This window comes from Pseudochaenichthys georgianus, chromosome 3 (genome assembly GCF_902827115.2).
Source record: "Pseudochaenichthys georgianus chromosome 3, fPseGeo1.2, whole genome shotgun sequence".
NCBI lineage: Eukaryota > Metazoa > Chordata > Actinopteri > Perciformes > Channichthyidae > Pseudochaenichthys > Pseudochaenichthys georgianus.
Genome location: NC_047505.1, coordinates 16,278,803 through 16,342,539, shown reverse-complemented (window position 1 = coordinate 16,342,539; position 63,737 = coordinate 16,278,803). Strand labels below are relative to the sequence as shown.

The 63,737-nt window shown below is 42.1% G+C and overlaps 3 protein-coding genes across 3 annotated transcripts; all 3 read left to right on the top strand.

Annotated features, from left to right (window-relative positions):
- Positions 1-4,865: 4,865 nt before the first annotated feature.
- On the top strand, positions 4,866-10,341 carry atp6v0d1 (ATPase H+ transporting V0 subunit d1). Its single transcript, XM_034108046.2, has 8 exons — positions 4,866-5,070; positions 6,072-6,243; positions 6,917-7,095; positions 7,243-7,322; positions 7,573-7,650; positions 7,885-8,061; positions 8,236-8,313; positions 9,057-10,341. Exons 1-8 carry the CDS (start codon positions 4,944-4,946, stop codon positions 9,216-9,218), a joined length of 1,053 nt encoding a protein of 350 aa, XP_033963937.1. The 5' UTR covers positions 4,866-4,943; the 3' UTR covers positions 9,219-10,341.
- A 995-nt stretch (positions 10,342-11,336) lies between these two features.
- foxr1 (forkhead box R1) lies at positions 11,337-14,907 on the top strand. Its single transcript, XM_034077094.1, has 7 exons — positions 11,337-11,581; positions 11,748-11,840; positions 12,459-12,691; positions 13,010-13,078; positions 13,465-13,592; positions 14,308-14,540; positions 14,853-14,907. Exons 1-7 carry the CDS (start codon positions 11,461-11,463, stop codon positions 14,879-14,881), a joined length of 906 nt encoding a protein of 301 aa, XP_033932985.1. The 5' UTR covers positions 11,337-11,460; the 3' UTR covers positions 14,882-14,907.
- A 28,639-nt stretch (positions 14,908-43,546) lies between these two features.
- LOC117444249 (secretory phospholipase A2 receptor-like) lies at positions 43,547-47,951 on the top strand. Its single transcript, XM_034079911.1, has 6 exons — positions 43,547-43,693; positions 43,973-44,131; positions 44,728-44,937; positions 45,366-45,589; positions 45,914-46,236; positions 47,477-47,951. Exons 2-6 carry the CDS (start codon positions 43,986-43,988, stop codon positions 47,666-47,668), a joined length of 1,095 nt encoding a protein of 364 aa, XP_033935802.1. The 5' UTR covers positions 43,547-43,693; positions 43,973-43,985; the 3' UTR covers positions 47,669-47,951.
- Positions 47,952-63,737: the final 15,786 nt, after the last annotated feature.

The window sequence follows — 63,737 nt, the reverse complement described above, 5'->3', positions numbered from 1 at the left end:
GTCATAATTATGAGATAAGAAAGTCGAAATAATGAGATAAAAAGTCATAATTATGAGATAAGAAGTGCGCATGCGCCGCAGTGGCGCTGTCTTTAAAGGTCCCTTCATCACCTTGCTGCTCTCCACCATGCAAACAGCATCTATCTAGTCCTAAATAAGGTAACTATTACAGGTGACTTTTGTAAATGTTAGATGTTACATATAGCCTATATTGCAGCTAAACTACAACAATGCAGTTCATAGCTTTGACATTACCTGTTATGAACTATAATATATATAATATGTATGCCTATAGTTTTGTGGTAACGTTCACACCACTAATGACAATAGTGTAGGCATACTGCTGCTGTGAGTTGCTCTAACTCTAACCCGTGAACATTACCACAAAACTATAGGCATATATATTATATATATTATATTCATAACAGGTAATGTCAAAGCTATAAACTGCATTGTTGTAGTGTAGCTGCAATATAGGCTATATGTAACATCTAACATTTACAAAAGTCACCTGTAATAGTTACCTTATTTAGGACTAGATGCCGTTTGCATGGTGGAGAGCAGCAAGGTGATGAAGGGACCTTTGAAGACAGCGCCACTGCAGCGCATGCGCACTTCTTATCTCATAATTATGACTTTTTATCTCATTATTATGACTTTTTATCTCATAATTATGACTTTTTATCTCATTATTTCGACTTTCTTATCTCATTATTATGACTTTTTATCTCATAATTATGACTTTTTATCTCATTATTTCGACTTTCTTATCTCATTATTATGACTTTTTATCTCATAATTATGACTTTTTATCTCATTATTTCGACTTTCTTATCTCATTATTATGACTTTTTATCTCATAATTATGACTTTTTATCTCATTATTATGACTTTTTATCTCATAATTATGACTTTTTATCTCATAATTTCGACTTTCTTATCTCATAATTATGACTTTCTATCTCATTATTTCGACTTTTTTATCTCATAATTATGACTTTTCATGGGGATTTTATTTTTTTCAAGTGGCGGAAATGGGCTTCCATAATTTTATAATGTGCTTCTACTATATTTATTCTTAAATGTCTTTTATTGTATTTTGTAAAGTCCATTGGGTTGCCTTGTGCTGAAAGGTAATACATAAACTATAAATAAAACTATAAATAAAACTCTTCTCAGAATCTTTTGAAAACGGTAGTTTTTTTACGTGCACCCATCCTTTTACAACCAACTTGACTTATCTTTTTAATACTATTCTCATTTTTTATATGACATTGGTTTATTTTAGCTTTTTACTATTTGCCTATTTTCATTTAATTGCAGTCCTGACATTTATTTATTCTTGTTTCAATTTAAATGTCAAGCAATAACTTTTAACTCTGCTTTGTATTTTGCAGTGGTGTAAATTAACTAAATAGATACTCAAGTACTGTACTGTACTGTACTGTACAAAGTTATATTTATCATCTGAATTTGTCGAAACAAGTTTAATATTCTGAAAGCTAAGACTTTGTTTAATTTAAATCAGATGAAAACAAACTATAACGGACCCTGCCGTGTTATCTATGATTACTTTACTCTTACATTCATAATTTCAGCCGGAGGGAGGGGGGCGGCGCTGCTGGAAGAGCAGATTGCGAGTGAGAGGTGCCTGTCTTCGTCCCTTTACAAGCTTCAAAAATGTATTTATCGTGTGATTTTGGAAATAAAAGTTTCATATTCTGAAAGCCAAGACTTTGTTTGTTTAAAATGAAACAAAACACCCGAACCCTGAAAAAAATAGTTGTTTACGTAAATCCACGTTTACTCTGAAATGAGCCGTTGCGACTTCCGACTGATTTTGATAGAGCGGGTCACATAATATGAAAAACTGAGAGTCCACAGATTATATTGGTATACATGTCATCCCTGTGCGATCAAAACTCACCGTTCTGTATGGTACATTGTACCTTGGAAATCAATAGCGGGTAAACTTTACCCGTTGGCGGATATAGGTATACAGCGACCTCTGGCGGTTCTAGTGTTAAGCACTATTTTGAGGTACTTGAACTTTACTTGAGTATTTACATTTTTTGCTACTTTGTACTTCCACTCCACTAGGTTAATTGTGTACTTTTATTCCACTACATTTATTGAATACCTTTAGTTGCTCTACAGATTTGGATTAATGATGTGATACATAGTCAACACCAGGGTTGGGAGGGTTACTTTGTAAATGTAATCAGTTACTGATTACTGATTAGGCTACATGGCTCTGAAAGTAATCCGAATACAGTTACAGTTACGTGTCTTTAAAAAGTAACGTAATCAGATTACTTTTAGATTACTTTTGGATTACTTTCTTTTTCCATCTAAAATGGGTATGTTTTGGCGAACAGGAGACACAAAAAGCAAAAGGAAACTGAACGTGTTTTTACTGTTTTAATGGCTTATCAAGAGCACAACTGAAACATCACATCTGAAACGATTTAACAACATAATACACTTGTTGGGGATGCAGTTTGGGATGTGAGGAGTGAGTGAGGGACACGGAACGGGCGTGTCGCCTTCTGTCCTGCCAGTGTTGGCAGGACATGAATTAAAATGTCGAACTCGGACTTCATTTTAAGGACATTTCGGCCAGGGCTGTAGAGCTATATTTGTTTAAGCACCTGATCGGCAAAACAGGAGAGGAGAGTGTGTGCACCAGTCTGCCTTGATCTATGAATTCCTGTCTGTGACTCTCACGGTATCTGCTGCCCGCAGCTGTTTTATAGAAGGAAAACCTGCTTCACTTCATGACATCTCTGCAGCGCCAGGAGGCAGCGGGAGGGTTAACTCAGCCTCTGAGAAGACGAGCTCGCACCGCCTTTCGCACCGCCTTCACTGTGTTTACCTTCAGAAATAATCATTAGTAAGGCTAAAGAGCGACCGCAGGCTGATGTGTTTTAACCACACACACCTCTATATACACACACGCGATTTAAACGCAGACTTTTGTTCCTCCATGTTTCGTTGTTATGGTTTCACTGAGCGAGCGGACCCGCGATTTTTTTTCAAACGCTTTTTTGGCCCATCTGCGGCGGTAATAGGTTTTGTGCGCTGTGATGATTCCGCTGTACCTTTAGTAATGAATATTAAATGTTGTGAGGAAATCTTTCCACCAATAATTCCAATAAGTAATCCAAAATGTATTCACTTCAGGTTTACGAAAGTAACTGTAATCAGATTACTCGTTTTTCAAATGTAACGCGAGCTGAATACAGTTACTTGATTTTTGTATTCTGATTACGTAACGCCGTTACATGTATTCCGTTACAACCCAACCCTGGTCAACACTTAAATAAGACTTTAGCTACTACACGCCTGGAGTAAATTCACAAGCTACTCTGCAGTATACACAACGTCATTAAAACTGCACTTTATCAGCTTTGATAACACTTTAATGCATTAATAATTATAACCAATTTGCCGCCCTAGGCAAGATTTTAGCTGGCGCCCCCCCCCCCCCCAAAAAAATGCAGACACTCACTATGATTCGCACGTGCATGGTTGTGGTATGACCACAAAAACAATGATATGGACACAAGATGTGTGCAACTGTATTTAGTTTCCTATCCATTTGAACATGATTTAAGTGGGGGGGGGGGGCTCCTCTAGGGGGGTCCGGGGGCATGCACCCCCGGGAAGACTTTTTTTTTTATATTGAAGTTAAAAGCATCAATCTGGTGCACTTTGAGAGCAACATTAGGAGATCTATGGATACATCTCTCAACACCCATATGAAACAGAACTGTAAGCAGATTTTCTTTTTCTTTATGGATATTTTACAAATCACTCCCCTTTCAAACTGTATTCTTGTTTATTAATAACAACTTTTTTGTACTGTCAGTATTTTATACCTGTTTTTCACCTATTCTCTTATTTTTTTATAACTATAATGATCATATAAAGGTGTGCCTTTACCTCACTGAGCTGAGGTTATCAGAGCCTCTCAGTCTTTCAGGAGAGAGCTCTCTAAAGCTCTCCCCCTCGCGGCTGCTTACACAGTAAATTCCAATGTTAATAAAAGCACACAGAAGCTGTGTACGTTTTTTGGGAGTTTGATTTATTTTAAACTTAAAACCTATAATTGCACACTAAAACCATTATTTCAAAAAAAGAATAATTTCACATAAACCTTTGGTTTTTACTGGGACTGGGGCAGTTCACTTGATTTTGGGGGGGGGGTGTGCCATAGTTTATGGGTGCTGTACGCAATATAGGCGTAGTTCTGTTAGTATAAGATAATAAGATGTACTTTGTTGATCCAAAATCGGGAAATTGTGTTGTTATGAAATTAAAAAAAAATTTTTTTTTTTATTTCTAACTTTTTTTTTTCAATTTTCGGCGCCCCCTATGGGTTGATGCGCCCTTAGCATTCGCCTATACTGCCTATGCCGAGGGCCGGCCCTGATTATAATCTAAATGTATATCATTCTGAAATGGGCCAATCTGCATAATAAGTACTTAAACTGTTGGTACTTTTGATGCCAATACTTTTGTACTATTACTTGAGTAACATTTTGATTGCAGGACTTTTACTTGTTACAGATACTCCCACGCTCTGGTACTTCTTATTTTACTCAAGTCCAAGATCTGAGTACTTCTCTGTTGTTTTGGCAAAAGGAACTGAAGTGGTTGAAATGCTAAATGCAAACTGTGCGATGCTCCATAGAAACGCGCACGCACACACACACACACACACACACACACACACACACACACACACACACGCACACACACACACACACACACACACACACACACACACACACACACACACACGCACACACACGCGCACACTAATGCACGAGTATTTGGAAAGTCAGGTGACGGTCACATGGTGCAGTCAGCTGACGCTAACGCTAACAAGCCGACTGACGGTTCTCCAGTGGCAGAGACGGATCTGACGGTCAGACAGGATGCCTTTCTCCGAGCTCTATTTTAACGTTGATAATGGCTACCTGGAGGGGCTGGTCAGAGGATTCAAAGCTGGAATACTGTCCCAGGGGGATTATTTGAACCTCGTTCAGTGTGAGACCCTGGAAGGTGAGTTAAACAATGGCTAGTAACACGAGCAATAGCTAGCCATACGGGGCTCATTCAAGCTAAAGCTAGCTGTCAGTCTTGAAGCTAGTTAGCTCGATTTACATCAACGATCGTGTTGCGTTAAAACTCAGTATTCAACTCTCTACTTAGCATTATTGCCAAAAAGTAGCAGTCCGTAAGCACCACGTCGACAATTTGCAAATATTTGTTAAAACCGTTGTCGAAATGTGTTTTTAAAAAGCGTACTATCCCCTAAATCCTAGCTAGCTAGGGAGCTAACGCTATGCTAACACAAGCTATGCTGATACAGGCTTACAGCCAAGTGTTTTTTCTTATATTGTTCAATCACGGACTTATTAAGAGGAAGTGAAATAACAATAGGATGATGTTTTTACCCCGTGATGTCACATACTACACCGTAGAACTACAGTGTCGAACAGATGGCATATTTTATAATCATTAGATGGCTGTATTACTCTGACACTCCCGCAGTTCATTATGGTCATTAACGCATACAGTCACTGCTTGTGAACGTTTTCTGGTCAACATCAATATGACTGAGATTGTAATATTATAGTTAAACAGAAAGGAAGTGTTGCAGCACCAAAAGAATAAAGTAAAACATAATATAAGGTCAAATGTATTTATATAGTATCATAAAAACATCATACTGCATCAGAGGACACGATTTAACATGTAATATATTACATGTTAAATATCAAATAATCAATGATATTATAATTCTAAATACAAAGATGTCATCTTAACTCTGATGGGTTGTACAAGTCTATGTCAACACTGCAATTGCAATGTTAACTGTACATGATGTGTATACAATTAGCTAAAACATGCACGCATAGTGGAATGGTTCTGCTGAGGTTTTAGATAAATATGATAATTTCACGCTACGTTGCGCATCTTAATTTAAGGTTTATTTCACACTTACTAAAATCTATAAGGATAAAGTTAATTTTCCTAATCTGCTTGTGTCTCCCTTGCAGATCTGAAGCTCCACCTGCAGAGCACAGACTATGGCAGCTTCCTGGCAAACGAGGCGTCTCCGCTCACCGTGTCCGTTATCGATGACAAGCTGAAGGAGAAGATGGTGGTGGAGTTTCGCCACATGAGGAATCAGTCTTACGAGCCTCTGGCTAGCTTCATGGACTTCATCACGTAAGCAAAAAAAGCTGTTGAAATAACTTCCAACTTCCTGAACTATAACCTTTTCTGTAAAATCTTTCTTTTGTGAATTTAACACTTGTGAAATACTGAAAAAAGCAGGGGAACAACTAAAGCAAATAACATCTAACATCACATCAGTATAAAATCAATTATAATATTAAAACAAACACATTCGATAACATAATCACATTTTTCACACACTAAAACAATAGTGTCGGGGTTAATGTTATTCATCATAGTTTTTTGGCAAGAATTTAAGAAACAGATCTAGCTAACTGTGTCAGCTATTAATTTGATCATGCTTTAGATTCCCTTTCTCAGCAGGTTGATTTAATCGAGCACTTAAAAGTAGAGTAGGTAAGAATGGAGAAACCAGCTCAAGTGCGCTAGAATTTGAAAGTACACAACTGAAAACAAATCTTCCTTACAGAGCCCCTCCTCCAACACACATGAACGCACACATGACCAATGAGGGCACGAGATAAGTTTGTGCACAGATGGAAGGCTGACAGGCAGGTAGGCCATCCAGTTATCTGCCCCGGGCCGAGGCAGATCTTTTAACCTACCTTTTAATGTTTAGAATATAGTTTTAAAACCTGCTCAAGGGTATATACTATCATTTTGAAGTAGTAGAAACATACTTTTGTGACCCTTGTGTCTTCAGGTACAGCTATATGATTGATAACGTCATCCTGCTGATCACGGGCACCCTCCACCAGCGGGCCATCTCTGAGCTGGTGCCCAAGTGCCATCCCCTGGGCAGCTTCGAGCAGATGGAGGCGGTCAACATCGCCCAGACCCCCGCCGAGCTCTACAACGCCATCCTGGTGGACACGCCCCTCGGTTTGTCCCATCCTAAAAACCTTCCATTTAAATATGAAAAGTGTGAAAACTGAATGGTAATGATTTTAGCAGAACAGCAGATGGTGCCAAAGCTAACGGAAACATCTCCTTGCTGTTGGTTTTAATGTTCTTTTCTTTGCTTTTCAGCTGCTTTCTTCCAGGACTGCATATCTGAACAGGACTTGGATGAGATGAACATTGAAATCATTCGTAACACACTTTATAAGGTGAAGCATATTATATTTATTATCATACTTGATGATAAACATACTTAATGCAAGAGCTTTAAAGGGGCCCTATCATGCTTTTTAGGGGTTTCCCGTTCCAGTAGTGTGTTATATACCGTAGGTGTTTGTGCGTGTCAATGGTCTGCAAAGGCTAAATTCCACTTTTTCTCTTTCATATTTATATTTTAAACAAATGCCATGATCTGGTTTTTGCTTTGTTTATTTATTGGTTACATAATCCTTTTTTCAGGCTTACCTGGAGGCTTTCTATAAGTTCTGCTCCAACCTCGGAGGAACCACGGCTGACACCATGTGTCCCATCCTGGAGGTGAGTCTCTGCCTTGTTTATTTACATAAATAAACAAACACACATGCACCTGCACACACCGACACATCTGCTACGTCGTAAGTTCTGTTTAAAGGTTGTAATTATTTCCAACTTTGTTTAGGCTTACTAATTACTGTGTAGATAAAAATGCTAAGTGTTTTTGGCTGTGGAATAAAGTAGAGGCTCAGTCAGTCACTCGTTGTTGCTCCACTTACATTCTACTTGTTGCTGCAGTTCGAGGCCGACAGGAGGGCCTTCATCATCACTATCAACTCGTTCGGCACAGAGCTGTCCAAGGAGGACCGCGCCAAGCTCTTCCCCCACTGCGGCAAACTTTACCCAGAAGGCCTTGCTCAGCTGGCCCGGGCAGATGACTACGAGCAGGTCAAGGCCGTCGCTGATTTCTATCCTGTAAGTCCAAACGCCAGCTGCCTGCTGAGATCCCCACAAACCAATCAAATATAAAATGTCTGTTTTTGGAACAATCATCCCTTTTTAAATCAGACAATTTGTTCCCTCTAGTATCTCCATCTCCCTGTTTATTACTCACTTCACTGCTAATATCTCTGACCCTCATGTCCTCAGGAATACAAGCTGCTGTTCGAAGGTGCCGGCAGCAACCCAGGCGACAAAACACTGGAGGACCGATTCTTTGAGCATGAGGTGAGACACACGTTATCAGACATAAACTCAATCCCATCTGGAGAAGTGACTTAAACCTTTTCCAAAAGCATCCACATCAGACAAGGCTTCAATGCACACTGGGAACATTTCAAAAGTGTGTGGTTAAAAAGCATAAATGCATTACACAGATATTTAGATAAGAGAAGCTTTGTGGCTGTGCTTGGATATGTTTTGTTGCTGCGGACTTTCTCTGAACTGCTGACCTTCTCTGTCATCAGGCGTTTTATGTTTAAAATATATATATATATATAAATATACATATATTTTTTTAATTGTCTGTTTCCAGTGATGTATCCCTGCACAAAAGCACAAACAGTTTGTACGTGTGAAGACAGACGACTCAGATCTTCTTTAATTCATTAGAAAATAAGTAGAATGTAAATGTAGATAATGATATTCTGAAAATGTTACTTGATGGGCAAAACCTTTTTATTAATATGAATAAATTGCAAAACAAACATTCTGGGTATTTATTTTACAAATGATGATCAACAAATATACAGTGTGACATTTTATAACTGAATATCAACTTGTTGTCATGTGGACAAAACTTGTGTTTCTAAAAAGATACAAAACTATTTTGGCATTTTTGTCCTGCAATTCTTCATCAGCTGGATATTGACTTATATTCGCAATAAGCCACAAATAAAACAATAATTGTCATTGTGAGCACTGTGGTGCTTTTACACTCATCTTCCTCCTCCTCCTCTTCCTTCCTTCAGGTGATGCTGAACAAACTGGCTTTTCTCAACCAGTTCCACTTCAGCGTCTTCTACGCCTACGTCAAGCTGAAGGAGCAGGAGTGCAGGAACATCGTGTGGATCGCCGAGTGCATCGCCCAGCGGCACCGCACCAAGATCGACAACTACATTCCTATCTTTTGAGCCTTCTCTTCCTCCTCCCTTTTTCCTTCTTCCTGTCATTTCATCCAGTCGTACGTCTTGAACATTGTCGCAGTCTCACCTGGTTGTTAAGGATTCTGACGCTCTGATGTTAAAGGTTCTGCATTCTTCACTCGCAGGTGTTAATTGATTCCAGGCATCCGAATCTCCTGTTGTTGCGGGAGTTCTAGCAAAAGGTCACAACGTTAAACGCATAATCAACCTAAATATAGAGCTGAAAGATAACCAGAAGCAGCTCGGTCCATCAGAGGGGGTTGTTGGTATTATCAGCTCAGTAGATAAAGGATGCAACTCATTTGCAACTCAAAACATTATCCAAGTTTGTCTTAACTTTCTGGCGCCTAGTGTGCTGTTTTAAGCGGCACACTCAACACATCAGCTCGCAAAATACACTAGAAGAAGAATTTGCAATTTACTAAGTCCACAAAACAAACCTCCAGCCACAGGACAGCAACGCCTTGGTTTTATTTGAACTCCCAGCACAACAAACACGAACCATCTTTTTGAGATCGTGTTAATATCCAGACATATGAAGCACTTAAAGGTGCAGTGTAATTTTTATTGTGGATTGACCTTAGGAAATCAGCAAAAGGTCAAAGTTAGGGTTTCAAACCTGAACCTAACACGTCCGCAGAACTCTAACCTGTCATCAAAACATTCCTTTTCATAGCGTCAGTGTCCACCAGGTTCTGTACAACCTGTATTTATTTCTGTTTTAGTGCTAGGTTTTGTCAGCATGTCTGATCATTACTGTTTCCTCCCCAAAAAAGTAATGAGTGAAGTGTGTGAGCCCCCCCGCCCCCCACGTAATTAGCTGTCTTAACTAGATTGTTGTTAGATATAAAAAATACAGCAGCCGAACAGGAGCTTCCAGTCCTCGCCGTCTCTGTTCCTGTTAGAGTTTCTCTGTAAATGAACTGGAATGAGGCGAACATATTGAGAGTATATGAAAGACTTGACGTTAAAGCTATACAAAGATATATAGATATTTAAAGATGAATATATGATTTTGTTTTTTTCATGCTGTAAAAATTGATCTGTTTCTGTTTCTTACTTGTGAATGTGTACTGTAAATGTGATAACAAAATAAATGGACGAAACTGCACTAATGCCGCAAGAAATGAATAAAATACACATGGGTTGTAACTATTTTCACTATATATACAGATGTAGGAAAGAAAGCAATGTCAGCAAAAGAAGTAGGAAAGGGTTGTATTCATACATTTGCGTACAATATATAAGACGTGTGTAATTGAAGAGTTGGGTATTGTAACTGTTAAAAATAAGTAGTAATACAAAAAAAGTAATGAAAAATGTTGTTAACCTGCAGACAAGTGTATTCTTTGCTGCAGATGAGAGCCAGCAGAATGCTGTGTTTGATGGGATGTAAACAGCTCTCTGATTAATAGAACATGCTGACATGCAGATGTTTAGCAGGTTCAATGTTTATCATCTTAGTTAAGCATGTTGGCATGGCAACATCTGATAGTTGAACTACGTTCCCTAGACCACCACCAGACATGGCTAACACAAATACAAAACCATATAACCCTAGATTTGAAGGTTCTCGATCACACAAGAAAACAGAACTGAGTAAAATCCTAAATGAAAGCTAGTCAGTGCTGCTTCAGTTTTTATCATAGAGCTCTTCCGTAGCAGTTTCTTTGCAATAAAGTGTCTGAGAGTGCTCTCTCTCTGGGTCAAATGACTACAATTGACCAATTATATCTTCCCTCTAAATGGGCTGGCTTTATTTTCGCGGACTTCATGACAAGTTCCGCCCGCTGTGAGGTCTATGCAAGTGGTGCAGTGACGCGTCCTAAAACCCGGAAGTAAGCTTCGCTCGGATTCCCTTGACAGAAAGCAATGGGATTTCTCCATAGGATTTTGGAAGATAGCTTGAAATAAGGTCTGTGGAAAACGAACCTGTTAGATAAATGCGCGTTTTGTTCAGCCGGATAATATCCACATGTCTACCCTACTTTTATTATTTTCGAATCGTAAATCTAATCGATAAATGTATGGGGGGGGGGGGGGGGGGGGGGCTAGGTATTAAAGTCACGGCTCGCCACTGGCTTCAGCACAGGCCGAACTCTTCAGGTCTGATTGGGTCCAATCAGGCTGCTGAGCTCCAGCTGTAGTATCAGCAGCCTGTCAGTAAAGCGGGGACTCTTATCAGAGAGATTCTGAATTGAACGCAGAAACCCATGAAAGGCATCAAACCATGACCTTACAGCTTAAAACCAAAGCCCGACTCTTCGACCTGCACTGCTCTGTTGGGCTGACGGACTGGGACATGGACAAGGAGCTGAAACTGGCCACAACCACGGATCAGTTTTTACACGGTGACTGATTTCCTTAGCTTCACTGTGGGTGGAAATGTTGCAAATGAATCCAAACGGCACAGTAAACCGCTGAGGAGGATTGTTCATAGTTAAAACTGATTATGAGATGGCGTGCAGATTGTCAGTAAGCATATGTCTGTGTCAATTTGTTAATCTATGACGACAGATGACAAACTGAATGATCAACATGTGGTCCAGAGGCCTTCTTCAAGAGCCTCGAGAAGAAAAGACGAATTAATTTGGTACGATAAAACATCAGGTAAATTCAGAGAAACACATTTTAGTTTCTTTTTTAAATGTCTGTAGATTCATCTGCCGATTAAACAGCTGTTGTCTGCTTTATGCAGGATTTACTTTAAAAGCTTTCTACTTTTTTGTATTCCTTTTTAGCACATTTGACTGATATTCTAGGTATTAAAATTATCCTTTGGTAATGGGCAGGGTTTCTCACTGTAATGCGTTGTTAGTATACCAGTGGGTTAGAGGAGACGTTTTTTGTGTGAAGTATGCTTTTTTTGTTAAGCCTTAGCTAAGAAAATCAACGTCTGTCTGTAAAGACTGTGTTAATGAACTACTTGTCAAGGAAAGAGAGTAGGTATATATATATATTTCCCAAAAAGTAAAAAACGTCTCTAAGACATTTGTTAAACAGATTTCCTCCCTGACAAATCATCACCCCCTGATATTCTGAAACATGCTGATTTCACATGCAGTGTTTCTACTCCCTTCCTCATACTTTTTAGCTTATTTATCCTCTGTTTTCCTGATGAAAATAGTACCAGTTGGACCAATTGAAAATGGATGTTACTTTTTCTTAAAAAAAAATGCAAAGACTTTCACTGTTTTAATCTGTGCATTTGATTGTTCTATCCTTCAGACACCTTTGTGAAGCCAAACCTGTGGCTGCTAGTGAATCCCAATATTGCCAGCCCTATTCAGTATGGAGAAAAGTCAGCAGATCTGCAGACTCCCTGTGAACCTGCTGATGAAATCCAAAAACCACCACGGAACCCAGCAGGGACTCAACGTCAACTCGGCACAGAGCTCCACGCGTGTGCCCCCCATGGTGCTCCTCTCAAGCACGAGATGCCGCACTCCACTGACTACATGGTATCGTACAGTATGCAGTACAGACATCACAAATCAAATCCCATCACATGTGTGGTGGCATGGTTAGTTTACTCTCAACAGTCACAGTTAATATTGTGCAACCAGTCTTACATTTTAAACTTGTTTTGCAAGGTGAAGTAATTAGTTTGTTGTAAAAGCTCCAAATAAAGATCACATATTAATTAATATAAGGTGTAAATGGTCAAATCCCTGCCCTTTTTTTTTATATCCTGGAGCATACCACAATTACTAATAAAGCATTAATTCAGACAACTTGATAGTGTGTTATGAATCATAACACCATCTTTTGACCACTAGATCAAGAATGAAGACGTCTCCTGTGCTCCAGCCAAGAACAGACGCAAGGGAAGAACCCCGAAGACCAGGGTGAGAACACTGTGCTTGGACATGATCCATATTCTTCTAGTGGGGTACAGAGAGCTCTAGGAACTCCTCCCTTTTTTTTCTTAATTATTAAACCCCCTTAAAATCAATTTTCTCAATCATCTTAATATGACTGATTGGTTTTACACATTTCATATATGTGACTTGTTACACCTGTTCACTTTTCCATAGCTTGAAATTATCTGGACGCCGTTTGAAAAAGGTTGACATTTGAAGGGCTTAAAATATCCTTGAGGAATACATATTTTCCTTAAGATCTGTAAGGTTGGCGTTGCACAAGTTTATTTCCCCTGTTTCTGAAATGTGTCCATCATGTGCACCGTCAGAAGGATTAATGGGCTTTAAATTAGTGTTCTACTTGCCTCCAGGACAGCAGGACCCTGAAGCCAGGATGCTGGCCTCGTCCACCTGTGAATTACTGCATCCTCATCGCATTGGCGCTCAAGAGCAGCCATACTGGGAGCCTCAAAGTCCAGCAGATTTACAACTTCACCAGGTCAGAACTTGATAGTTTGGTAAAACACACACACACACACAACAGGTTCATATAAAAATGTGTAGTCTAGTCCCATACAACATTCTGTAGATTAACAGAGGGCACCTTATCGAATATTTTTAAAGAAAACCTATTATGCTAATATTTCAGTTCATAATTGCATTTGTTATCTCTACTGTGACATGTCTCCATGCTTTAATGTTCAAACAGCTCTTTATTTCTCTCATACTGCCTGTGCTGCAGCACCTCTTCTCACCCTCTGTCTAAAACCAGACTGTTGCGATTGGTCAACTGGTTAGAGATGTCCCGCCCCTTAGCCTATCATTTACAAGGTTTTGGAGCACCAGCCTATAAAATGTGAGTGTTGCTTGTTGATGTCACTATGTAACAAAGGCGTCCAATGGAGGCCTTTCATGCGGGGGGGGGGGGGGGAGAAAGGAAAGGAAGGGAAGAGTGTGGGAGAGAAACTCTTTGAGTGAACTTTTTGGTATTTTAGCCTTTGCAGACCATGTACATGCACCCAAACCTACAGCATGAACACACTACAGGAAAGGGAAACTCGAAAAAGCATGAGAGCCTCTTTAAGTAGATTAAAGGCAAACTCTTCTAAAATGTCTGTCTCCTCTCTTTTTCTTTTCTTTTTCAAGTGCCTTTGTGTTATGTGCAATACTCAAGTTGCATTGGAGTGTTCCTCATATCCCCCCTATTTCCCCAGAGAGCACTTCCCATTCTTTCAGACTGCCCCAGATGGCTGGAAGAACACCATCAGACACAACCTGTGCTTCAACAACAGCTTCCGCAAAACCTGCAACCAGCTGTGCCGAGATGGCAAGAGGAAGTCGTGTTTCTGGCACCTGACTCTGGACGGCCACCGTCGGCTGAAGGACGAGATTCGCACGTTGACGGGAGAATCCTTCAAGCAGCTGGAGAAGAGCATGTCCCGCCCAGGTATTTGTGATGACACTTTATTCTAATTTAACAACAACCAACACTTCAGATTCCCTACAACAGCCAGTAACTTCAGCTCTCACTGCTGTAGTAAATTAATGCTAGTAAACGGAGGACTTTACTAAGTGACTAAGCTGCTTATTATTCATTTGGTCAAACAATTTGCTACAGAATACCTTGTTCGGTGGTGTAGCAAAGTTGATCAAATGTAGCGCTTTAGGGTTTCAATGTGTCACAAAGATGGTATTATAATGTTTAAATATTAAGACCTTTTTAAGTGAGATACTAACAGCTGTTTTCTTTTTGTTTCAGATGTAATTCAGAGTTTATTTGCAGTGTAAATCAATGCATAATAAAACCTTCTATATGGAAAGTATCTGTATTTTTTTTCAGTTACGCTGTGTACATTTATGAATGCATTTTGTTTATTTCTTTTAAATGCGTTGATAGCATTTTGATGTACTTATGTTACACAAATTGCAGTCAGCTAAATATATGAGCACAACTCAAAGAAAGTGAACTGTAGCACATCCTACATTTCAATGTTAGGAGGACAAAATACAAACATTCCTTATGTTTTATGCTTTAGTAGCTTGAATATATTTGGGCTGTGCAACATTTAACTTTCTTTGAAATATAGGCATGAATCCCATTATTGCCTTCAATTAACTAAAAAGATGATGTCATCATTAGACAATCTGATAATGGTGGTTGGTGCTCCTTTTTTAGAACGACGAGTCCGCAAGCAACATCTTATGTGCATGATAAATCACTGTCGAAAATATGAATTATTTCAGTCTCGTCTTGAAAAGGCGTCTCTGTATTCAACAAAGCTAAGTTATTGTTTTTTTCCAACACTTGTGTAAATCTTCTGAGTTAGGACAGTGTGAAGCTGACAATTGAGCGGCCCTACCAAGCAAGGAGGCAGAGGCAGAACGTCCAAAAATACAACCCGGTGTGGGCATTTATTCAAATCATAAGCACATGATTCACACCCTCAATTGCTGTTCCCCTGAACACAGTCAGCAGCCACAAGGATCTCACCCACACTACCAGCCTCCAAACAGACAGGGCAACAGAGCCTAAATACACACCCACACTAATCAAACCAACAGGACACAGGTGAGGGGGGAGGAGACAACACAGGGCACCAGGTGCACACAATCAACGACAGACATGGGGAAAGGGGAACACTTTTCAACAACAAAAAACTAAACAACCCGTAACGGAGGCCGAGATCTATGAGCCCAGAGATCACCTCCGTGACAGACAGGATCAGGATTGTAATGACAACATGGCTACCTTTCAGCTAGCCGACAGCTGGCATAGTTAATACAGCAACCTTACATCTTGAGAGACGCTGGACTTTTGATAAATAATTATATATGATTTTAACTATTCCAATTTGTAGTGCACAACTAATAACAAACCTTTCTGATCAGGCATAACAGCACAGTACAACAGTTAACAAATAAACCCATTACTACCTCCATTAGACCAACTATTCGTATTGAAAACATTCAATACAAATGTATGTACTTAAATAACCCTAACCATGTTAGTCATTAACTGGCCTAACCTTACCTAAGACATATGATAAATAAAATCATTTTGTATTGGGAAATTACTGCTTTACTTCTCTGCTTCCTCGTGTCCTTTGAGCAGAATATACAGCGGCAAGAAAAAATATGTGAAGCCTCTGGAGTGTCCTGGTTTTATGCATGAATTGGTCATTAAAAGTGATCTTCACCGAAGTCACAAGTATAGACAAACACAATGTTCTTAAGCTAATAACACACACTTATAATCTTTCATGGTTTTATTGAACACACCCATTAAACATTAGAAGTGCTGGTAGTAAAATTAAGTGAACCCTTGGATGTAATAACTGGTTAAACTTCCTTCTGCAGTAATAACCTCAAACACTTCGGTAGCTCGAGATCAGACCTGCACAACGTTCAGGAGACACTTTGGACCCTGCTTCCCCACAGAACTACTTCAGTTCAGACATATTGTCAGGACGTCTGGTGTGAACGGCTCTCTTGAGGTCATTCCACTGCATCTCTATCGGGATAAGGTCTGAACTCTGACTGGTCCACTAAAAGGCAGATTTTGACTTTGGCCTCATATTTGCTGGGCGCCCACTTCTAGGAAGCGCAGCCACACTCCTACATTGGCTCCTTTTTTAGAAAAGGGGTCTAAATATGGATAGATAAATAATTTAACTTATCAACTTATTACTAACCCAAAATCAACCAAAACATGATCGTAGGTCTTCTGAGATTATTTTTTTTTAAAACATGATCAACAGATGCTTCGAACAATACTTCCAATATTGTTTCAATGATTAAAATGAGGTTTGATAACTACTTACTCAGTCAGTTGTTGTAAAAGTCGGAGTTCACATACTTTTTCCAACCTACACTGTGAATGTTTAAACAATGTTTTTAATATGGATAAGAACAAACCCAATAATTTGTGTGCTATCAGTTGAACATATTCTGTTTATTCATTATTGTAACTTAAGTGAAGATCAGAAAAACATTTGGAACCGATTTTTACAAAAATGCAGGTTATTCCAAAGGGTTCACTTCTTTCCACTGAATCTATAGGTCTAAGTAGGTACATCTCTGCTTCATTTGCCAACAGTCAAATAGTGCGAAGCCACAGGGAGCTGACTGTTATAAGTGTGTCTGATAGGCAAATGGTTGTTCTGATCTGTCGAACTGGAAGATTGTTGATGTTCAGCTGGGCGTTGGTCGCTCATCGAGCAGTCGGGTGATTCTAACGGAGGACGTCGCAGCACTGGAGACAGCTAAACAAGCATCGATACAGGCAGTGGTGGTTCTAGACCAATTTGACTGGGGGGGCCAGTTATTTTCTGAGTGGGGCACAATAAATGCAGGACGAAAAAGAGAACTAGACAGTATGAAGTAATTGCGCATAAGAAAACAATGCAATACAGTTATTGGTATTTGTTTCAGTACACTTATTTATTTCAGATAGATCTTATAGTTATTACTGTTAGCTTCAGCTTAAGTTATAGTGCAATGTTTCCACTAACACCATATTTATATAAAAATAAAGGCAATGAACAGTTACATCTCTACTTTACATTAGGGTGTCTGCACAATCTCACATTACAGCAACAAAAAAACAGAAAATATATATTTAAAAAAAAAAAAAAAAAACTTTTCATTGTTAGGGGGGCCACAGGGGGGTCAGAGGTCAGTGTTAGGGGGGCACTGAATAATTGTACATAATTCTATCCAGTGGTACGTACTCAAGATGCTGAGGACTAACCAGTAACCAGCACTTTGGTCAAGAAATACATGGTCCTCAAAGAGGAGTATTGTAACTATAGACATCCTCAGAAGTTTCTTCTAGTATAATAAATAGTATCATCTAAATAGTTCTGGATGGATTTCCAATATATTTGGTAAAAAAATAAATGTAATCTTCTCATAAATATAACACTTTAATAGAAACCAAATATGTGCTAAACTAATGACTTCCCATTAGACTCGGCTGCATTTTGTGCTTAGTGATTAGAAAATGATATTGCATTGGTTTTCTGACAGATTAAATGCAATTAAAACAGTTTTTTCTTTTATCCAGTTCAAGCACAATTTACCACACTGACTTGGCCACCATCTATAAGCAGTCGGATGAAAACCTTATGTACATGAACTATTATCATGCCTGGATCGGCCTGTACAAAAACACCAGCGACTATTGGGCATGGTCTAACGAAGAAAACACCTACTTTGATCTTCCCTGGGCACGATACGAGCCAGACAATGGGGCACGCTGTGCTACGGTCTATTACAGTCATAAAAGGTAATGTCAATATGTGCTTGCACTGTTTTAAAGACTACAATATGTTCACCTGCCAAGCATAGTATTATACCACAGAGTATGTCCTCTATCATTTTACTCAAGCAGCCACTAGAATCCATTCTAGGTAAACATTTTAATCTGTTGTTACTGTTGTGTGATAGTGGAGTTGTGAGTCCTAATTGAAGGTAAGTAAGAACAGTTTAGGTTAGATTAATATGGAGATTTCTGTATCAGTGTTTTTGTCTGTGAATTAAAGTTGGATTTCATAACATGGAGCCACTAGATGGCGCACTACTCCTACCACCTTGCATTATGTTCATTTCAAATCACGGTGGTTGCCAGTTTGAGGCAAAACCTGCATATGATGGTGTTGATTCCCAGTTAACTAACTAGCAAACCTTGGCTTTTAATCAAGGCCATCTTGGCATGGCGTTTCAGCCCTTGAAACTTAACCCTAGGCTTGTTCTGACTTCTGGCCCTTGGGGCATGGAAAACAAGATTTTAACTTTTAGTTTCTTTTTATCTAGTTTTTTCAAATTTAGAAAACAGTATGCGTTAAAGTTTGAACTGAAGACATGTACATTTGGAAAAAATGATAAATAAAGATGTGCAAACTTAAAATTACATTATAATAACATAAGTATATTGATGATATCGACGAGTGATACGGGCCATTTCTCAATCGCGAGTAAAACTGCTGCAGAGCAACTATTTCAAGTATACTACGTCATCAAGTGGCGCCGAAGGACTGTTTAAATAGAGTGGCAAAGTCCCTCCCCTTCCGGTGGACTTCCATGGGACCTTATTTAGAAAAAAGGATGTATTGAAATCAATGGAGAGAGAAAGATTGTCTTTCGATCCCGTTTGAATTGTGCCACGAACAGAGTTGGGTGTAACGCGTTACTTTTTTGTAACGCGTTACTGTAATAATATTACTTTGTCGGTAACGGAGTAGTGTAATGACGAATACACACTACCGCCGCCTGCTGGTAAGGAGAGTTATTGCCACTCACGCATGCGCAGTTCGTACGTGCTCGGCTGAAGTCTTTGCGGTGTGCTCCAGTCTGGCTCCAGTGCAACACATGGCCAACACGCAGGAGAACACGCTGACGCAACAGCGTGAGCAGAGTTCTATTTCGTCCCTACTGACCGCCAGAGGCGGTGCTTTAGCACTGGATATGTCCATCGCGCGCATGCGCAGCTCGAGTACCAATAACAACAAAGTCACCTGTGACCCACGTGACACCGGCTATATCAGCCGGTATTGTCAGAGGATCTGTTCCTTTCATCTTCTCGCTGCGCGAGGGTACCGTGGCTACCTTTTTGTAGCCTACAGCGTTCAGGTTTGAACGTTTGATCTGAGGGATTTCTCTGCAAACAGTGGCCGCGGGGAGCTTCGCGACTGACAGTCGGAGCTACGGGTCGTTAGACGCGTCCTCCAGGAGCTGCGGCCGGCTGTGCAGAGCCTCGACAGACAGGTTGGTGTCAGCTTGTTGCTGGTGACGGCTGTGTTTCCACACCCTCTCCCAGCCAAGTTGTCCTGATTACCGTCTTATTGTTTGTGGCTTAGACTTTCTGGTGACGACAGTGTTCCCGCTTCCTCTCCCATAAAGTTGCCCTTATGCTCTTTTGAAAGTTCTGCTTGTGGCGTTGTGCCCGAGCTATCATTAGCATTTGAGTCCCAGCTTTGGCTGCGTCCCTCATTCAATTTAGTATGGAAGCCCAGAGGGTCATACTTTAAACCCGTTTTTCGTTTAGATGCAGAAAGTAAGGTAAGTACTTTCTATTTCTTAGAAGCTATTATCTGGTCTTAACATTTGTATTCTGACTTGGTCGCTTGATTGTTAGCAGCAGCCGCTTGGCTAACACCTTGCTGTTGAGCTTAACTATTAACTCAGGGCAGTGCTCCCGCTCCCTGTAGCATAGGGTTTGATTGCAGTAGCGCTAGATCGTTGTATTACTGCTCCTAGTACTAGACTCCTAGCACTAGGATGATATGCAGAGAACATCTTCACGGCGGGTGCTGTGTGCTCGGCATGTGCGGTTACTACTGTAACCAGGCATGGTTCTATGTGGGCTGTTCTCTTTCTTAGAAGCTAATTATCTGGTCTTAACATTGTGTTCTGACTTGGTTGCTTGATTGTTAGCAGCAGCCGCTTGGCTAACACCTTGCATGTACGGTTAAGCTTCATTATTTAACTCAGCCGGTGAGGGCAGTGCTCTCGCTGCTGCTCCCGGTAAATGCATGGTATGGTTGCAGTAGCGCTATATCGTTGTATTTACTGCTCCTAGTACTAGACTCCTAGCACTAGGACGATATGCAGAGAACAATCTTCACTGTGTGTGCCGTGTGCTCTGCATGTATGGCCATTAAGGAGGATTTCATCCTCCCAATATTATATTGTCTAGTGGGCAGCCGTTGGCTGACACTTTTAGGCACCGGCCACAGTTACTATTGTAACTAAGGTCCTAAGCCGTAAGTACTGGCCATAATTACTACTGTAACTACGGGGTTAAGCCGTAAGTACTGGCCATAGTTACTACTGTAACTACGGTTCCAAGCCGTGCACGTACTGGCCATAGGCAATACCGTAACTACGGCTCTATGCTGTGTAAGTACTGGCCATAGTTACTACTGTAACTACGGTTCTAAACCATGTAAGTACTGGCCATAGTTACTACTGTAACTACGGTTCCAAGCCGTGCAAGTACTGGCCAGAGTTACTACTGTAACTACGGCTCTATGATGTGTAAGTACTGGCCATAGTTACTGCTGTAACTACGGTTCCAAGCCGTGCAAGTACTGGCCAGAGTTACGACTGTAACTACGGTTCTAAGCCGTGTAAGTACTGGCCATAGTTACTACTGTAACTACGGTTACATGCCGTGTGCCTGTATGGCTTCTCTTGAGCCCGAGGACGGCCACGACCGCTGCCCCTCCTGCCTTGGCCGCTTCTGGCGGTCAATGGGGACGACATTCGAGCATCTGAGGGAGGTTCTCACGGTAAACGCCTGCATGAGCTGTAGCTGCATGCCTCGGGTGCTCAGAGTGGCTCGAATCACTGCGGTGGAACGTCTGGCAGCAGCCAACAGACACCTCTCCTTGTCACGTCCTCCTCCAGATCAATTCGGCCGTTCCCGGCGACTTGAGGGAGCGATGGCTATGTGTGCTCCCCCCAATAGAAGGACTAGAAACAGGCTGTCCTCTAAAGTGGATCGGCTAGCTGCCGATAGGGGCATGATGAAGTCGCCTCTTCAGCCTGGGCCCGGTGTAGGGGCTGCTAGTCCCCCCTCCCCCCCTCCTTCGGTTGGGGGGTGAGCTGTTTAGAGCTGTCTAGATCAGCTGCCCTGGAGGCACTGGAGCGTGCCGCCCAAGCTAGGCAGACCAGGCAGCAGCACTCGGGTCCTCGCAGACCTGTGCCCACTCCCAGCAGGCCCAGGGGGCGCTCTAGCAGCCGCACTCAGCCGCCGGATTACAGGGGTGGTCTGCAGAGGTCTTAGCGGCCCACTCAACCGCCTCCCAATGACTTTTGTGCCCCATGTCGCCCGCCTTCCAGGCGGCCTCGTGCCCCATAGCCTTACCGGAACCCCCCAAGAGGCTCCAGGGTCCGGGGGGCTGGGCTCTGAAATCCCGGGGGTGGTCGGCAGCTGCTTTCCCAGCAGCAGCTCAGTTTCTGGGCAGTCTGTACTTCCGTCCCTTGGGTGGTTTTCACCTTAACCCAGGGGTACGGACCGCAGCTCCGGCCCCTAGCCTTCGGCTGGGTCTAATTGACAGTCGTCAGCGATCCGGCAGGGGCCCTACCTCTAGGCCAAGAGTTGTCCGTCCTTTTGTCCAAGGACGCAATCAACCCAGTAAGACCCTCTGCTTAGCCAGGGGGTTCTACTCGGCATACTTTCTCGTGAGCAAGAAAGTCGGCGGATTTCGCCCGATCTTGAACCTCAGAGGAATCAACAGATTCCTGAAGGTGCTGCCATTCTATATGCTGACTACTGCATACGCACAGGTGGAGTGGTTCCCAACCGAGGGATGCCTACTTCCACGTGGGCCGGGCAAGAGGGTGCCTTATATTCAGTTCCTCCGGCCCTTGGGCAGACTGGCAGCTGCCTCGGCCGCTGGGCCCTTAGGCCCGCTGTCGTTGCGCCCCATGCAGATGTGGCTGAACAGCCTTCACTTGGACGCCAAGTGGCACAGGCACAGTGAAGTCAGGGTGTAACCACACCAGCCCAGGACCTCCACATCCAGCATGTTCACCTCCAAGATCGTCTGAGACCAGCCACTCGGACAGCTGCTGCAACAATCGGTTTGCATAACCAAAGAATTTCTGCACAAACTGTCAGAAACCGTCTCAGGGAAGCTCATCTGCATGCTCGTCGTCCTCATCGGGGTCTCGACCTGACTCCGGTTCGTCATTGTAACCGACTTGAGTGGGCAAATGCTCACATTCGATGGCATCTGGCACGTTGAGAGGTGTTCTCTTCACGGATGAATCCCGGTTTTCACTGTTCAGGGCAGATGGCAGACGGCGTGTGTGGCGTCGTGTGGGTGAGCGGTTTTCTGATGTCAATGTTGTGAATCGAGTGGCCCATGGTGGTGGTGGGGTTATGGTATGGGCAGGCGTATGTTATGGACGACGAACACAGGTGCATTTTATTGATGGCATTGTGAATGCACAGAGATACCATGACGAGATCCTGAGGCCCATTGTTGTGCCATTCATCCATGACCATCACCTCATGTTGCAGCATGATAATGCACGGCCCCATGTTGCAAGGATCTGTACACAATTCCCGGAGGCTGAAAACATCCCAGTTCTTGCATGGCCAGCATACTCACCGGACATGTCACCCATTGAGCATGTTTGGGATGCTCTGGATCGGCGTATACGACAGCGTGTTCCAGTTCCTGCCAATATCCAGCAACTTCGCACAGCCATTGAAGAGGAGTGGACCAACATTCCACAGGCCACAATCAACAACCTGATCCACTCTATGCAAAGGAGATGTGTTGCACTGCGTGAGGCAAATGGTGGTCACACCAGATACTGACTGGTTTTCGGACCCCCCCAGACCCCCCCAATAAAGCAAAACTGCACGTTTCAGAGTGGCCTTTTATTGTGGCCAGCCTAAGGCACACCTGTGGAATAATCTTGCTGCCTAATCAGCATCTTAATATGCCACACCTGTGAGGTGGGATGGATTATCTCGGCAAAGGAGAAGTGCTCACTATCACAGATCTTTTCAGATTTGTGAACAATATTTGAGAGAAATGGTTATTTTGTGTATATAGAAAATGTTTTAGATCTTTGAGTTCATCTCAGGAAAAATGGGAGCAAAAACAAAAGTGTTGCATTTATATTTTTGGGGCAAAAAAGTATTTAGTCAGCCACCAATTGTACAAGTTCTCCCACTTAAAAATATGAGAGAGGCCTGTAATTTTCATCCTAGGTACACTTCAACTATGAGAGACAAAATGGGGGGAAAGAATCCAGGAAATCACATTGTAGGATTTGTAATGAATTAATTGGTAAATTCCTCAGTAAAATAAGTATTTGGTCACCTACAAACAAACAAGATTTCTGGCTCTCACAGACCTGGAACTTCTTCTTTAAGAGCCTCCTCTGTCCTCCACTTGTTAACTGTATTAATGGCACCTGTTTGAACTCGTTATCAGTATAAAAGACACCTGTCCACAACAGTGGCGTAGCCAGGAATTATTGTGTGGGTGGGCCTGGAGAAATGTAGGTGGGCCAGGGGGAGACATATTAAGCATGGGGTCTGAGCTGAAACTTCATTAATGATTTTTTAATGCACTAATAGAACATAAGCATAAATTAGCAGTGAAAACAAAAAACATAGGCACGGCGGCCTCAGAATGTGTGTAAAACTGACATCCACATAGGGATGGGTATCGTTAAGGCTTTAACGGTACTACTACTTTTATCAATAGCGCTTATGCTTATGCTCCAGGTTCAGTACCAACCACATCATAAAGTACGCGGACGATACAACAGTGGTGGGACTCATCAGGGACAACAACGAACAGGCCTATAGGGACGAGGTGAAACATCTGACAGACTGGTGTAACACCAACAACCTGATCCTGAATGTCGATAAAACAAAAGAGATTATTGTCGACTTCAGGAACAAAAATAACTGTCACCCACCACTCCACATCAACGGCACAACAGTGAAGACTACAGACAGCACCAAGTTCCTGGGGGTGCATATCACAAGCAGTCTGACCTGGTCCACTCACACTACATCACTATTTAAGAAGGCGCAGCAGCGCCTACACTTCCTGCACAGCTCCCCACTCCCATCCTCACCACGTTCTACAGAGGAACCATAGAGAGCGTGCTGACCAGCGGCATCTCCATCTGGTCGAGAGACTGCAACACCAAAGACTGGAAGTCTCTGCAGAGAGTGGTCAGGACAGCAGAGAAGATCATCGGAGTTTCTCTCCCTCCCATCAGAGACACCGCTCAGAAACGCTCCCTGACAAAAGCCCAGAACATTTTTAAAGACCCCACTCATCCTCACCATGCTCTGTTCTCCCTGCTGCCCTCCAGCAAGAGGTTCCGCAGCATTAAGAGCAGAACAGCCAGATTCTGTAATAGCTTTTTCCCCCAAGCCATCAGACTGCTGAACAGCAAGTATACCAGTAACATAAAGATTACATTATTATGTAAAGAGCACATATTTGTTATATAGTATGTCTATTTTATTTATATGTATAGTAAGTCTTTATATTTTAAATGCACACTTTATCTTTAATTTTATCTGCACCACGTCACTATTATTTATTTATATGTACAATTTTAGCAGGTTTTTATATTATCCTGTTCCTGTAAGCCAGTACAACGACATTTCGTTGTAATAGTACACTCTGTGTCTTGTTGAAATGACAATAAAGTATGTCTATGTCTATGTCTTATCGATCCGGTCCTTTAACATTACTTTTATCGGTAGGTAGGTAAACTAACTAAACAAATTGTGAACAAAACTAACATTGCTTTTTATTTAAATTAAATACATAATATTTCACATCAAAAGAAACAACAATGTTTTAACAAATCGTATTAAATAATGTGATGACAGAACTGTAAACAGAATAGCTGAAACTTTAACAAAATAAATAACTCAGTTACCTCTAATCATAACCCATGTTTGTATTGTATAATGTAGTTAACTCGGTGTGTTGCTGCTAGCATACATAACACCTGACGTGGAAACGTTACTCGTGGATGGAGCTACAGAGCTACGAGAAAGACAGTCCAACCCGGTGCATTCCTCCGTCTGGATGTGAAGCACTTTTGCTAAATGTTTAGACACATTGCTCGTGTTACCGCCCTTAAATGCTAAACTCTTATTCCACTTTTGGTAACGAGTATTGTCCCCATCGACACGGCTATAGTTTAACCACACCTCGGAGCGCATTCTCTCCGTCATCTCCTCCGTGTGTGTGTGTTGCTGCATGTAGCAGCTGCGTGTGTGTGTAAACTGCCCCGCCCCCTCGCACACAGACGGGGATAGATCTCTTAAACGGAGTTGGCGACACTTAAACTGCAATGTAATGTTTGTGGAGCAATAATACATACAACATATATCGGGGGCACGGGTTGTTTATCCTTGACAGTCGCACAGTGGGCACACACTGAGTGTTTTCATATTCACCAAATGTGTACACGCTAAACTGCAGACCTCAAGAAGAAATAATACTTTCATTCACTCACGGCAAAAGTTACTTTACTTACTATAAAAACTCACGGTAAAAAAAATGCACTCCCTATTCCATTGTCATGAAGGTGGAATCTAACTATATCCAGATTAAGTTTTGTTGGATCCAGGCTAGAAACATGTTTATTTCTGCTGTAAAGTTGGGCATTTTAACATGGGGTTCTATGGGAATTGCTCCTTTTTGCATCCATCCCCTGTCGGCCACTAGATGAACTGCAGTTTGTGGCACTTCCTTCTGGGCTTCCCAGTTCTGCGCTATGAAGCGCTGATTGGCTGTGGGTGGGCCAGACGTGCATGTGGGTGGGCCCAGGCCCACCCACAGCTGCGCCGCTGGTCCACAACCTCAAACAGTCACACTCCAAACTCCACTATGGCCAAGACCAAAGAGCTGTCAAAGGACACCAGAAACAACATTGTAGACCTGCACCAGGCTGGGAAGACTGAATCTGCAATAGGTAAGCAGCTTGGTGTGAAGAAATCAACTGTGGGAGCAATTATTAGAAAATGGCAGACATACAAAACCACTGATAATCTCCCTCAATCTGGGGCTCCACGCAAGATCTCACCCCGTGGGGTCAAAATGAACGGTGAACGGTGAGCAAAAATCCCAGAACCACACGGGGGGACCTAGTCAATGACCTGCAGAGAGCTGGGACCAAAGTAACAAAGGCTACCATCAGTAACACACTACGCCGCCAGGGACTCAAATCCTGCAGTGCCAGACGTGTCCCCCTGCTTAAGCCAGTACATGTCCAGGCCCGTCTGAAGTTTGCTAGAGAGCATTTAGATGATCTAGAAGAGGATTGGGAGATTGTCATATGGTCAGATGAAACCAAAATAGAACTTTTTGGTAAAAACTCAACTAGATGTGTTTGGAGGAGAAAGAATGATGAGTTGCATCCAAAGAACACCATACCTACTGTGAAACATGGGGGTGGAAACATCATGCTTTGGGGCTGTTTTTCTGCAAAGGGACCAGGACGACTGATCCGTGTAAAGTAGGGGTGTAACGGTTCACAGAAGTCACGGTTCGGTTCGTACCTCGGTTTGGAGGTCACGGTTCGGTACGGTTCGGTACAACATCAAAAAATGCAAAAAAAAGTCCCAAATGCATAATTCCAGGTTTGTTGTTATTTATGTTTGAACAGTAGTGCAAGTTTCAGTTTAAAAATAAAGAACTCTGACATTTTGAATAATTAACTGTATTAAACAGTTAAAAACAAACCATACACAGTACACTCAGATGGCCATATTATCTATAATGGCTGATGTCAAACAAAAAGGTTTCATCAAGCTGTAAAACTAAAAAGGATGTCTTGAAAATATTACATCATAAATAATAAGAAAGTGTTTCAAGAGTGCAAAGTCGTTGAAAAACATATGCCAAAAGCTTCCGTTATTTATTTTTGGTCTCTCGGCTCTCATGTCTATTGGCTTCTTAAAAACAGCGGGGATCAGCTGTTGAACTGCTGTTGTCTTTTGCCGGGCTCCGGTGATTGGCAAATCTGGGTGATGCCTTCTGATATGATTTAGCATGTTTGGCGTGTGTTGCCATTAGCATACCGCACCGCTGCAGAACAACGCCGGCACACCGTCCTCGTCCGATCCACCACTCGCACACCTCATCGTTATTGTAGTCCACAGGGAACCCGAAATGTTCCCACACAGCTGATTTAAAAGAAGCTCCTGTGTGTTATCTGAACTCACCATACTAACTTTTCTTCTTCTTGTATTTTGTTCGTTTTGTTGTTGTGTTTCTTCTCGTTCTTCATTTGTTGTTTAAGGGCGGCTGGCAAACAGTTTTTAGGCGCAATACCGCCCCCTGGATTATATATAGTGTAGTGGATACTGCCCTGAATTACTTTTTTCCCACTCGTAAAAAAAAGGCGTATTCGCCGTGTGACTGCATGTGCCGAACCGTGACGTCCGAACCGTGACGGTACGGGACGAATACGGATACCATTACACCCCTAGTGTAAAGGAAAGAATGAATGGGGCCATGTATCGTGAGATTTTGAGTGACAACCTCCTTCCATCAGCAAGGGCATTGAAGATGAAAGTGGCTCGGTCTTTCAGCATGACAATGATCCCAAACACACCGCCCGAGCAACGAAGGAGTGGCTTCGTAAGAAGCATTTCAAGGTCCTGGAGTGGCCTAGCCAAATAGATCTCAACCCCATAGAAAATCTTTGGAGGGAGTTGAAAGTCTGTGTTGCCCAGCGACAGCCCCAACACATCACTGCTCTAGAGGAGATCTGCATGGAGGAATGGGCCAAAATACCAGCAACAGTGTGTGAAAACCTTGTGAAGACTTACAGAAAACGTTTGACTCCTGTCATTGCCAACAAAGGGTATATAACAAAGTATTAAGATTAACTTTTGTTATTGACCAAATACTTATTTTCCACCATAATTTGCAAATAAATTCTTTAAAAATCAGACAATGTGATTTTCTGGATTTTTTTTCTCATTTTGTCTCTCATAGTTGAGGTTTACCTAGGATGGAAATTACAGGCCTTTCTCATCTTTTTAAGTGGGAGAACTTGCACAATTGGTGGCTGACTAAATATTTGTTTGCCCCACTGTATGTATATATATATATTAGGGGTGTAACGGTACACGTACCCGTACCGAAATTATTCGGTACGGGCCCTTCGGTTCGGTACACGTGTGTACCGAAGTATACCGAACGCATATAACGTTAAACGTAAACAATTGAGAACGTGAACAACTTCTTGGAAGTAATCTCAGGTGCTGCATCGCAGCATTCAGAGTAATTTGCACCCATTGTGATCAACGCGTCATAGAGCGAGCAAGTCATTTCATTGGACGAGCTGGTCAGAGGGATGCGTTCACATGTAGTCAGTAATTTGAAGAACTGTCGAAATGGCGAACGCAGATAAAGTTGAGCTCGAAAATCCTCCAGCATCATTGAAGTCTCCGGTTTGGGAACATTTTGGTTTCGCAGTTACGTACAAGGATGACGGACAAAGACAGGTGGACCGAACCAAAGCTGTTTGTCGGCATTGTTCAACTAAAATTGGTGACGTGGCTGGCAATACATCAAACTTGCACACTCATTTGAAAAGGCATCACCCGAACGTGAATATCACCGGTACCAAAAGACTGAAGTGCAAACCCAACTCCCACTAGCATTTAAGCCTCCACCACTCGCAAAAAGTTCAGACCGAGCCAAAGCTATTACAAACGGCAAATATCCTTATGTTGCCATGTTAGCAAAGCGCTACCTGGCTGTATCTGCTACTACCTCTGTCCCTAGCGAGAGGGTGTGTTCTCCACAGCAGGAGACATTGCTAGTGCCAGCAGATCTGCCCTTTCGGCAAGCAATGTGGACAAGTACATTTTTCTTTAAAAAGACATGAAAATACAATGACAAGCAAGTCATAATGTCAAACTGGCTGCTTAGGTACTAATACAGTACAGTTCAAATACAGATTATTTCAGTTCATCGAAAAGCTGCACCTTAATGTTTATTTTATTATATTTTATATTTATTTGAGTGAATATTCATAGTTTAATAATAATTAAAAACCCAAAACTAATAGTTTATGTTTTGTGAGTACTAGTACAGTAAAGTTCAAATACAGATTATTTCAGTTCATCGAAATGCTGCACCTTAATGTTTATTTTATTATATTTTGTATTTATTTGAGTGAATACATTATTCACAGTTTAATAATAATTAAAAAAAAATATGTTATGTTTTGTGAACATTTTTTCTACTGCACCGAAAACGTACCGAACCGAACCGTGACCTAAAAACCGAGGTACGTACCGAACCGAAATGTTTGTTAACCGTTACACCCCTAATATATATGTGTATATATATATATATATATATATATATATATATATATACATACAGTGCAATAATACTTTCATGCTAAATGAAGCTCTGTTGCTTGGATATCACTAGATCCTGTTACAGCGTAATATAAAAGTACATAACGACTGATGTGTAAATTAGCATAATTACTAGCTAGACGCTAGCTGCTAACTGCCGCCTTGTTAATATCAAATCCATCATAATAACCCAGTACCATGCTGTCATGAACATGTGGTGCTGTTAGGTGTACGCAAATGTACGTGCTTGATGTGAACGAGCATTTTGGGGGGCATGGTTAAAGTTGCGCATGCGCTATGAGCGCACATACGGGTACTTCTCAGGCATGACGGGTAATCTGTGACGTTTCGCTGTCTCAAAAGTTGGGCCATTTTATCATCATGTGCCAATGAGCAACTATCATAGGAATTAATGAGGCCCCGCCTCCCACGCTGTATCCAGTTCTTATTATACATCCATGGTGTACTCACGATTGAGAAACGGGCCGTTTCTCAATCTCGAGGATGCTGGCTTGGTAGTCGCGTACTTCCAAGTCACTTCCTTCAGAAACGAAGCAAGTATGCTTCCAAGCCAAGGCTTCGGAAAACAAAGAAGAATGGAACAGGCTAACAAGTGTGCCACTCTCTCTAACGGTTTCAACATAAACTGTACCGAAAATAAATACCTCACAATGTCTATCTAATTATGAACTTGCTTTACTTTCACGGAACACATTTTTGGTGATAACAAATGTAACATATTTACCAACACATGTTCTACGCCACTACATACTTACATTTAAATGTGTGCTGCGTCGGTTCAGCCATTCTCCGCAAGGGTTTTTGAAATTGGTCCGTGCGCAAAGCATTGTGGGGATTTTAAGGACGCAAAGTCTACCCATGCGCAGCCTCGACATTTCCCCCAAACCAAGGATGCGGCCTCGGTGGAATTCCAAGTATGCTGGACATTGGAACGGTCCTGCTGCTCCACTTGATAACGTAGCATCCTTGAAATATGTGACTTGCTCTATCGAAATCAGTCGCATTGACCCGAAGACACATTTTGAGTTGTATACACTGTTGGAAAGAGGATATTCCTAGCTTTCTAATGATATCAGGATGGTTTTTGTACTCCAAATATTAAGAGAAATATGTCACATTATATAATGACTGTCACCGAGTCATCATTTTGAGAAAAAGGCCTTCAAAGTTTCCTCTTCTCTGGAATCCATCGATCTGATTGATTATTAGCAAATGATCAAAATACTACGGAGGGAAGATATTTTCGTTTGGATTACTGGTCTGGGGGAAGCTCGCGAGTGTGTGTGTGTGTGTACATGTGTGTGTGTGTTTGTGTAATTTTGCGTTTGTGTGTATTGCGTTTGTTTCCCGGGGAAAACCCTCACGAGAAACACCGGCTGTTGTTATGCCTGCTGTGACGTTAAATTACTCCGTTCTCCGCTTGTAGTTATCCCGTTACAAGCTTAAAAGCTGTATTTATCATCTGAATTTACCGAAACAAGTTTAATATTCTGAAAGCCAAGACTTTGTTTAATTGAAATCAGATGAAAACAAACTGTAACGGACCCTGCCGTGTTATTTATGATTACTCTACGCTTACATTCATAATGTCAGCGGAGGGAGGGGGGCGGCGCTGCGGAAGAGCAGATTGCCTGTCATCTTCCCTTTACAAGCTTAAAGGAATGTATTTATCGTGTGAGTTTGGAAATAAAAGTTTCATATTCTGAAAGCCAAGACTTTGTTTGTTTAAAATCAAACAAAACACCCAAACCCCGAAAAAATAGTTTTTTATGCAAATCCATGTTTATTTTGAAATGAGCCGTTGCGACTTCCGACTGATTTCGATAGAGCGGGTCACATATTGGCTTGGAAGCCAGTATCCTCGAGATTGAGAAACGGCCACGGCCTCGGTCCATCTGGCTTCCTGTCGTCCATCTTGGTTTAGACTTTAGAGAAATGTATCATGCACTTACACTGACTTTCCACTGAGTGGCAGCGTATGGGATAATGCAATCGGCTCCTATGTAGTGGCTGATGGTGCAACCATGCCATCAAAACCCATGCATATACAAGAACACACCTTTTGAAAAGCTGTCCTCTGTAGTAGCCTCTATGCGTGAAAGGGATCAAATAAAATAGAAACATTATAAGATTGATTGGTTGATTGATGCTCATTTACAGATTCATATGTTGTGTTATGGGAAGACAACTAAGGTTTTAAAGATTTTCAGTTTTTTGTGTTTGTGTTCCTTCCAATATACTGATTGTGTTGTAGATATTAGTTCCAAAGTTAATTTGTGTTATGTCTGAGGTTTTCCTAGTTCTATTGTTTTATATGAAATGCAGCATTTTGATATTTGCTTGTGTTTTGGACGGATTTTGTGTTTCTTAATGCTGCTAATGGTGATGTGTTGGGATGTGTGTTACTTAGTTTGCTTGTCTTTTGGTTATTTGCATGTGTTTTTCATAAGTTGCAGCACATTGAGCTCTATTGGCCACCATAAAGGAGAATAGGGAAAGCACTCAAAATTCTTGATTTGAATTTTTTACGAAAGTAGATAAATAACCCAAAAAAACTAAATGATGCTCCTAACATAGTCAAATTCCACACCTTGGAATTTATTATAGACGTATTTGATTTATGCATCTAATTCGTCCTCTTTGTAATTGTTTTCATATTTCTTTTGAAAGGTTTTATGGAACAACTTGTGATTACTATTACTACTTCTACTGTCACGAGCAACATGAGGACCACTTAAATTACATATTTATACCACAATCGAAGACTTGGTCGGAAGCCCAGCAGTACTGCAGGAGTGAGTTTGATGATCTGGCAACTTTCAGAAATACCTCCGATCTGCATTCAGATATCAATGAACAAGAATTTCAAGTCTGGACTGGACTGCACAGAGATGGTAAAGACAAACACAATTGCAACTGTGCTTTTCTGAACTAATCTTATGAATTCACTACTAAAACTCATCCATTCGTAAAATGTTTTGAAGATGGCCCCAAATCAGTGTAGTCACTTTCTTGATGATTTTATAATGAACTTATTCCACCACCTGAAACACATACCTAAACACTTGTTATGTTGATCTATTCGATTTTCTCCATAAACTTCATCCATTGGTTTAGCGCCATATAGCTGATGCTTGAATGGAAAATGTATTTGATCAGTTAAACACACAGACTTTAACATGACATTTCAAAATCTTTTGGAGGTGGAGCACAGGGTTGTCGGACTACAGAAACTAGGCATTGAATGAGACGGGAAACGACAGCGACTGTGTCTCCATCTCCTCCTTAGGTAAAAAGATGGCTGCCCAAAACTGCTCCGACCGGTTTCCCTTCATCTGCATCAGAGACAACCTGGTCCTGGTAAAGGAGAACAAGACGTGGAGGGAGGCGCTGGACCACTGCAGAGCCCTTAATTCCCCCTACAATTCCAACATCCGCTTTGAGTTGGTCAGCGTGCAGCCAGAAGACCATGATAACGTGATGAACAAGGTCAAAGAGGGCGATACTGAAGAGGTGAGTTCAGCCCAGTGGCTCGAGGGCAAGGCCGGTACAGGGCAGCATGATCAGATTTTGACAACCATTGCAGAGTCCATTAGAATAGGAATCAGCAGCTGCAGACTAGCAAGCCTCTCAATGCAGATGAACACCTTCATAAAGGCTTACGTTTTCCTAGTACCCCAGCAACCAATAATCGTTCAAGATTCCCGGTGGCTTGGAGGAGGCCCATGAGAGATCGCTATTGAAGTACAGGAGCTGGTCATGGGTCGCAGGAATGGCTGGAAGGCAAAGTGCATGCCGATCGGGATTGGCGGCAGGGGCTTTGCAGGGAAATCTCTTTAGTTTAAGGCCCGAAATGGAGACGAAAACGAACCAAAGTCGTTTTCAAAAAGGTATTCCGTCCACACGGAATCGGCTCAAGAAACGTGTCCGCTCAAACGCTGGAGGCGCTGTAGTACATATGCCGGGCCTGTAAGTGGCGCTGTACTTCCGCCACAAAATACACCAAAAGCAGCGAATAAGACCGATGACGATTATTATTATAATTGGCCTCGTGGACTAACCGTCTATACGATAATAATAATAATAATAAATTGGATTTATATAGCGCTTTTATAATACCCAAAGACGCTTTACAATATGAGGGGGGGGGGGGGGTAGATAGACTGGGGCAGGTAGACAACAGACTAAGAAAAAACAACAAAAACGACAAAACACAGTGGCAGTCAGGAGGAGGTCGAAAATGAGTGGGGGGGGGTATTTTTACGGATAGAGAGAGGTGAAAAGATAGAGAACGTTATCGGATTCAACTGATATCGTCTCCGTGTGGACGGGGCTTACATTTGCTGTCTCTGTGTTGCTGCTGCTGCTCACCAGAACGGCCTATACACTTCACAAAGAGATGACATCATGCACATTCAAATTACTTTTCGTCATCTCACGCCTAGACTACTGCAACTCCCTCCTGGCTGGTCTACCTGCATGTGCCATCCGACCTCTGCAGCTCATCCAGAATGTAGCTGCTCGTCTGGTCTTCAACCTTCCTAAATTCTCCCACACCACGCCGCTCCTCCTCCTCTCCATTCACTGGCTTCCGGTAACTGCTAGAATCCACTTCAAGACACTGGTACTTGCGTACCATGCTGCGAATGGATCTGACCCTTCCTACATCCAGCACATGGTTAAACCGTACACCCCAGCGCGTGCACTCCGCTCTGCATCAGCCAAACGGCTCGCTGCACCCTCGCTGCGAGGGGGACCCAAGTTTCCATCAGCAAAAACACGTGGGTTTGCTATCCTGGCTCCAAAATGGTGGAATGAGCTCCCCATTGACATCAGGACAGCAGAAAGCTTACACATCTTCCAGCGCAGACTGAAAACTCATCTCTTTCGACTCCAATTCGAGCAATATAATTATTAACAAAGCACTTACAGTGGGGCAAAAAAGTATTTAGTCAGCCACCAATTGTACAAGTTCTCCCACTTAAAAAGATAAGAGAGGCCTGTAATTTTCATCCTAGATATACTTCAACTATGAGAGACAGAATGGGGGGAAATAATCCAGAAAATCACTGTCTGATTTCATCTCAATACTTTGTTATATACCCTTTGTTGGCAATGACAGAGGTCAAACGTTTTCTGTAAGTCTTCACAAGGTTTTCACACACTGTTGCTGGTATTTTGGCCCATTCCTCCATGCAGATCTCCTCTAGAGCAGTGATGTTTTGGGGCTGTCGCTGGGCAACACAGACTTTCAACTCCTTCCAAAGATTTTCTATGCGGTTGAGATCTGGAGACTGGCTAGGCCACTCCAGGACCTTAAAATGCTTCTTACGAAGCCACTCATTTGTTGCCCGGGCGGTGTGTTTGGGATCATTGTCATGCTGAAAGACCCAGCCACGATTCATCTTCAATGCCCTTGCTGATGGAAGGAGGTTGTCACTCAAAATCTCACGATACATGGCCCCATTCATTCTTTCCTTTACACGGATCAGTCGTCCTGGTCTCTTTGCAGAAAAACAGCCCCAAAGCATGATGTTTCCACCCCCATGTTTCACAGTAGGTATGGTGTTCTTTGGATGCAACTCAGCATTCTTTCTCCTCCAAACACGTCTTGTTGAGTTTTTACCAAAAAGTTCTATTTTGGTTTCATCTGACCATATGACATTCTCCCAATCCTCTTCTGGATCATCTAAATGCTCTCTAGCAAACTTCAGACGGGCGTGGACATGTACTGGCTTAAGCAGGGGGACACGTCTGGCACTGCAGGATTTGAGTCCCTGGCGGCGTAGTGTGTTACTGATGGTAGCCTTTGTTACTTTGGTCCCAGCTTTCTGCAGGTCATTTACTAGGTCCCCCCGTGTGGTTCTGGGATTTTTGCTCACCGTTCTTGTGATCATTTTGACCCCACGGGGTGAGATCTTGCGTGGAGCCCCAGATCGAGGGAGATTATCAGTGGTCTTGTATGTCTTCCATTTTCTAATAATTTCTCCCACAGTTGATTTCTTCACACCAAGCTGCTTACCTATTGCAGATTCAGTCTTCCCAGCCTGGTGCAGGTCTACAATGTTGTTTCTGGTGTCCTTTGACAGCTCTTTGGTCTTGGCCATAGTGGAGTTTGGAGTGTGACTGATTGAGGTTGTGGACAGGTGTCTTTTATACTGATAACAAGTTCAAACAGGTGCCATTAATACAGTTAACGAGTGGAGGACAGAGGAGGCTCTTAAAGAAGAAGTTACAGGTCTGTGAGAGCCAGAAATCTTGTTTGTTTGTAGGTGACCAAATACTTATTTTACCGAGGAATTTACCAATTAATTCATTAAAAATCCTACAATGTGATTTCCTGGATTCTTTCCCCCCATTCTGTTTCTCATAGTTGAAGTGTACCTAGGATGAAAATTACAGGCCTCTCATCTTTTTAAGTGGGAGAACGTGTACAACTGGTGGCTGACTAAATACGTTTTTGCCCCACTGTATATACTAATAAAGGACTGGCTTATCTAAACACAGTTGAGTAGCACTTGAAATGTTTTAGCTCTATGAAACCTGATGTACTTATATGATTCTGTTTTCTTCAAGTTTGTATTTTGTTGGTCGAACGCACTTATTATGCTTTGGATAAAAGCGTCAGCTAAATGCAATGTAATGTAATTATTATTATTATATTATTATTGTTGCTGATGGTTGTGGTAGAGGAGCTGTAGATTTTGCACTAAAATCTGTAGCATGGTCTGTAGCTTCTGGAGCACGAACGCAACCCTGTGATCCGCCATTGTTGTTGTTGGCGAAACGCATCAGGGTGAAATGCGGGGGTGAGCAGGAGAGGTGGGGAGAGGCAGGGCTATGGCGTCATAGTTTTCAGGAAATTATCGTATAGGCCGTACCAGAGGTGTGGACTCGAGTCACATGACTTGGACTCGAGTCAGAATCGAGTCACCAATTTGATGACTTGAGACTCGACTTGACAAAATCACAAAACACTTGCGACTCGACTTGGACTTGAACACCAATGACTCGGGACTTGACATGGACTCGAGCCATCTGACTTGAGGTGACTTGATCATTTAATTCAGAGGTCTCCAACACGCCGATCGCGAGCTGCCGCTAGAAGAAAAGACTTCCGTCTGGGAGAGCAGAATCTTCAGCCGCTCCTACTCTTGCTGAGAATCCTTGCAGGCAGGGGCGAGACTTTATTTAGCTGGGCCGCCAAGCGGCCAATCATATGCGAGGACACACTAGGATCATACCATTATGTGAAAGAAGGGTGGGGGGCACAGAAGGTTTAGTGGTACAGGCCAGCTGCACAGAGCGACGGGGGAGACGGATTGGAAAAAGAAATTAGCGAAAACCGAAAAAAGAAGCAGCATCTGGCTGCATTTCAATGATATTGGAGAAAGCAAAGCTGAGTGCAGGATTTGTAAAATGAAAATAACCTTTTTTGGTTACCTTTATTTTGGTAACCACTCAGGATTTACTGTCAGAGGTGGGGGAGAAGTTCAGATCTTGTACTTGAGTACAACAGCACCAGAATGTAGGAATACTCGGTTACAATAAAAAGTCCTGCATTCAAAATGTTACAAGTAAAAGTAGAAAAGTATTAGCATCAAAATATAGTTAAAGTACCACCTGCAGAGGGATCTAGATGCAGGTGTTCTTTTCCCCATAGAGACCGCCTCGCTGCACATTATCCCTGGCATAAAGATAGATTGTGGGTCCCTTATAACATGTTGTACACAGTGGAAATAAACATTCTGGTCACCTCAACATCAGGGATCTTATACATTAAACTCCTTCTGAATCAAACCGTCACCGTAGCCTTAACTTACTGTTCCCTCTTAAAATAGAAAAACACACGTTACTTTACCAGCATAGAGAAAATGGATTATTAATGTGACTAATAAAAAGCAGTTTGATTATTAAGTATTATTCTGTTGATCGATGTCATTACATTTGGTGAAAAACACATAATGACTTGTTTATGACTCGTTTTGTCAAAGTTTAGGACTTGGACTTGACTTGAACTTGCCCATCCTGACTTGAGACTCGACTTGGACTTGAGCGCAAAGACTTGAGACTTGACTCGGACTTGAGCGCAAAGACTTGAGACTTGACTCGGACTTGCAAAACAATGACTTGGTCCCACCTCTGGGCCGTACACACGGAGCCGCAAGCGTTTCATCCTCAGACCTATCCACTTTTGGAGCCGTTATCAAAGTGTATCGGATTCGGGCTCCGAATCCGTGTTTTCGTTTCGGCCTCGTGTGGAATAACCGTCTATACGATAGAGAACGTTATCGGATTCAACTGATATCGTCTCCGTGTGGACGGGGTTTACATTTGCTGTCTCTGTGTTGCTGCTGCTGCTCACCAGAACAGCCTATACACTTCACAAAGAGATGACATCATGCACATTCAAATTACTTTTTCTGTTAGAATGAATATCACAAATACACATTTTTATGATTTGAAAATGAATAGAACAAAGGTTTATAACCCTTTCTGTTGAGTGTGTCCTGTTGAGTTTAATAGACCTCTTTTTTATAATGATGGTATTTTATGGGATAAAATGCTTTGTGGACAGCAGGTGGAGGTTCATTAAATGTTTCCTCTCTTTAGGTGTGGACCGGCCTCCGTTTCCTGGCCGGTCATTGGGTGTGGGTGAACGGGGTGAATATGGTGTACTCCCACCTCCCCCCATGCCCCCCCCCGTTGAGCAGGGCTGCGGAGTCTTATCTAAGAATGGCACAGGCAGAGTGGAGATCACAGACTGCACTGTGTTATAGCTCATACTGACATCACCACCATTATCTGCCTCAGGGTGGTCACTATCAGAAGTTCAACAAGTGAACAGGGTTTGAAAAGATAAATGGAAAATGTATCTTATTAAAGAATTATTTTGAATATATCGGATCAAACTTTACTATAAACTCTCTGAAATGTTACCTTGTAACTTAGAAACATTTCCCTAATCAGCTCTATATTAAACATCTGCATATTTCTTAGCTTTAGTCATGTATGAGCTCAGTAAATTATATATTAATACAAATTAATCAACTGCGATACAGTAAAGTGTTTTTGTGTATCATTCAATTACAAAAACCCTAAATTACCTTATTCTCATAATGATGTGGTTTTCGCATTGCTTATTCTTTTTTAGTAAATATTGGCGTAGCGCAGACCAAAGGTTACCCATTTATTCATACAGCCCCAACTGCAGAGGTTACATTGTAAGTTAATTTCAGACAAATAAAAAAAGGATCATTTGTTAACTTGTGTCATATAGATTAGACTTTTTTCATAATTCACCAATAGTTTTATTTCTTAAGTGTTAACTGACTGAGTAAGTCTACGTGTTCTTAAACAATCAAATTATTTCCTACTGTGCTCTTAGAATGATAAATCATTGTCTTAAGTGAAAAACGCCGGCCAGTTGATCTTAATTAGTAGGTACACGCCTCGCCAATCTCTATAAAATGGCATGAGATGGCAGAGACATGTGAACACAGAAATTTAACAGAAAAGTTGTAAAAACTTAAGACAAGAATGCCTTAACAGTTGTCTAAATAAGTAGCACTGGACTCATATGTTTAAAGTGAAGGTAGTTCTGTAGTCGGTGAGTCAGTTGATAAACTTTAAAGAGAAGCATGGGATGCTTTCAAAGTGATACGCAGAGTGAAGCAGGTAGGACCCAAACGCAGATAGCACTTGATAACACCTTTATTTCAAGGACTTAATTAGACTTGGACAGACAAAACACTCTACGGTGAACTAGGTCACAAACAAAAGAAGCACCAACACTGAACACAGGAAGAGACAAGACTAAATAAAGGGAGGGGTAATCACAAGACGAGAAACAGCCGGGCAGGGGAGGAGAAACACAAGGGCCACAGGTGAACACAATCAGATAACTAGACACACCAGGGAAACTAACGACAGGAGGAGAAACACAGGGACAAGGACCAGACAATAACCCAGAGGAAAACATGACAGCAAAAACACCCAAACCTAGACATAGAAATGTGACATGACATGATAATCGTGACAGAACCCCCTCCTCAAGGGACGGATTCTAGACGTCCCTAAACACCAAAACAAAAATCCAACAACGTCCAGCAGGGTGGGTGGAGGGGGTCCGGAGGACGGGCCTTGGCTGACAGCCCACGGCAAGGCAGAGTTCGAAGAGGGGGTCTCGGGCAGATGGCCCGGGGGCAAGGCAGAGTTTGAGGAGGGGGTCTCGGGCGGACGACCCGGGGGCAAAGCAGAGGACCAGGAAGGGATCTCGGGCGGACGGCCCGGGGGCAAAGCAGAGTTAAAAAAGGGGAATTCGGGCGGACGGCCCGGGGGCAAGGCAGAGTTCGAGGAGGGGCGAAGACCACAGCTCTCAGGGGACCGGGCAGGAGCCGGTGTTGACCGGACAGTAACCAGAGCCGGTGGGACAGGTGTCGGCAAGATTCCCCACGGAAGAGGACAAGGAGTTGGCAGGACCCCCGGCGAGACATGTAATGTCGAGGCCTCCAACGAAACAGGACACAGGGTTGGCAGGACACAGGGTTGGCAGGACCCCCGGCAGGAGAGCAGTCGGCGGGGCCTCCAACAGCACAGGACACAGGACCGGAAGGAACCCCGGCAGGAGAGTTGACAGCGGGGCCTCCAACGAGACAGGACACAGGGTTGGCTGACCCCGGCAGGAGAGTAGTCGGCGGGGCCTCCAACGGGACAGGACATAGGGTTGGCAGGACCCCCGGCAGCAGAGTAGACGGCGGGACCTCCAACGGGACAGGACATAGGGTTGGCAGGACCCCCGGCAGGAGAGTAGATGGCGGGACCTCCAACGGGACAGGACAAAGGGTTGGCAGGACCCCTAGCGGAACCTCCAACGGTACTTGAGTAGGGACTTGAGTGGGAACTCGAGAGAGGGCTTGAGAGGGAACTCGAGAGGAAACTTGAGAGGTGACTCGAGAGGGAACTGGAGAGAAGACTTGAGAGTGGACTCGAGAGGGAACTCGAGAGGGAACTGGAGGGGTGTCTTGAAAGGAGACTCGAGAGGGGACTCGAGAGGAGACTCGAGAGGGAACTGGAGAGGAAACTTGAGCGATGACTCGAGAGGGAACTCCAGAGGGAACTCCAGAGGAGACTCGAGAGGAGACTCGAGAGGAGACTCGAGAGGGAGCTCGAGAGGGGACTGGAGAGGGGACTGGAGAGGGGACTGGAGAGGGGACTGGAGAGGAGACTGGAGAGGGGACTGGAGAGGGGACTCGAGAGGGAACTCGAGAGGGAACTCGAGAGGGAACTCGAGAAGGGACTCGAGAGGGGACTCGAGAGGGGACCTGAGAGGGAACTCGACAGGGAACTCGACAGGGGACCTGAGAGGGGACTTGTGTCGGTCGGTACGCCGACAGGACACGGGGAGCTGGCGTCGGCTGGAGAGCCAACAGGAGACGAGGAGCCGGAGTCGGCCGGTACGCCGACAGGCCTCGGGGAGCTGGCGTCGGCCGGTACGCCGACAGGCCTCGGGGAGCTGGCGTCGGCCGGTACGCCGACAGGCCTCGGGGAGCTGGCGTCGGCTGAACAGCCAACTGGAGACGAGGAGCTGGAGTCGGGACCATGGGTTCCGGGGCCGGTTCCGTAGCCGGAACCATGGCTGCTGGGCACGGAACCGGAACACGGGACCATGGCTGTGTGGGATGGTACTGGAGCACCCAGCGAGGCGTATGGTACCAGGTTGGGAATTGGGAGACAGGGAGCTAGCATGCCTGGGGCTAGTAGGCCGGGAATCACACACCGGGAGGATCTTTGAAATCCAGCCAGGTAAGAACTTCACCAAACCTGGTTTCTCTCTAGCCATCTGGTGCGCCTCCGACAACACAGCCTCTCGCTGCTGAACTCCGGGTGCTCTCTTCCATCGATCCGAGAAGTTAGCCAAAAAAAAGGAAAAATTCAATAATTCCAGCTCGAACGGATCTGCTGGGCCCATTTATTGATTGGTGCTTTCTGATACGCAGAGTGAAGCAGGTAGGACCCAAACGCAGATAGCACTTGATAACACCTTTATTTCAAGGACTTAATTAGACTTGGACAGACAAAACACTCGGTGACATACGGTGAACATACGGTGAACTAGGTCACAAACAAAAGAAGCACCAACACTGAACACAGGAAGAGACAAGACTAAATAAAGGGAGGGGTAATCACAAGACGAGAAACAGCCGGGCAGGGGAGGAGAAACACAAGGGCCACAGGTGAACACAATCAGATAACTAGACACACCAGGGAAACTAACGTCAGGAGGAGAAACACAGGGAAAAGGACCAGACAATAACCCAGAGGAAAACATGACAGCAAAAACACCCAAACCTAGACATAGAAATGTGACATGACATGATAATCGTGACACAAAGGATAGGTGTTCAATTGTTATTGTGTTGTTAAAATACCATAATGCATAATACCCATGCATTTATGCTCATACAGTAGATATAAACATAGCTTCAACCATGCACACATAAATACCATCAAAATACATCAAAAACAGACTAAAAGGAAAACAGATTATGTATACTGACTACAAACTCTTAAGAGGATGCACACTAATAAAAGCTTAGTTGCTTTGCACTTTCCAGCTAATCCTACCTAGGATTTTTGAGTAGTTTTCTCAACAATAAAAGGAACACCTCTTACTTAAGTTATTTATAAAGATTACAAATAAATGATAATAGAAGTGTGATCTGAAGAATGTTTTCCCTTGAGATTTGATGGGATAATAATAGTATAAATTAACCTTATACGAAAAAACAACCTCATCTATAAGTACTGCAGTAGTAGAATTTGCATTCCACCACTGGATTTCAAAAATATATAAAGAATTTCACGTGAAGTGTTTTATGGCCAATAATGGAAACAATGACTGAATCAAAAAGATGAAAGTAGGAAAAACACATTTAAACTTTAGAAAGAGAAAGCCTTGATTGCAAAACATTTATTAAAACTTTGCATCAGCTAAATTTAAACCCTACCCCTAACATGTGTTAGTACACAGGGACAACACATTACAGTCCCAATGCTATTTGAGCTTAAAACATCTGATAATGACATTGACCCATATACAAATGTTGTGTAAAACAAATTTGATTAATGTTCCCTTCAGCCTTACCTGAAGACTGTAAGGACGGGATTATAACAAAATCCTTTTTGTGATGTGCTTTGCTAATTGGCCTTTAAACAGCTCTGCAATGTTTCTGATCAACCTTCAAACTCAAGTTACTCTCTTGACTACTGTATGCACTTTATTTTATTGTCTCAGTCACTAGTTCCTCTCAGCTAATGTCAACTCTCTCAGAAATGAAAATGTTTGCTATTACATTTTATTTTATGATTAAATCAAGATAATTAAGTTCAGTCACAGTTTCACTGAACTTTAACAAAAACTTCTCGATGTGACTTCAACATTACAATGACGCAGCAGATTTGTTTTTGCACGCCTCCCTGTCTCCAACAGTAAAATATTTTATGGAAATGGAGCGACAGTGAGTAAACAGTTTATATAATTGTGTCTGCTGGTCAAATGGTTGTTCTGATCTGTCAAACTGGAAGATTGTTGTTGATCAGCTGGACGTTGGTCGCTCATCGAGCAGCGTCGGGTGATTCTAACTGAGGACATTGCAGCACAATAGACGCCAAAACAAGCATCGATACAGGTAACTCTGATTCAACACATTAACACTGGGGGTTCAGTTAAATGTTTAGTAAGGTGGTTGACAATGATTGAAGTTGTTTTGTGTCTATTTGTTGCTTGTACAGGTCTTTATACAATTACGAGCCATAGTTCTTTATACAAAATCACAATATTCACAGATATGGTGTCTGAGATATTAAGAGATCCATTGCTACATTCATCAGCTGTGCAACCTTTAGTGTTTATTCTCACTACAAGCAATAGCCCCTCAGGGTTTTAAATTATGCTTTTTGTTCAACAGAACTCTGTAGAGGATGAAGAGCGGCTTCTCAGGACCCTTCCTCCTCCTCCCCCTCCTCCTCAGCAGTACTGTGTCTGGACTAGGATCAGTAGTGCAGAGATATTACGTTTACAACCAAGAGCATCTCAACTGGCAAGAGGCTCAAAGCTACTGCAGGAAGTGGGTGTTTACTTTGTATTCACATAGCAATTGGAAGTGAGCATTTGTAATTGGGATTATAAAAAGTAAGACTTGAATGTAAAACTTGAATTGTCACAGAATGAAAATGTTCAGGGGATCATAAAGACACCTGGAACAATAAATGATTAAACTGAATTTCATGCCAGTGACATGTATTTTAGACGCTAAGGACTGACCAGCACTTTGGTCAAGACAGAAACATTTTAGGTTTTTGATTCGATGGATTCATGGTCCTCAAGGAGACATCCTTTTTAACTATAGACATCCTACTAAATGTATTCTAGTCTAACCATGAGGTTGGCATTAGTTGTTTTCAGAGAAACATATCTGGATGGATTTTCAAGATATTTGGTACAAACATTCATGTTCTTGTACTTTGGTGATCCTTCAACTTTTCCTGTAGCACAATACTCAAATTTAAATCAATAAAATATGATTGTAATACTTTTTTGTATGACCAAATGTGTGCTTAACTAAAGTCATCCAATTAGACTTGGTACATTTTGAGATTACTGTGGAAGAGAAAACGTTAGCATGTGCATTCTTTTTGTTTCAAATTCCTTTTTTTTGTCCAGTTCAAACACTGACTTGGCCACCATCAAAACCCAGACTGATGAAGACAGTTTGCACTTGGAGGAGTATCATGCCTGGATCGGCTTGTACAATAAAAGAGACGAAGAATTGGCATGGAGCAATGGAGAAAGCTCCAACTACTTCCTTCCCTTTACACATCCTCCCCAAAACAGCAGCGAAGGATGTGTTAGTGTCCATTACAGTGAAAAAAAGTAAGGGTCAATTGTTATGCACTGATTTAGAGATTGCAATGATTTTGATTGTATAGCAGATTATATATTATACCATACAGTTTGTTCTTTATCAGAGTTATTGTTGTTATTATGTTGTCAAAGTGGTGAATTTGTTTCTTAGTTTGCTTGTGTTTTGTTTATTTGCATGTGTGTTCTTAGTCAAAAAATGAACTATAATGGCCACCAAACACAAGGATAGGGATAGCACTTCAAACATATTGAGATATGAAATGGAAAATGGTCATCAGCAATAAGATCAACGTTTTGTTATTTGTAGTAAATGTGCTAAAGAATCAATAGTGTGGTCCCAATTTGACTAACTATCAACACTTTGGAATATTTTGGAAATTGGGATTTCTGCATCAAAGGTATCCTCTTGATAATTGTTTTCATATTTCTCTTGAAAGGTATCATGTAAGAAGATGTGAAACCTACTACTTCTTCTTCTGTCACCATCCACACGGTAACAACTTAGATTACGAACTAATACTACAGTCGAAGACTTGGTCAGAAGCCCTTCAGTACTGCAAGAGGGAGTTTACTGATCTGGCCACTTTCAGGAGTATCGAAGATCTGAATACAGATGTCACAGAACAAGTCTTTCAAGTCTGGACTGGACTGCACAGAGATGGTAAACAGACAAACAGACAAACACAATCGCAACCTTATGTGCTTTTTTAAAATCTATTCTTGTGTATATATCCTAAAAGCGTGTCCAATCATGTTTTTTTTTGGTAGATAGCACCATCATAATTACCTGAAGATTTGATAACTCACTTACTCCACCCCCTGAAACACATACAAGGCTAGATTCTTTTTTAATTAGTTGTTCTCTTTCCATACAATTCAACCACTGTCTTTAGCCATAAAGCTGATGATCGAATGGATGATAGATTTTCTGACATCAGTAAAACACACAGATCTTCACCTGACATTTAAAAAAAAATGTCCTCAGGTGAAACTTGGAGGTGGAGCACAGGAGTGTCCGACTTCAGAAATTGGGTAGAAGATGAGCCAGGGAACAATGGCGATTGTGTCTCCATCTCCTCCTTAAACAAAGAGATGGCTACCCAAAACTGCTCCGACCGGTTTCCCTTCGTCTGCATCAGGGACAACCTGGTCCTGGTAAAGGAGAACAAGACGTGGAGGGAGGCGCTGGACCACTGCAGAGCCCTTAATTCCCCCTACAATTCCAACATCCGCTTTGAGTTGGTCAGCGTGCAGCCAGAAGACCATGATAACGTGATAAACAAGGTCAAAGAGGGCGATACTGAAGAGGTGAGTTTGAATTCATATCTCCAAAAACCACTGCTCTGTGAGCTAATTTAAAGAGAAATGTAAATGGATTTACAGCTATGGAACACGCTTAGAGCCTTTTTCTGGCAGAAAGGCGCTGGCAGGTTGATGGGGAAAACTTCCTCCCAGCACTTCATCTAAAAAACGCTCTCACTTCTTTTTTGTTTGTTTCTATGACAACAATATCCTGGCAGCAAATCACCACTGTTGTATGACAGACTAGCTTCGCCCCTTTATTTTATCACCAGTGTTTGCTACGATGTATCTGTTTGACAATGTTTTTAACAATGAACACCCACTGGAAAATATCTGTTCTCACAATTAATCTGACAGTCGTAGAGCGAGGATGATCCGCGTACGACAATAAAAGTATAACACTCACTGACTGCAACATTTAGGGTTACGAAAACTTGAAATCATTTCAATTCCAAGTGCTTGGAGCAGCCTCACATACAAGGCGGAGAGCTCAGTGCTTGTTTCATCTTGAGGTGGCCACACGTGACAGCACGCGCTCTGTTTTCATTAGAATCCATTGAAAAAAGATTAGAGTAAGCATTTAAACTGTGTACGTTTACCTAGTCTTATTGTACTACTAGTCTACTATTCTTCTTCTATTCACAGTTAACTATATACAGTAGAATCAGAATTTGGGTTACAACATACACTTTATTTACAACCATGCATATATAAAAGAAACCCATAAAACACAAAACACAACAAAAACAGTTACACCTTAAGTTTGTTTGTTTTCCCCTCTGCTTCCACTTCTTAAGGATCAAATGGCTTTATTGATTGATTGATTGATATTCTTGATTAATCCCCGTGGGGAAATTGTTTCTCTGCATTTGACCCATCCTAGTGTTAGGAGCAGTGGGCAGCCATTTTGAACAGCGCCCGGGAAGTACTGATTATCAAACTCAAGATGGTGCATACTAATAAAAGCTTTTCATCTAGCAAACATGCCAAAAAAGCTTTTTCTCTTTCTGCTTTGCTTCTGTGTTAGCATCTCTCTTTCCCAGATCTCAATGGCCTATACAATTCACAAAGACATTACATCATGAAAATACAAATAGATTTTCTAGGCTCTTGGAATGCACAATTATTAACTTAAATGGTTTGAAAATGAATAGTACATAGAGTTGTAACTAACCTTTTTCTAGGTGTGCCGTCAAGTTTAAGAGACTTTTATAATAATAGTTCATTAAATGTTTCCTCTCATTAGGTGTGGGCAGGCCTCCGTTTCCTGGCCGGTCATTGGGTGTGGGTGAACGGTGCGAGTATGGTGTACTCCCACCTCCCCCCATGCCCCCCCGTTGAGCAGGGCTGCGGAGTCTTATCTAAGAATGGCACAGGCAGAGTGGAGATCACAGACTGCACTGAGAAAAGGAACTTCCTGTGTTATAGCTCATACTGACATCACCACCATTATCTGCGTCAGGGTGGTCACTATCAGAAGTTCAGAAGTACAGCGTTTGAAAACGTTAATGGAATATGTATTTTTACTGAGGAATAAAATTGGACATCAAAATGTATGATCAACTTTCTGAAATGTTACCTGTAAACATGGTCAAATGTTCTAAATCTCTTATTTAACATGCGCCTGTCTCATATGATTTATGATGTCTAAGCTCAGTTAAATATAAACTAATTAAAACATGTCTCTCTGTGTATCACTAAATCACAAAAATAATGTGACATTTGGCTTCGTTCACCAAGGTCTTGCTATCTTTTTAAAATGTGTTCTGAATAAAAGTCCCGAGAAATCTCCGTCAGTCTAAAGTATGTGTTCCTAAACAGCAGAATTGTTCGTACCAGTCTTCTTGCACTGTACAAAATTATTAAACCATCATTGCTATTTAAATCATAGAGCTTCATACAATAATCTTTGTAAAAAACGTTTAAGTGGTTGATTTCTTCTGAAGAACAGTTGGCGAATGAGGCCCATGTTAGTAGTGCTAAAACAGCTCGAAGTACTACAGTACACCTCCATTGTATTGTAGTTTCCTAATTGGCTGGGTGAGCTCATAAATACAGCTATGTTTTTAGCGTTGCACTTTCCAGTGTATACTAGAGGATTTTTAGTTAATTCAAGTAGCCTAAAGAACACTTAAAGAAACATTTCTTTAGGTACTTTTAGATCCAAAATCAAATAACCACATTTTGAGACACAGTTTTCAGTGGGCAGGAATCATACAAGGAAGTGTAATTATTAGAATATCTTCATCTGGGATGTAATGGAATACAAGTATTAAGTAGCTTTAAATGGAAAAAAAGCATTTTGTACTTAAGATCTCTGTTAAACCCCGAGCCTGTTTTTCAGGTTTCAGGCTCGAAAATGACATTCCCAGAACAAATGACTGTAACTTCACTTCTAAAAGGTTTATAGGAATAATTTTTGTTATCAAAGCAAGGTGACATCTGTGAGTTGGATGTAGAAATGTCAGAATCAATATAGATGTTTCTGTGTCAGAGTAAATTCAGATGGAACATAGCAAAAAAATGTAAATTCCTGTCTCCGCCTAAAGAAAACCCATTACTTATAGTGAAGACCAACCTTGAATGATGGGTTAGTAGCCTAAAAGCTTTAGGAATCCAAATGATAACATATAATAAGTACCCTGTATCAAGATTGAGGCAAAACAAGTGACATTTGACCTTTTTAGAGAGGTTTATGAAAATAAAGTCCAGGCGGAATAAGCTTTGGGCACATTTGGGCACATTTGGTTCCATCAGTGCCATTTGACCTTTTTCAGATACCAGACTATAAAAATCATTGTATTACATTGAATAATCACTATAGGTATTCATTCCATTCAACATTTTTTTTTTTAAATATTTAAATAAAAAAAAATATTCTTAAAAAAGTATTAAAAATATTTGTGTGAGTGTGTATAAAAAAAATCAGGGTCCCCGTCGGCGGGGACCTTCGGGCTTAACAGGTTAAATATACTTAGTTACATTTCAAAAATAATTTCATAATATATAAACTAATGTACAAGACTACTGTCTGATGGGCATTGATGAAAACCAATGACTATCTGATGAGTAGCAAAAACAATTTTAAACATCAAACACAGTGAGTCTCAATTGCTTAAAAAAAGACATGTGTCCCTTAAAGTTTACAGTTGAAAATGAATAACTCTGTCAGGCTGGTTCTTCTCGGTAAGGTGATCTTTTCAACAAGGGTTGACCCCCACTGCTGGAAACATTTGTATTTAGGCAGGGCCAACTTGTGGCCCCACGCAAAGTTATGTGATGAGGCGCAGTCTGCTTGATCTGCGTGTAGGGAGGGGCGGCCCTGATTTTAGGACAGGAGCAGACTATTATAACAAACACGGCTACCTACTTGGCGGTCAGTCAGCTGTTATGGATGTATTTAGCATAGCATAGTAAAACACGTTACAGCCAGTAGGATACAGGATTTTCAAGGCTGATGAACATATTTGTATTTAATTTTAAAATGTACAAAAAATATATATAAACTAATATAAAAATGTGACTAACCCATATGCAAAAGTACGATTAGGGTTGTTGCAATCTGTTTACCTATATAGGGTGTTGGCCAACTGCTTTTTAATGGGGTTTTCAATTCCAAGCGGTCCAAGAGCTCTCCATAGTGACTTCAACGAACAGCCCCAGCTTCCACCAGAAGTTTCCAGGCCTTCTAATCCTTAAAAATTCAGTTTTAAAGCCAATTGCATTACTTACTACAACTTGAATTTAGTTTTGAGTCAATTAACGCAGCAATTCAAGTTTCAATTAGACACAATATTAAGTTGATGTAATTACCAACATTATTACGTCAACACAACTTGTAAATTAATGTTTGCAACTTAAAATATGTATCTATATCAATTAATTACATTTTTTATCTTACAACCATGCATTTAACTAAGTGATGGTAAAAGGTCCCCTGAATGACTTTTTAGAGTGTGTACTGTATATGATGATTGTTGAAAATGCACTTTTACCTTAGAAGGCCAGCTCGACCAGTTGGTAGAGGCTCATAAAAACAAAACTGTGTGGTCAGTAAAATAAATTAAAATGGTTTGTGGTTATTTGTGTCCCATTTGATAAAAAAAATGCAAAGAAATAATTTTTCCATAGATTATTTTCTTGGTCTGGCAATTAAAGGGTTACTTTGCCAACAGTCAAATGGTGGTAGAGACCGAGCCACAGGGAGCGGTTGTTTGCTAGTCAAATTATTTTCCTGATATGTGGAACTGTAGGTGGTAAGACTTTCAGCTGGACGTTGGAAGCTTATCAAGTAGCACTGGGTGAGAGGAAGCTCACTTTGTGTGTTTGCCACTTCTCTGTCTGAAAATCTAGAGTTTTTTGTGTTCATCTACAGCAGGGGTATTCAACTAAAATTCAACGAGGTCCAGTTAGAGAAAATCTCCCCATGCAAAGGTCCGGAACTTCAAAATGTCTAAGTTGCTTTATGAATTAGTGTGATATATATTGAAGTGACCTGTAGCTTTATCAACGTCTGCATGTAATCAACAACTGACTGCCAATCAAATAAAGAAAGTACAATTCATAAACAACAATATGTATTGTCAATTAACATTGAACGATACAGATATACAGTAAATACTGTGGATATGTGTAATGTTCCTCTCGGGCTGCATTTAAAAATAAAATAGAGAAAATAAATAAAATAGCTTTTGAAAATATGTGCATCTTAAAAGTGCTTAATTTTAGATAAATAAAATAAAGTGTAGCAGCAGCTTGAGTTTCCCTTTTTCTTTGTTAACCGTTTCACGTCATGACTTAACAGTTTCAGACGATTATAGAACAATATCAGTCTTTACACATCATAACAATGGAACAGTTTTAAAGTTTTTCTTTCTTTCCCTCTTATATTGCAGTCCCTCACTCACTTTTTTTTGTTCAGTGCGAGAATTGAGCTCGAGCTTGTCCTGCCAGGAGTTTAAATCTGGGCTGAAATGGTGTCAGGGCCGTTCTCATACACACATGCAGGTGCTCATTGGTTAGCCTGGAACGATATTTAGTTTTAATTTTGATCCTGGTGGACTGATCATATTGGGCTCTGACGGCCCGTCCACACAGCGGCGTTCGTTGAAAGCTTCACCAATGACTTTGAATGGGGTGACGTCACTTTTTGCCGAACTGCATTGTGGGAAGCGAAGCGGAGCTTTGCTGGCTTGGCTCGCTGCAAAAGTTGAGCAATGTTCAACTTTTGAAGCCTCGGCAGAAGCGTCAGCCAATCGAATCATTTGCCAGTACAAGCTCTAGCCAATCAAACCGCTGCTTGTGTGTCAGGGGCGGGAGATTCATGTGATTGGTTGTTGGTCGAGTTTCAGACACGCCCACCGGCAAGCGACAATGTATGCCGCTGTGTGGACGGGCCGTGAGACTGCACATTTTTTGTGACCTCAGTTCTGACCTGAGAGGGAATGTTTGGTCAAACACATTGTGCTTTGTCTCATAGTGGCGTTTCACTTTTAATGAGCGCCACGGTCTCTGAACAAATGAGACACACTGGTGCTGTGCTCCCAGTGGGCAGGATGAACATGAATGAGTCCACTCAGGGTTAAAAGCTCTGTTCTCACTGTCCACTTTATTTGTCTCTCCCTGTCTGCCGCTAACTCGCCTGTTCACTCTCCTCTCCGTCTTCTCTCCCTGTATCGCTAATTATTCTCTTCACTCACTTTCCTCTCCGCTTCTCTCTGCCGCTCTCGTCTCTTCTTCTGTGTTTCTCTCCCTGTATCGCTCACTCGTCTCTTTCGCCCCCTGTCGGCAGCGGTTAAAATAGAATCGCCCCGTCAAAATTGAAATCCCCTATTAATGTATTGATTATAGGTCCGGGTCCGTATAGGTCGGCGTCTGGGTCCGGATCCGGTCCGCGGTCCGCCTGTTACTGAACTATGATCTACAGGCTTATAGACAAACTTTTTTTTCTCCTGCTACAGTTACAAAACGTTTTCTTGTTGGACCCAATTGTCACACCTGATTGCCACACCTGATTGCCACGACTGACGCTACGATTTCCTACCTGTCCACCCTGCTACTGTAACTCACCGGCTCCTGCTCCAGGGCTAACGTCAAAGCTAATGTTAGTAGACTCTGCTTCCATAAAAAAAAAAAAAGATTCTCCATCCTCGCTTGGTGCTGGTTCACGTATCACCTGTTCCTGCTGCAGATTGTTCTTTGATCTGCTGGAAAGGACTTTACAAAAACTGTTTTTTTCCACCTAGTTGAAAAATAAGCATATCCCTGCTCTGTGGTGGACAAACCATAGAATTTTAACAGTGTTTGAAAACATGTTTTGGGCATTTTTGTAATTCGAGCTGTCATCTATGAATGGAGCATGCAGGAAGCAAGCAAAACATAGACTGCACACATTTATTTTCATCTACATAGTTTAAAATGTGCGAAGCTGATAATGTAAGAGTGGGGGCTATGTGGTCGGACAGCCTACCTAATTTAACCCCTGGTTGTGACTTGTGTGTGTTTTAGTGGTCCGTTCTTGGAGAACGCTTAGTTTGCAGTAACCCTAACCCTACTCCACTTTTCTTTTCTTTTTACCATGGAAAGCTTCAATTTGGCCAGGTGGCTAAAATGTTTTAATTGATGAGACCCAAGGATGTATATGGACGAGGTATTGTGTCCTGCGCCAACACATTAAACTCCATGGTAAAGGTGTTAGCACTTGACTAATGATTTTAAGAGTTATTAAGACTTCTTGATTTGACATTGAACTTTACGAATATGCAGCAGTTATATTTGCCAACTGTTTGGTGTCCCTTTAGCAGAATATATCTATATTTTCCTGGTCTGTAGGTAAATCGAGATGCCTGTTGCTTACTGGGCTGGTGCATTGATCTTCGGATCAGGGGAGCATTGGTTCCATCCCCATTGCAGTCAGCATGTCGTTGTGTCCCTGGGCAAGACACTTCACCCCAAATTGCTCCTTTGGGGATTGTCCACAGTACTGAATGTACAGTATTTAAGTCGCTTTGGATAAAAGCGTCTAACAAGTGACATGTAATGTAATGTAAATCTCTGCTTCATTTGCCAACATTCAAATGGTTTATAGAGACGGAGCCACAGGGAGCGGTTGTTTGATTTAAGTGCATCTGCTAGTCAAATGATTGTTCTGATACATGGAACTGGAGGTGGTAAGATGTTCAGCTGGACGTTGGAAGCTCATCGAGCAGCACCGGTTGTTTCTAATTGAGGACAATTAGAAAGCACAAGAGACAACCAAACCTTCCGTACAGGTAACTCTAACTCAACACATTAACACTGCTTATTACATGGCTTAGTTGAATACTCAATTCTGATTGGTCAATTCAAATAGTATTTTCTCATCCTGAATACTAAGTTGAGATGATTTTGTTCTAACTATGTGTTCTTCTTTACAGGTATGTACCTCACATACTTACTAATTAGTGAAAATTTGTACATCCTTTGCTATTATTTACATTTTTTTTATCATAGCGGAAATGAAAGACTGTACCTGGCAGCCCTGCACTACAATGAAAACGCTGAGCGTGCACACGCCACTACATCCACTGGAAACCCTCTGTATAAACTGCAGTTCCCAAAGGCCAGGAAGGGAGAATGCAGAGCAAAACCAGTAAAGACTGACTCCACATTCCGTAAGTGTTTAAAATATTTATTATACAACTATTTACAAATATAAAATAAAAAAATTAGAAAGAAGTTTCAGTTTTTTACATGCATATACTAATCTAAACCACATTTTTTGTTGTGCTTTTTTTACCATTGCACAGCCCAACGTGGCCAACTTGATGGACCTCATCTTCGACCAAGTCTTTGTGGACCCTGCACCATTATGAGCGACCTGACAGGGAGGAGGTCATCGCCGGGTATGCTACACGGTTCAATTTGGCTGCTGTCTGAACCCAACATCGACATTTCACGGATCAGGAAACTCCCTGCGTATCCTGAGGACAACGCAGGCCGGAATCACCACTCTGATCCTGCGTCCAAGGAAGCCCCAGCACCAGCTCACAAAGCTTCTGTAAAAATATTTAGTGTCATTTATACAAAATACGTAGGCTACATTTAGTTTTTTTTTTTTATGGTTTTTTTTAACCGTTGATTTTGACAATAAAGTTCGAGTTGATATCAAAATGTGTCGTGATTATTCATGTTTGGATGGGTAAAGAATATTCTGATTTCAAAAGCATAAGGTTGTGTGTGTGGACCTTTTTGTCATACACATGGGTGTGTTATGCCATTGCTGTGTAGTATATAATATAATAGTACATGTACAATGACAGAATGAAAGATTGCATAAAGCCATATACACCAGTATTTATTTCCATGAACAATATTGGCATTCGTTTTATAATTTCAGTCAAAACAAACAAACCACTCACTGCTCTATTTGCCTCAACTGTCGTCCACCATGTTCAGCTCTGTAAATATTCAACGCATTCTGCAGGGAGAACACATTTAGGCACACAGGCTCCAATCCAGGATGGTCCACCATACAGGTTACAGAGTCCTCAAGTTACTGCATCCGTCTTGACACATTGTGATAAACATATATTGAATGAACAGACAACTTAGTAAAGCTGTCAAAAATGTTACCTGTGGTATCTCCATGCAGCACACATTCTCCGTTCAGAAGGCATCGTGGCGCAATTTGCACAAAGAAGTCAATAACTGAGCTTTTAAAAACACATGAAACTACACACATTGCTGACAACTGAGGTGTTGTTGGAGTTATACTTTTTATCATCCTAAGTTATTCAACTTTCCAACGGTTGTGGCACGATGTTGGAAGAAAAGGACTGTAAACTATTAAACGCAATGAGGCCATTGTATATATGCTGAAAATATGAATGTCTCCCTTTATAAATATATATATATATATATCGCTGTTTTTGCGTTACAAACTGTACACATTGCATTCTTGCTAATTAGCCAAAATATGAACGGAATAAGGAGCAAGCATCGTAACAGAGTAAAATAAATAGGGACAACAGCTTGTCAGCTAACCATTCAGAAACGTCCTGCTGCAACCGAGATTTTTGCACCTCCACCAAAACCTCCGCTGCTTCAGGGTCAGTTTCTGGATCAAATTGATAGTATGCTTGAACACATGCATTGCTCTGAGATGACATGTTTATTCGACACTCGTAATCACAGCAAGCATGGTAACGTGACTCTCGCCGGCTCATGCCTGCTCTTCTGCAGGGGGGCGTGGTCAGCTGCTGCTCAGAATTTTCAAAGACGGGCTTGGAATAGAGCGAAAATGAGCGAAACGAGGCATGTCTAAAAAATGATCTGTTTGGTATTTTGAAAAATAAAATGTATAAATATACCTTATATAGGTATGGTCATACACTATATCATTTAAATATAGCATGATAGGTCTCCTTTAAGAAAACACATGGATAAAAGCAAACTGCATGCAGAGCTTGTCTTTAGTTTTCCGTTGTCAACCATCTGAGAGCAACATGGAGGATTTTAATAATAATTTTAATATATTTTGAGAGCACAGTAATTTTGATGAATGGTTAGTGGCTGATGAGTCCCCCAGCGAAGAAAAGAAAAAGACAAGAGGGACAAGAAAACAGCGGAGAAGTAATGGGGCAGAAACTCTTCTTTTTACGCAACGGTCCAGACATAGACATCAAACGGCAAAACATATTCAGTTGCCAGTTCCTTTGGCATTAGGGCAGGGATATCTAGATACTTTCCAAGGTTTGACATAATGAATTGTGCTACTTTTAAAGCAAGAAACAATGTTTTCAAATCTGTAATCAAAAAGCAAAACGCTATCGAAGCAGTTCCTGCCGTTGCTACGTAGTTCAAATGGTAACAACGGGCTATTTTTCTTAGCGGATGCATGTCATTTTAAATCAATAAAACTATTTTTTAAATCAATAATACTTTTTTTTAAATCAATAAAAACATTATTTAAATCTATAAAAGCATTTCAATAAATATTGGGAGTCATGTCATTACTTTGTTGAGAATGTGGCCTTGTAATAAGCGGGATAACCCTTCATGCTGATCAAGATCCCTCCGCTTCGTGTTCTTTTACCCATAATGACCGCCTCACTGCACATTATCCCTTACTTAATATCATCATCAGTTGTGCAACTTTAGTGTTTGTCACTATAAACAATAGTACCTCATGGTTCAATATTATGCTTTTTGTTCAACAGAACTCTGATAATGATGAAAAGCAGCCTCTCAGGACCCCCCCTCCTCCTCCTCCTCCTCCTCCTCCTCCTCCTCCTCCTCCTCCTCCTCCTCCTCCTCCTCCTCCTCCTCCTCCTCAGCAGTACTGTGTCTGAAACAGGATCAGTGGTGTGGAGACATTACTATTACATCGAAAGTCATTTAACCTGGCAACATGCTCAAAGCTACTGCAGGAGGTGGGGGTTTACTTTTTATTCACATAGTTATCATTTTTAAACAGGATAATACAAAGTAAGAGATTAATGCAGCTCTTGAAATGAGTGACATCTCATCAGACTCAGCTGCATTTAAAAAAACAAGTTGATAGCATGTGCATTTGCAACCTTATGTATCATGTTGCACATATAACGTTTGTTGTTTTGTCCAGTTACTACACTGACTTGGTCACCATCTATACAAAGTCTGATGAATGCCTTGTGAACATGTATGACTATCATTCCTGGATCGGCCTCTACAAAGTCAAAACAAATGATTGGAAATGGTCTAATGGAGCAAACTTCTACTCCTACTACGTCTGGGCACACCACGAGCCAGGCAAGGACGAAAGCTGTGCTACCATTTATTACAGTAGTAAAAGGTAATCGTAAACTGTTCTTGCACTGTTTCGAAAATCTACAATATTTTTACATTTGTTTCAAGGATATTATGAATTCTATTACACCATACAAAATGTTCTTCATTGGTTTTCTCAAGCAGCCACTTAACTCAACTCTTTAAGGTTGAACATTTGTATCTGTTATTCTCAAATGTATTGCTGTGTGGTATTGAAAGTCCATCCATCCATCCATCTTCTCCCGCTTATCCGTGGTCGGGTCGCGGGGTAGCAGTTCCAGCAGAGAGCCCCAAACTTTCTTTGTCTCTGACTGGGGGATCCCAAGGTGCTCCCAGGCCAGCGAAGAGATATAATCCCTCCACCTGGTCCTAGGTCTACCCCTTGGTCTCTTCCCAGCTGGACGTGCCTGGAACACCTCCCTAGGGAGGCGCCCAGGTGGCATCCTAACTAGGGTTGCCAGAAACTGGCCATCATCAAAATCGATTATTCGGCAGCCCTGGCGGAGAAAAAAAAAAAACTCAGACAAAAGGAATTCCGTTGTTTTCTTTACTGGAACATGTTTAACAGTACAAACAACAAACAAGCATGTCATCACAACGACGTGGCCTTGAGGTGAAGTTGGTAATGGCCGGCTGCTGCGTCTTTCTCTGTAACCTCTTTGGCGTGCTTCGCACTCAAATGCGAACGCATTGTTGAGGTTGAGCTGTGATAGACCAACGTCTTTTCGCAGAGCTTGCATTTAACTTCCTTTGGACTTGTAAGTTCGAAGTAGTTCCACGAGGAGGAACTCTTTTTACCTGCCGCTTTGTTCATATTTAGTCGCACGTGTGAGGGAGAGGGGGGGCCGGGTCGGTGTGTAGCGTGCTGCAGCAGCAGTCTGCTCTGCACGCAGGCTTCCTCCAAGTTTACAGTAAAACAAACTGGTGGTGTGAGAAATTGCCATTTACAAATATTAATACTATTACTATTATTAGCATATATATATTTATATATATTTTGGTTGAAACTAAGCCAGAAAAAAAAAAATACATAAATAATAAAAAAAATATATATAAATAAAATCGATTTTTAAAAATAATATTCGATTATGGAGACTGTAACGAATAATCGAATAATCGCTGGCATCCCTAATCCTAACTAGGTGCCCGAACCACCTCAACTGGCTCCTTTCGACGTGAAGGAGGAGCGGCTCAACTCCGAGTCCCTCCCGGATGACCGAACTTCTCACCTTATCCCTAAGGGAGACACCAGCCACCCTGCGGAGAAAACCCATCTCGGCCGCTTGTATCCGCAATCTCGTTCTTTCGGTCATGACAGGTATTGAAAGTGTGAGACCTAATTGCATTTTCAACCTTTATCGATACAACTTTATACATCATAAATATAATAGTAATGTAGTCTACAATAAAAAATAAGTAAAATAAGAATCTGTTTAAAACAGGAAAGGTTGCTTGCTTATCATTTACTGATAATTAGTACGAATAGAAAGCCAAGACTTGAAACCAAACTAACAAAACAAGTTTTTATGTCACAATATTCCCCCAAAATGTTTTCTCATTGTGCAAAGTATATTTTATCAGAGATGTATTTGTTGTATCGTATTATATGACTTGCAGAATTGTATTTATTTTTTAACTCCATTGTGTTTCTTAATGCTGCAAAGGTGTTGTCAAATTGGTGAATTTGTTTCTGGATTTGCTTGTATTTTGTTTATTTGCATGTGTTTTCTTAAGTTGCAGCACATTGCTCTCTCTTGGCCGCCATATAGGACGATGGAGAGGTCTTTCAAAAATGGGATTTCTGCATCACATTATCCTCTTTGTAATTGTTTCATATTTCTCTTGAAAGGTTTTATGGGAATAATTGTGAAAACTCCATCTTCTTCTACTGTTTATTCACAAATAACCCTCTCTGGAAAATCCTAAATTGTAGGATAGTTTGGCCATTAAAACGCTTTTTGATTAGATTACTAGCGAGAAGTGTATATTGCACATTTAGAATCCACGTCCAGTCGATATGTAGGATCTATAGTTTGATAGATATTTACGAAGATGATTTTAGGTTTCGCCAGTAGAACGTGTACTGTATATGCGGCAGCTTCCATGTAAAGTTAGCGTCAACCCTCACGGGGTGAAAACAGTATTTCCGGTCTCGAAATTTTCATAATAAAACCAATGATCAAATTATTTAACAGTGATATCTGCAGTACTCATCCACTAAAAAACATCAGTTTATCCTTGTTAATTACACAACATTAATTGGTTTAAATTGTGTACAATGCTTTTGTGTTTTTCCCATAGGTTTTGGTGGGTGTAGTTCTAAAACATCGAACTACACCCATAATCCTGGATGTTTTAGCCGCAATGCACATCGGGATATGGTGTTTATGTGATATGAATGCCGCCGAAACTGAATATGTGACGTGGACCATAAATATATTAGCAATTAAAAAACATCTTCCATTTCTTTTCACACAATACGTCTCCTTGCAGTATCAACACTAATTCGGCTGACTTTTATATTTGATCCAATTGGTAGATAGGCTATATTTACACCATAACGGTGCATAGCTGATAGAAAGGGACACATGGTGGTTAAAAATATTACTGATATTCTTTGAATTAAAGAATGTAATATACTGAGTTGAGAGAATAGTCAGGGGTTTTGGGTGATATTATTATGTTTTATTAACAAGACCACTGTTTTATCAACCCGCACGAGTTGGTTAGTGGTTAAAGCACGTTATTGCATTTTGTCGTTTAAATAATGAGTTGCCTACATGCAAAATAGTGGGAAAGTAGAAGGTCAGAATTTAGAATAGAAAATCTCAAGAAGATAGTGATCTCTACAATAAAAGTTTAGTGCAGGACGTCCAAAGATATTAACAGGAGGATTTGTAAAACAGACAAACTAATAAGGCTTTATTCAAACATTAAAGAATACTTGAAGTTAAGGTCTTCTTTTGAATAAGAAAAAAACGTTGGGGGTATCAACAGATAAATAGTAAGTCTGACAAAGTAACGTCTAATATATTGCATAGTTTCTTTTGGCACTTGACAATCACCTTCCCTGAATTTGACTCAGGTGTAACTAAAGTCTGATTTAAGGGTTGTTTATATTTCACATCATTAATCAGAATAAATATTTTAACGCAATTAATTCAAAACGTGATAATTTTGACAAATTTGCATTATTTCGAAATACACAGCAGGGGGTGATTCCACTGGTTGCACAAAGAAGTCTAGTCCAATAGTCTATGAGAAAATGAACGTACTTCTGACTTATTTTATTACCCCACAAAACATTTTCCTAACCAAATGTTGGTCTTCATTACTACTTCGAAGTATTCCTTGATACAGCATGATGTTTATTTTGTAATTTGAGGTTCCATTTAGCGTAAAAATATAAAGGGTATGCTTTCGGGTGTGGATATTTGTAATTAACAGTTCACTTAAAGGTGGGGTAGGTAGGTAATTACATTACACATCATTTGTTAGACGCTTTTATCCAAAGTGACTTACATACATTCAGTACTGTGGACAATCCCCACAGGAGGAATTCGGGGAGAAGTGTCTTGCCCAGGGACACAACGACATACTGACTGCAGTGGGACTCTAACTTACTATCCCCTGATTTGAAGTCCAGCACACTAACCACTGAGCCACAGCCTCCCTCTAATTCACTTCAGAAACACTTTTTGTTATCTTCCATGAAATGTTCTTAACATCCCAATAGCAATGAATACATTAAATGCTTTGACAATAAATACGTTAACAAATTCATCTGTGGAAGCCGTGGCGCTGTAAAAAGCACGACCAATCATTTTAGCCGGCCCGGCTAAAATAACTGGATGGCCTACCTGCCTGTCAGCCTTCCATCTCGTGCACAAACTTATCTCGTGCCCTCATTGGTCATGTGCGCGTCCATGTGTGTTGGAGGAGGGGCTCTGTAAGGAAGTCTGAAGGAAGGGGCAGATTTTTTCCAGTTCTGTACTTCCAAATTCTAGCGCACTCGAGCTGGTTTCTCCATTCTTATCTACCCTACCTTTAAATGGTTCACAGTGTGTTTTCAGTTATTTAAACCTTTTGGTCGGCTAAAAATGTTTTGTTTAGCGTGGGGTTCTAAGTTGCTCTATGCTTAGTGTAGTGTTTCCCAAAGTGGGAAAGAGGAAAAATTGTTTTGACCAAAAAACAAAAAGTTATGACGTCGGCATGACCGGCGGAACACTTGACTGTTGTGTCGTGTAGTGACACTTAGAAACCTATGAGGGCACTGTAGGACACAGGTGTGTAATGTACATGATGAGGTTGGAAGGTAAAGCCTTGTCACGATTCACATGTTATGTCACGTTTGTAGTTTTGTCTGTGTTGGTGTTTTTCTTGTCTTTGGGTTTCCTGTCTTATTGTGTTAAGTGTTCACCCCCGTTTCCTGCCTGTCTGCTTTCTGTCTGTTTCCCTCCCTGATTACCCGATTGTGTCCACCTGTTGTCCTTGTGTTTCTCCTCCCCTGCCCGGCAATCTGCATTTGGGTCCTGCTTCCTTCACTCGACCGTGACAGAATGACCCAACCCGAAATGGACCCAGCAGACGATCCTTTTGAGGTGGAGCTGCAACATTTTTCTTTTCCTTTGGGATGTTGCCACGATTGGTGGAAGGAAGCGTCCAGTGTTCGGCTGAGGAGGCAGCTCTGGTAGAGGCGCACCGGTTGGCGATGGAGAAGCCCGACTTGGTGAAATACTTGCCTGACTGGATGTTGGACTTCCTCTGGAGGTGTGATTTCCGGCCTGCTGATTGCAGACGTCTCGGAGTGGTCCGTCTGGGGTCAACCCATGCTTCTGTCCCAGTTCCTGCTCCTGTTCTGGAGTCATGTGCTGGAACTCGTCAGGCTTATGGAGGCCCACGGAGTATTCAGGCGGCTGCTAAGAGGAGTCGTCGCAAGGCCAGACAAGGAGCCCGGGCCCCAGCAGCCATGGTTCCAGTCCCAGTACAGGCCCCAGCAGCCATGGTTCCAGTCCCAGTACAGGCCCCAGCAGCCATGGTTCCTGCCCCAGTACAGGCTCCCGCAGCCATGTTTCCGGCTCCAAGACCGCCCCACACAGTCATGATCCAGGCTCCAGAACTGGATCATACAGCCATGTTTCCAGCTCCAGGGCCAGCCCCAGCGGCCATGGTCCCGGCTCCAAGAGCGCCCTATACAGCCATGTTTCCGGCTTCAGAGCTGGATCTTACAGACAGGATTCTGGCTTCAGCAGCCATGATTCTGGCTTAAATTCCGGTCCCTGCAGCCAGGGTTTCAGCCCCAGTTCTAGCCCCAGTTCTGGCCCCAGCAGCCATGGTCCCGACCCCAGCTGCCTTGGTTCCAGACCCAGATCTGGTCCCAGCTGCCACAGTCCCATCTCGGGTTCCCTCCTCTAGTTCCTCCTCGAGTCCCCTCTTTAGTTTCCCTCTCGAGTCCCCTCTCGAGTTCCCTTCTCTAGTTACTCCTCCAGTCTCTCCTCTAGTCCCCTCTGTAGTCCCTTCTCGAGTCCCCTCTCTGTTTCCATCTCCAGTTCCCTCTCGAGTCCCCTCCTTTAGTCCCTCCTCTAGTCCCTCCTCGAGTCCCCTCTCTAGTTTCCCTCTCGAGTTCCCTCTCGAGTTCCCTTCTCTAGTTACTCATCTAGTCCCTCCTCTAGTCTCTCCTCTAGTCCCCTCTTTAGTCTCTGTTCGAGTCCCCTCTCTGTTTCCATCTCAAGTTCCCTCTCCAGTTCCCCCTCGAGTCCCCTCTCGAGTTCCCTCCTTTAGGCCCTCCTCTAGTCCCTCCTCGAGTCCCCTCTCTAGTTCCCCTCTCGAGTTCCCTTCTCTAGTCCCTCCTCTCTCCTCTAGTCCCCTCTGTAGTCCCTTCTCGAGTTCCCTCTCTGTTTCCATCTCAAGTCCCCTCTCCAGTTCCCCCTCGAGTCCCCTCTCGAGTTCCCTCCTCTAGTCCCTCCTCTAGTCCCTCCTCGACTCCCCTCTCTAGTTCCCCTCTCAAGTCCCTTCTCGTGTTCCCTTCTCTAGTTCCCCCTCTAGTCCCTCCTCCAGTCTCTCCTCTAGTCTCTCCTCTGGTCCCCTCTGGTCCCCTCTGGAGTCCCCTCTCCAGTCTCCTCCCGAGTCCCCTCTCAAGTCTCCGCTCGAGTTCCCTCTCCAGTCCCAATTCAAGCCCCTACGCAAGTGTTGTTGGAGGTTCCGCTGGGGGTCCTGCCAATCCTGTGTCCTGTGCCGCTGGAGGTCCCGCAGAATACTCTCCTGCCGGGGGTCCTGCCAACCCTAGGTCCGGTCTCGTTGGAGGTCCCGCCATCTGCTCCCCCGCCGGGGGTTCTGCCAACCCTGTGTCCTGTGCCGTTGGAGGCCCGCCGTCTACTCCCCTGCCGGGGGTCCTGCCAACCCTGTGTCCTCTGCCGTTGGAGGTCCCGCCGTCTACTCCCCTGCCGGGGGTCCTGCCAACCCTATATCCTGTCCCGTTGGAGGTCCCGCAGAATACTCTTCTGCCGGGGGTCCTGCCAGCCCTGTGTCCTGTGCCGTTGGAGGTCCCGCAGAATACTCTCCTGCCAGGGGTCCTGCCAACCCTTTCTCCTGTCTCGTTGGAGGTCCCGCCGTCTACTCCCCTGCCGGGGGTCCTGCCAACCCTGTGTCCTGTGCTGTTGGAGGCCCCGCCGACTACTCTCCTGCCGGGGGTCCTGCCAACCCTTTCTCCTTTCTCGTTG

What these genes read in the sequence shown, in the direction of transcription:
- atp6v0d1 (XM_034108046.2), top strand. Translation starts at nt 4,944, where the DNA reads ATGCCTTTCTCCGAGCTCTATTTTAACGTTGATAATGGCTACCTGGAG. An exon ending in CCTGGTGGACACGCCCCTCG is followed by an intron (nt 7,096 to 7,242) that starts GTTTGTCCCATC and finishes TTTGCTTTTCAG; the next exon opens with CTGCTTTCTTCCAGGACTGC. An exon ending in TTCGTAACACACTTTATAAG is followed by an intron (nt 7,323 to 7,572) that starts GTGAAGCATATT and finishes TCCTTTTTTCAG; the next exon opens with GCTTACCTGGAGGCTTTCTA.
- foxr1 (XM_034077094.1), top strand. Translation starts at nt 11,461, where the DNA reads ATGACCTTACAGCTTAAAACCAAAGCCCGACTCTTCGACCTGCACTGC. An exon ending in TTGGTACGATAAAACATCAG is followed by an intron (nt 11,841 to 12,458) that starts GTAAATTCAGAG and finishes TCTATCCTTCAG; the next exon opens with ACACCTTTGTGAAGCCAAAC. An exon ending in CAGATTTACAACTTCACCAG is followed by an intron (nt 13,593 to 14,307) that starts GTCAGAACTTGA and finishes CTATTTCCCCAG; the next exon opens with AGAGCACTTCCCATTCTTTC.
- LOC117444249 (XM_034079911.1), top strand. Translation starts at nt 43,986, where the DNA reads ATGAAGAGCGGCTTCTCAGGACCCTTCCTCCTCCTCCCCCTCCTCCTC. An exon ending in GTCCATTACAGTGAAAAAAA is followed by an intron (nt 44,938 to 45,365) that starts GTAAGGGTCAAT and finishes TTCTCTTGAAAG; the next exon opens with GTATCATGTAAGAAGATGTG. An exon ending in GACTGGACTGCACAGAGATG is followed by an intron (nt 45,590 to 45,913) that starts GTAAACAGACAA and finishes AAATGTCCTCAG; the next exon opens with GTGAAACTTGGAGGTGGAGC.